Source organism: Bos indicus, chromosome 15, assembly GCF_029378745.1.
Source record: "Bos indicus isolate NIAB-ARS_2022 breed Sahiwal x Tharparkar chromosome 15, NIAB-ARS_B.indTharparkar_mat_pri_1.0, whole genome shotgun sequence".
Taxonomy (NCBI): domain Eukaryota; kingdom Metazoa; phylum Chordata; class Mammalia; order Artiodactyla; family Bovidae; genus Bos; species Bos indicus.
In genome coordinates, this window is record NC_091774.1 from 38,171,824 (window position 1) to 38,243,912 (window position 72,089).

At 41.3% G+C, this 72,089-nt stretch overlaps 1 protein-coding gene and 1 pseudogene across 2 annotated transcripts; one reads left to right on the plus strand and one right to left on the minus strand.

Moving 5' to 3' along the window:
* Positions 1–23,264: 23,264 nt before the first annotated feature.
* Positions 23,265–26,684, minus strand: LOC109569292 (calcitonin receptor-stimulating peptide 1). 2 transcript variants are annotated; one of them, XM_019974631.2, is made up of 5 exons: positions 26,467–26,684; positions 25,335–25,429; positions 24,458–24,595; positions 23,988–24,197; positions 23,265–23,423 (listed from the first exon to the last, which is right to left on the minus strand). In XM_019974631.2, the coding sequence occupies exons 2-5, from the start codon at positions 25,418–25,420 to the stop codon at positions 23,408–23,410; spliced, it is 450 nt and encodes a 149-aa protein (XP_019830190.1). In that variant the 5' UTR covers positions 25,421–25,429; positions 26,467–26,684; the 3' UTR covers positions 23,265–23,407. The 2 variants fall into 2 exon arrangements, with proteins under 2 accessions (XP_019830190.1, XP_019830191.1); XM_019974632.2 differs by having other exon boundaries at positions 23,988–24,166; positions 26,467–26,645.
* Positions 26,685–35,792: 9,108 nt separating this feature from the next.
* On the plus strand, positions 35,793–36,445 carry LOC139187138 (vacuolar protein sorting-associated protein 33A pseudogene; annotated as a pseudogene).
* Positions 36,446–72,089: the final 35,644 nt, after the last annotated feature.

The window sequence follows — 72,089 nt, forward strand, 5'->3', positions numbered from 1 at the left end:
AGAGCTAATGTACAGAGTAGTGATTATAGACAACAATACTGTATTATAGATATCAGCCTAGCTTAAAAAAGAAATGACAATTATGTGGTAGAGGTGTTAGCTAACACTACAATGGCAGTCATATTGCAGTATATAAATGTATCAAATCAACATGTAGTGTGCCTCAAACTTACACAATGGTGCATGTCAGGAATATCTAAATTTAAAAAAGAGAAATTTCTCAAATAATAAACTAATTCTACAACTCAAATAACTAAAAATAAGAACAAACTAGGGAGTTCCCTGGTAGCCCAGTGGTTGGGATTCTGGGCTTTCATTGCTGTGACCTGGATACAGTCCCTGGTTGGGGAACTGAGATATCCCACAAGCCGCACAGCACAGCCAAAAAAAAAACCAAACAAACTAAATGCAAAGCTAGCATAGAAGAAATAAGATTAAAGAAGAGAAAGCTGAAATTACACAAAATGATAGAGAATAGAGAAAACTAATAAAACCAAAAGATGATTCTTTGAAAAGAGCAACATAATTGACCAACCACTGGCCAAACAAGCTAAGAAAAAAAAGAGAGAGAAGACTCAAATTACTAAATCAGACATGAAAGTGAAGACACTACTACCAATTTTACAGAAGTGAAAAAGATTGTAACAGAATGTTATGAATAATTGTATGCCAACAGATTGGATAACAGATGAAATGAACAAATTCCTGGAAACATAAAATCTATAAGACTAAACCACAAAGAAATAGGAAATCTTAATATTCCTATAACTACTAAGGTGACTGAATCTTTTTTTAAATTTCAAAGTGATATTTGTACACTCACATTTGCAGCAGTATTACTCACAATACTGTGAGTAAATAACTCAAGTGTCCATTGATAGATGGATGGCTAAACAAAATATACTCAACACATGCAATGAAATATTATTCAATCTTAAAAAGGAAGGAAGTTCTAATATATGCTACCATGGATGAATCTTGAGAACATTATGCTAAGTGTATAAGCCAGTCACAAAAAGATGAATACTATATTGTATGATTTCACATATATGAGGTAATTAGAATAGTCAAATTCATAAAGACAAAGAACAGAATGATGTATTATCAAGGGCCAGGCATAAGGATAAAGGGGGAATTTAGAGTTTAATGGGTACAGAATTTGAGCTTTGCAAGATGAAAATAGTTATTGAGATGGATGGAGGTTAGGGTAGCACAAAATTATGAATGCATATAATACCACTGAATGGTATAACTAAATACAGTTGATAGTAAATTTTATGTGTATTTGAGCACAATTTTTTAAAAATCTTTTTAAAATGGAAGAGTCACCAGTGTTAGGTATTAAAGATAAGTTTAGCACTGACCTGAGACTTCTTTCTTATAAAAAGAATAAAAATCTTTAGAATGCAAAACAAACACACACAAAGAGGTAATTCTTAATCCCAGCGCTTTTCTGGATCTTCATCTAAGAGATTGGCTTAAGGCCCCCTTTCCTGTCCCTGACCTCCTTTTTGATTCCAAGCTTCTCTCTGCTCAATCTCAGTGTACAGTTTCCCAAATTCTTTTCACTGTGAAATTCAAACAGGCACACTTACCTCTAACAGCTTGTATAAGGGATCTGTGCATCATTCTCTACCTTTTTTTTTTTTTTTGTAAAATACAAGTACTAAGTTATTAGCATCCTCTAAGTACTGAGGGGGTCTGGGTTCGATCCCTGGTCAGAGAACTAAATCCCACATGCCACACCTAAGAGTTCCGCTGCTGCAACTAAAGATGTCAGATGCCACAACAAACATCAAAGATCCTGCATGCCACAACTAAGACCCAGCACAGCCAAACTAAGACCCAGCACAGCCAAATAAATAAACAATGTTAATTTAAAAAAAAAAGCTTTCAGCATTGATGTCATTGATAAGAGTGACATCACCAGAATGGCGACATCAGTCATTTCTGACTTTGTTACCCCCTCACAAGAACAACTAGCAACTATTCACGAACGATAGCACTGAGAGAATCCTAGCACTTGAGGTGAGGCTGATACACCCTCACTGTGCCACAGAGGCAAGGACAGATAGCATCAGAAGGGTAAGAGGAATGGCTGCATGCCAACTGCCTTGCCCCTCCCCCAGGCTGAGAGGTCTCCCCTGAGCCTACAGTTCCGCCAGTGGGAAAAGAGAGCCCACGATGGCCATCCAGATCTCCTGGCATTAAGAGTCCCTTCCTGGGAGCCTCTACTCTTGTCTTGCTCACAGGGATTGGGGGGAATCTGTGGGGCTTGACCACTGGGAATCTGATTGGGATGAAAAAGGGGGAAGTCCAACTATGGGACTTCATAATAAAATATGATTTCTTTAAAACCGCAATGACTAATACCTAGTCTTGGATGAAGACATGTTTCACTCAGCCAGTTCTCCCTGGACAATCAACACAAGTATGGATCTCTTGATTTTTTTCTCTTTACCAAGTGAATCAGAAGAGAATATGAATTTTACTCACACTTGGAAAAATTTCCTAAGAGTCAAAGTGATGCAAAGATAGAATGTGCTACCTCAGGAGATAGTGACATCCAATTTTTGAAACTAAGTTAGATCAGTTGGGGATGTGACAAAGTAAGTCAAGCATGAGGGTTGGTCTACATGATCTTAATGGTTTTTTTCCCACCATGAGAAACTTAGAGGCAGAAAGAATGATGTGAGAGTAGCTGTGGGATGGAGAGCACTAACTCAGAGAAAGAGGTTGCTGGTAAAATGCACTCAATATATATCAATTCCAATGTCCCAGTTCATCACACCATCACTACTATGTATAAAGCAGATAACTAATGAGAACCTACTGTATAGCACAGGGAACTCTACTCGGTGCTCTGTGGTGACCTAAATGGGAAGAAGTCCAAAAAAAGAAGGGATATATGTATACGTATAGCTGATTCACTTTGCTGTACAGCAGAAAATACTACAACTTGGTAAAGCCACTGAACTCCAATAAAAACATTTTTTTAAAAAAAGCATTCAATAATGAGGAGGAACAGAAGGAGCTGCTTATGCCATTGCACCTAATATGATCTGGCCTTGGGAACCAGGGGAAAGAAATCTGACAATGTATCTTTTCTGGGAGCCGTGACTTCCAATTTGAACTCAGGTCTGCCCATCTAGTGAACTTCCCTTCAAAGTGCTTTTCAAGTAGCATAGACATGTATACAGAGAAGGCGATGGCACCCCACTCCAGTACTCTTGCCTGGAAAATCCCATGGAAGGAGGAGCCTGGTAGGCTGCAGTCCATGGGGTCGCGAAGAGTCGGACACAACTGAACAACTTCACTTTCACGTTTCACTTTCATGCATTGGAGAAGGAAATGGCAACCCACTCCAGTGTTCTTGCCTGGAGAATCCCAGGGACGGGGGAGCCTGGTGGGCTGCCGTCTATGTGGTCGCACAGAGTCGGACACGACTGAAGCGACTTAGCAGCAGCAGCAGCAGACATATATACACTATCATGTGTGAAACAGTTAGCGGGAAACTGCTGTGTAACCTAGGGAGCCCCGCCTGTGATGACCTAGAGGAGTGGGATGGGGGAAGGGAGGGAGGCCTTAGAGAGAGGGGATATATGTATAATTAGGACTGATTCTTGTTGTACAGCAGAAACCAACACAAAATTGTAAAGCAATTCTCCATCAATTAAAAAATTTTAAAGTACTTTCCAGATTTTTCAAATGAACTAAAATTATCATGTTTTGGATGGATATTGGTTATTTATTGTTGTATAGCAAACCACCTAAAAACTTAGCATCTCAGAAGAACAAATGCCTATTATGTCACAGTTTCTGAGGATAGCTTATCTGGGAGAAGCTCAGCTGGATGTTTCTGACTCACAGTCTCTCTTGAGGTTGCTGTCCAGCTCTTAGCTAGGTCTGTAGTCATCTCTAGGCTCAAATGGAGCTAGAGAATTCACTTAATTTATTTTTTAGTTTTTATTTTATATTGGAGTATAGTTTATTTACAGTGTTGTGTTAGTTTCAGGGGTACAACAAAGCGATTCAGTAGTACATATACATATATCTATTATTTTTCTAATTATTTTCCCACATAGGCTATTATAGACTCTTGAGTAGAGTTCACTGTACTATACATAGGTCTTTGTTGATTATCTATTTTATATATAGCATTGTATATATATTAATCCCAAACTCCTAATTTATCCCTCACTCTAACTTTTCCCCTCTGGTAACCATAAGTTTGCTTTCTATGTCTGTGGATCTATTCTGTTAGTATGGTCCTTTGTAACTTTTTTTTTAAGATTCCACATGTAAGCAATGTCACATGGTATTTGTCTTTATCTGAATTCACTTAGTATTAATATGATAATCTCTAGATCCATCCATGTTTCTGCTAATGTAGCATTTCATTCTTTTTATGACTGTAATATTCTGTTGTATATACCATCTAGAAAATGAAAGATTTCCTACAACTCAAGAATAAGAAAAAAAAGCTGCCCAATAAAATATGGACAAAGGATTTGAACAAAAATTACACCAAAGAAGATAAACAAATAACCAATAAGCACATGAGAAGATATTTAATTTTCACTAGTCATTAGGGACACAAAAATTAAAATCTACAGTGAGATACTATTTCAGAGTCATAAGAATGGCTAAAATTAAAAGACTAAAAATACCAAGCATTGTCAAGGATGTGCAGAGCAAGCTGGATGATCATGCATCATGATCATGGAATCTATACCTCATGTAACTTGAATTTTAAAATAAGAAAAAAGTTCAAAATATGTAAACTTAACAATTTCTAGAATTGCAAGGGATATTTCACAGAGATTGAATAATACTTGGAAACTCTATTGCCCTGTACTCAGACAAAAAGAATACGTATGAGTAACATAATCACTTGAATTACATGTAAACAAAGATATATATGCAGATAGATATAGCTACCAAATTTTATAACTGAGGGAAAATACTTCACTTTCAGATATTTTTAGTCATTTATGGGTAAGGATCATATGATAAACCTCATAGAAAAATCTCAGTTTCACAAGTCAAAAATTAATGGATACTACTTTCTCATTTCTCAGTCTTTTGACTAAGATCAACTGTAGTATGGGGACTTTCCAGATGGCACAACGCAAAGAATCTGCCTGCCAATGCAAGGGACTCAAGAGACTTAGATTCAATCCCTGGGTTGGGAAGATACCCTGGAGTAGGAAATGGCAACTCCCTTCAGTATTCTTGCCTGAAAAGTTCCATGGACAGAGGAACCTGTTGGGCTACAGTTCAGGGGGTCACAAAGAGTCAACATGACTAAGCACAGCACACACACTTTCTCAAATCTCAGTGCAAAACCTAGAACTGAATAAGTGAAGTATAGTTTTAAAAGCTAATTTAAATTTTATTTTTTTGTATTTTTTTTAAATTTTAAAATTAACTAATTTAATGTATATTTTTATATCTACACACAGATACATGATTTTAAATATATGATATGATTTAGGTCCTTCTTTAAATCTTCTTTAGATAGATTAATAAAACCTAGAAAAAATTTAAAAGTTATTTATTCATTCATATTATTTAAAAAACTTTTAAACTGGTTTTGGTAGAATTTTTATCTGTTTTTTCTTTTGGATTAAAGACAATCTCTTTAACAAGTGGTGCTGGGAAATCTGGTCAACCACTTGTAAAAGAATGAAACTAGAACACTTTCTAACACCATATACAAAAATAAACTCAAAATGGATTAAAGATCTCAACGTAAGACCAGAAACTATAAAACTCCTAGAGGAGAACATAGGCAAAACACTCTCTGACATACATCACAGCAGGATCCTCTATGACCCACCTCCCAGAATATTGGAAATAAAAGCAAAAATAAACAAATGGGACCTAATTAAACTTAAAAGCTTCTGCACATCAAAGGAAATTATTAGCAAGGTGAAAAGACATCCTTCAGAATGGGAGAAAATAATAGCAAATGAAGCAATGGACAAACAACTAATCTCAAAAATATACAAGCAACTCCTACAGCTCAACTCTAGAAAAATAAATGATCCAATCAAAAAATGGGCCAAAGATCTAAATAGACATTTCTCCAAAGGAGATATACAGATGGCTAACAAACACATGAAAAGATGCTCAACATCACTCATTATCAGAGAAATGCAAATCAAAACCACTATGAGATACCATTTCACACCAGTCAGAATGGCTGCGATCCAAAAGTCTACAAATAATAAATGCTGGAGAGGGTGTGGAGAAAAGGGAACCCTCTTACACTGTTGGTGGGAATGCAAACTAGTACAGCCACTATGGAGAACAGTGTGGAGATTCCTTAAAAAACTGGAAATAGAACTGCCTTATGATCCAGCAATCCCACTGCTGGGCATACACACTGAGGAAACCAGACGGGAAAGAGACACGTGTACCCCAATGTTCATCGCAGCACTGTTTATAATAGCCAGGACATGGAAACAACCTAGATGTCCATCAGCAGATGAATGGATAAGAAAGCTGTGGTACATATACACAATGGAGTATTACTCAGCCATTAAAAAGAATACATTTGAATCAGTTCTAATGAGGTGGATGAAACTGGAGCCTATTATACAGAGTGAAGTAAGCCAGAAGGACAAACACTAATACAGTATACTAACGCATATATATGGAATTTAGAAAGATGGTAACGATAACCCTGTATACGAGACAGCAAAAGAGACACTGATGTATAGAACAGGCTTATGGACTCTGTGGGAGAGGGAGAGGGTGGGAAGATTTGGGAGAATGGCATTGAAACATGTGAAATGTCATGTATGAAACGAGATGCCAGTCCAGGTTCAATGCACGATGCTGGATGCTTGGGGCTGGTGCACTGGGACGACCCAGAGGGATGGTATGGGGAGGGAGGAGGGAGGAGGGTTCAGGATTTTAAAAAAATTAATAAAAGAAAAAAAAAATAATTTAAATTTTAAAATACACTTCTATACAACTTATTTAAAATATTTGTCTTTATTTTTTTATTTGGCTGTGCCAGGTTTTAATTGCAGCATGCAGAATCTTTGATCTTTGTTGTAGCATGCGGGATATTTACTTGTGGTATGGGGGATCTTTTAGTGATCTTTCAGTTTTGACACCTGTACCTCACTCACTCTCACATACAACCTGTTGCCCAGGACTCCTGGAGGACAGACAGAGTACCTGTCACCACAGCTTTTCCCCTTGGGTAACCCAGAGCTGTTCTAGTGCTGGACTTTCCTTCATACACGATTGGGAAAAGGGGTTAGAGAGGACTTAACACTGCAGTTGGAATCCCTGAGAAACTAAAGAACTAAATTCTACTGGTCAGCTGATGCACACTTTGGCAAAGAGAACTCTGTAAGAAGCAAGCTGGGAGAGTCCTGAATTGAGAACCAGGACTTAAACTGGGAAAAATATTTCCAGATCTCAAAACAGGGGCTTGCATTCAATGGCTGCCTGCCCCTCAGGCATTGCACCTGTTTTTCACCTGCCTGTACTGTCCTGGGTTCCAAACCCATTTCCCCCAGTCAATTAGGAGTGACGTGTGACCGACAACACTGGTTACACAAAGCTATTCCTGCATCCAGATCAGCCTGCTGTGCCCAGCATACCAGATTGACTAAGCATTAGAGCCACAAGAAAGAGACTGGAGCCCACCTGGGCATGGGGAGAGTGAAGAAGGGAGTTTACAAACTGAGACCATTCAATGTTACCTGTGGAAGGAGCCCTGCAGAGTAATGCAGCTTGTGTGAAGAGACCTGGACGGGAGTGGACAGAGACATTGAGACAGGAAGAGATCCACTAAGAAAAAGTACTGGAGAGAGGGGCGGGGGGAAGCAAGGGGAGAAAGAGAAACAGAGTCCTAGCTAAGCAGGAATCTCCTGACTTACCTGAAAGCGGGCACCAGGGGACTGGTAGCACAGGAAACAGCAGCAGCAGCAGTAGCTTTGGCGGCAGGTGATGGCACTCTGGCAGAAGTGGCAGAGACACTTGAGAGCCTCCGAATCCTTCCAGCACCAGCAGCTGCTTTTATTCCCGCTGCTTTGGGTCTAGGGGAGTTCCAGGAGCTCCAGGTAACCAATGAAGGGAAGGATGTGAGCCCCAGAAAGACTGTGTCATCACTTGCGTCCAGAACATGGAGCATCCAGAAGTACCACCCCACTTGTATTTGCATTGAGGTCATTGATGGCGGGGGTGGGAGGGGGGCACAGAGGGGGGTTGGTGAGGACAAATGAAAAACACAGAAAAAGTGAGTCGAAATTTGAGGACAGTCATGGTTAACTTTACCTGTTCCGTATCAAGGGTTTTGAACAGGCACGCGTCCCACTCCAAGCCCAGTCGTGCTATTTTATAGAGAAGAATTCAGGATTACAGGGAACCCTGACTCCCCTTGACCATAGACCCCTGTCCAAGAGCGCTTCAGGGTTAATGCGCAGCAGAGTTGATGATTCTGTGCCCAAGCAGGGAGTCGGATTCAGACGGCAGGAAGCACGCACAGAAGAGAGGGCGTGTGGAGATAAAAGGATAGATGTCCAGGAACTTTGTCAGATTTCAACTCTGTTCCAGCTATAAGTTTGCCAGGTGGTAGAACTGTGGGCTAGAAACTAGTAAAGTCTCAACATACTTATCTCTGAAATGGAAATCATATTCCAGTCTTGAAGGAATGCTATCATTACTAACCATGTACCCGTTCTCCACCCAGTTAGGGATCAGAAGAGCTTACCAGGGAAATTCATAGGAGATTCCGTGGGATCACGATACACTTTCCCAATCAACACCCTCCGCAGCTACCTGGAGTCATGCTGGGTGGTCCCTTACTGGGTAAGGAGAGGCTGGATGCCCCGCTGAGCATGAGCAGGGAAGTGCAAGGCTTAGATGCCTCCCAGCTACCAAGCGGACCTCTAGCCCCACGCTTCCTCCCCCACCATTCATCACCTAATGCTCATCCTCTTTTCCCAACCATTTGCCCAGCTGCCCCTTGCTTCCGGCTGCTGTTTGCCAAGATCCTGTTTGCCAAGGTCCAGTGACCCTGCACCCTCATCTACTGCAATTCAGTCCTCTGCTAGAAAACCCGCCAAGCTTGATGGTGCTGAAGAGTCCTGCGGGAGTGTAATCCCGTGCTGGCTTCTGTCTACTCTTACACACTCACAAACTCAGTACTGACTCCAAACAGGTGCGCGCTCCCTAACCACAGGCACTCACAAAATGACACTGGTGCACCGGGGCATCCAGGTGATGTTCACAGTCCGGCAGCAAGCGCGCAGCACACAGCAGCAGGATTACGTCCTGCGTCCATGACTCTCTGGAATAAACGTACTCTGTAAAACCCGATTGCCCAGCACCTCGACCCTCCTACACCCTGCTCAACAGGTTTCTGGATCTCTCTGTTGGAGTGACTGCTCTAAGCCTTCCAGGAACGTCTGAGGTCCTAACTTGCTGTCCTCGGCAGGTGGAACGCAGAGAAAGACGCTTCTCCCTGTACACAGGATCGCTGGGTCTGAGCGCACAGCAGATGATCCAAGCAGCCTGTAGAGACCCTCCAGCACCGCAAGCACTGCAGCGGCTTTGCAGAGCGGGGGGAGGGGGGGGAGGGGGGGGGAGGGGGGGAGGGGGGAGGGGGCGGGGCGAGGGGGCGGGGCACGGGGCCGGGGGGCGCGGACACAGATCCCAGGTAGCTTCTTTTCTCGGGGAGAACTGATACTAGCTGAAATGAGACACGAGTGACCGAGCCACAGGTTCACACCCCAGACCTCAGTGTCAAGCTTCAGTGTTCCATTCGACACGCCTGCCTCGCGGCACATCTCTTCCCCTTCAGGTTGGTGCTCTCAGGGTTCAGGACATCCAACTTCCAAGATGCCCTTATTCCAATTTTCTGCTTCTTAAACCCAGGGGTGGCACTGGTACAAGGGAATAAAGTCTTGGGGCAGGGGAACTGGGTGTCTGAAACTAGCTCTCCTCTGGCAGGATTGCAGCAGTAGGGGCTTAACCAGTCAGAAGCGCGCGAGTGCGATTGGACACAGAGCCGGGAAAGGGAAGATGTGCAAGGGAAGGATTCAGGATGGCGGACCGCGGGCTCCTTCTATCCTGGTGTCTAGGAGCAGAAATCGTGGGCTGACACCCAGACAGGGGGTTGGGGGCTCGGCCCCAAGACCAAATTGACGACTGCGGCAATGCAGATGTTTTGCGGCATTTAAGTGGGCTCTGCCACTTAAGACTGTTGTAGGAAAGGCTTTAAAACTCAGGTGGAAAACAGTTTTGCCAAAATGACTTCCAAGACCCGAGGTTTCTGATCTGAAGTCATTTCTAAGTATGGGTGTTCTTGGATTGCCTTTTCCTATGGAGAGAACCATTGTCTTCACCAGTGCAATGGTGATGCAAAATGGTTAAGAAAGGAGGACTTCAAAAGCCAAATTTATAACGCTGTGACTATGTGGGCTCAGAACTCTACTCCTGGCTTCCACGTGTACTGTCAGTCTTCCAAGCTCACATTCATTCTCCACTCTTGAAATCTTCAAGGTCCGCTCCAAGAGGGTGCTAACACAGCCTCCAGCAAGTCCAGCTTTTCTTGAAAAGTCAGTCTGTCCAGATAGAGAGGGATTAAGATAACTCATCCATCAAGTACTCTGAATTTCTAAGGTGTGCTGATGCTGAGCTGGGGCAAGATTCAAAAACAAATTGACAAACAAAACCCCAAGTCCTTTCTTTGAAACATAGCAGAGTGTGTTGCACACCAGGTGGCACTCACCCAATGTTTGTTAAATAATGGAAATTAATTTACTGTGGCAGATTTACCAGCCAGTCTCTATGCTATTATAGGACTCTAGTCCCAGTCAGCCGAGAAACCAGACCTACTTAGGTAGCGCAGCTTTCAACCGATTTCAAAATTGTGAGCTCACACATTTGAGGAACATCCTCTCATTTTATTTGACTTGCAGAATTGGTTTCCCTATCAAAATTTTCAGGAATGAGACAAGGAAAGGAAGGTTAACCCTAGAGGTTTTTTTTTTGAAAGTCTATAGTCTCCTACTGAGACAAAAAACCATTCTCCAGCTTTACTGAGTGAACTAAAAGTTTAGAGCTTCCCATGCAGATTGCTTAGACTGCATCTCCTTGAGACTTCTTTTTAACTGAAGCTCTGAATAGAACATGATCAAGAGAGTTATCAAGGAAAATACTGATATAAAAGTAGTTACTTGGGACCTCACTGGTGGCTCAGCGGTAGAGAATCCACCTGCCAATGCAGGAGACACAAGGTCAATCTCTGGGTTGGGAAGATCCCCTGGAGAAGGGAATGGCAATCCATTCCAGTGTCTTTGCCTGGGAAATCCTATGAACAGAGGAGCCTGGTGGGCTACAGTCCATGGGGTCACAAAAGAGTCAGACACGACTTAGTGACTAAAGGACAACAACAAACACTCTGATGAGGAAGGGAAATTCCCAGTTAACTTCAGTTCTAGACTTCCAAGTGGGAGAAGCGCAACATTTAGCTTCATGGCCCTCTCATCACCTCACTCATCTAAGGGGGAAGGAAAAAAACTGAGCAACACCTCTGAAGTTCACTCTCTGGAGGAATAGGCTCCCTATAAGACCAAGATCTAATTACAGGGCTATGGAAAGTTTCCTCTGCCCCCCTACCACCTCACCACAACCATGTTGTTGTTGAGTCGCTCAGTCGTGTCTGACTCTTTGTGACCCCATGGACTGCTGCAAGCCAGGCTTCCCTGTCCTTCACCATCTCCGGGAGTTTACTCAAACTCATGTCCATTGAGTAGGTGTTGCCGCCCAACCACCCTATCCTCTCTCGTCCCCTTCTCCTCCTGCCTTCCATCTTTCCCAGCATCAGGGTCTTTTCCAGTGAGTCGGCTCTTCACATCAGGTGTCAAAGTATTGGAGCTTCAACCTCAGCATCAGTCCTTCCAGTGAATATTCATGGTTGACTTCATTTAGGATTGACAGATATGATCTCCTTGCCATCTAAGGGACTCTCACGAGTCTTCTCCAGTCCCACAGTTCAAAAGCGTCAATTCTTGGTGCTCAGTCTTTTTCATTGTCCAACTCTCATATCTATACATCACCACTGAAAAAACCATAGCTCTGACTAGATGAACCTTTGTTAGCAAAGTAATGTCTGTGCTTTTTAATATGCTGTCTATGTATTTGTCATAGCTTTTCTTCCAAGGAGCAAGCATCTTTTAATTTCATGGCTGCAGTCACCATCTGCAGTGATTTTGGAGCCCCCAAAAATAAAGTCTTTCACTGTTTCCATTGTCTCCCATTTGCCATGAAGTGACGGGACCCAATGCCATGATCTTCATTTTTTGAATGTTGAGTTTAAAAAAGCCAGTTTTTTCAGCTTCCTTTTTCACCTTCATAAAGAGGTTCTTTAATTCCTTTTCTCTTTCTGACATAAGTGAAGTGAAGTGAAAGTCACTCACTCATGTCCAACTCTTTGCGACCCCATGGACTATACAGTCCATGGAATTCTCTAGGTCAGAATACTGGAGTGGGTAGCCATTCCCTTCTCCAGGGGATCTTCCCAACTCAGGGATTGAACCCAGGTCTCCCACATTGCAGGCAGATTCTTTTCAAGCTGAGCCACCAGGCATTCTGCCATAGGGTAGTGTCATCTGCATATCTGAGGTTATTGAAATTTCTCCCCGCAATCTTGATTCCAGCTTATACTTCATCCAGCCAGCATTTCTTGTGATGTGTTCTGCATACTAGTTAAGTAAGCAAAATGACAATATACAGGCTTGATGTACTCCTTTCCCAATTTGGAACCACTCTGTTGTTCCATGTCCGGTTCTAACCGTTGCCTTTTTGACCATATCACAGCAATCCAAGCGTATGCCCCAACCATTAATACTGAAGAATCTAAAGTTGAACTGTTCTATGAAGACCTACAAGACCTTCTTGAACTAATACCAAAAAAAGGATGTCCTTTTCACCGTAGGAGACTGGAATGTAAAAGTAGAAAGTCAAGAGACATCTGGAATAACAAGCAAGTTTGGCCTTGGAGTACAAAATGAATCAGGGCAAAGGCTAACAGAGTTTTGCCAAGAGAATGCACTGGTCATAGCAAATACATTCTTCCAACAACACAAGAGACAGCTCTTCACATGGACATCACCAGATAGTCAATACTGAAATCAGATTGACTGTATTTTTATAGCCAAGGATGGAGAAACTCTATACCATCAGCAAAAACAAAACCGGGAGCTGACTGTGACTCAGATCATGAACTCCTTATTGCAAAATTCAGATTTAAAGAAAGTAGGGAAAGCCCCTAGGCCATGCATGTATAACCTAAATCAAATGTATTACGATTGTATAGTGGAAGTGACAAATAGATTCAAGGGATTAGGTCTGATAGACAGAGTGCCTGAAGAACTATGGGCAGAGGTTTGTAACATTGTACAGGAGGCAATGATCAAAATCATCCCCAAGAAAAAGAAATGCAAAAAGCCAAAATGGTTGTCTGAGGAGGCCTTATAAATAGCTGAGAAAAGAAGAGAAGCAAAAGGCAAAGAAGAAAAGGAAAGATATATCCGTCTGAATGCAGAGTTCCAAAGAATAGCAAGGAGAGATAAGAAAGCCTTTTTAAGTGAACAGTGCAAAGAAATAGAGGAAAACAATAGAATGAGAAAGACCAGAGATCTCTTCAAGAAAATTAGAGATACCAAGGAAACATTTCATGCAAAGATAGGCACTTTAAAGGACAGAAATGGTATGGACCTAATACAAGCAGAAGATATTAAGAAGAGGCAGCAAGAATACACAGAAAAACTATACAAAAAAGATCTTAATGGCCCAGATAACCACAATGGTATGATCACTCACCTAGAGCCAGACATCCTGGAATGCAAAGTCAAGTGGGCCTTAGGAAGCATCACTATGAACAAAGCTAGTGGAAGTGATGGAATTCCAGCAAACTATTGAAAATCCTAAAAGATGATGCTGTGAAAGTACTGCATTCAATATGCCAGAAAATTTGGAAGACTCAGCAGTGGCCACAGGACTGGAAAAGGTCAGTTTCACTCCAATCCCAAAGAAAGGCAATGCCAAAGAATGTTCAAACTACCACACAATTGCAATCATTTCACATGCTAGCAAAGTAACACTCAAAATCCGTCAAACTAGACTTCAACAGTATGTAAATATAGAACTTCCAAATGTACAAGCTGGATCTAGAAAAGGCAGAAGAACCAGAAATCAAATTGCCTACATCCATTGGATCATAGAAAAAGCTAGAGAATTCCAGAAAAACATCTACTTCTGTTTCATTGACTAAGCTAAAGCCTTTGACTATGTAGATCACCATCACCATACCAGAGGCCTATTTCCAGCAATTCCTTTGACCTGGCATATCCTCTTCAGCTATCCAAAAATTGTAAATTATACTAAGAGGCAAAAAACACAGCATGAATACACAGTAAGCATCAGATTGGTTTCTTTTTCTCATACTTATTGTTGTTTAGTCACTAATTCATCTGACTTTTGCGACCTTATGGACTATATAGTCCTCCAGGCTCCTCTGTCCATGGGATTTCCTAGGCAAGAATACTGGAGTGGCTTGCCATTTTCTTCTCCAGGGCATCTTCCCAATGCAGAGACTGAACCCGCATCTTCTCCATTGGCAGGCAGATTCCTTACTGTTGAGCCACCAGAGGAGCCCTTTCTTATACTTAGCTGATCTAACAGAAAACAGTTTGTTCAAAATAGTTATAACTATAATGTATTAAATAATATGCATATTGATATACATAATTACATCTATCTTTATGCTTCAGTATGACATACATCAATAGAATGAATGACAGCAATGATATAAGGATCAGAAGGAAGGAGTTATGATTGTTTTCCTATTACAAGGTTTTCACACTACCCACAAAATGGTATAGTGTTATTTCAGAGTCAGTTTGGATTAGTTGTAAACGTTAATTGCAAACTCTAAGGAGACCAACAAAAAAATTTTAAAGGAATATAGCCAATATGCTAAAAAAGGAGAAAAATGGAATCTTATACTGATAAAATGATTAATTAAAACCTCAAAAGGCAGAAAAGGAGTGGAAGATAAAAGTAGCAAACAAGAACAATACAACAAATAAGAAACAGTAACAAATACAGTAGATATTGATCCAACTGTGTCAATAAACTCTTTGAATGCCAGTAGTCTCTGAATGTACCAATTAGCAGGCAGAAACTGTCAGAGTGTATCAAAAATCAGGACCTACTACATGTTGTCTGCAAGAAACTGACTTTTAAATATAGACACTGATTGAAAGTAAATAGGTAGAGAAAAATATACCATGCTGTGAAAGTAACTATGTAGCTATGTTATTTTCAGATAGAGTAGACCTCAAGAAAAGGTACAGGGATAAAGAAGGGCATTGCATAATCATAAGGGGTACAATCTCCAGGAAGACATAATACTCCTTAACATGTATGCATGCTAAGTCACTTCAGTTTTATCCAATTCTTCGACCCTATGGACTGTAGCCCACCAGGCTCCTCTGTCTGTGGGATTCTCCAGACAAGAATACTAGAGTGGGTTGCCATGCCCTCCTCCAGGGGATCTTCTGGACCCAGGGATCAAACCTGTATCTCTTTCATCTCCCGCATTGGCAGGTGGGTTCTTTACCACTAATGCCACCTGGGAAGCCCACACTCCTTAACATGTTTGTGCCTAAAAACAAAGAGACAAAATATATGAGGTAAAAACTAATAGAACTGTCCAGAGAAAATGATGAACCTACTGCATAACTGGAGACTTCAACACTCCCTGTCAGAAATGGACAGATCCAGCAGGCAGAAAAATCAGTAAGGATACAGTTGAGCTAGGCAACAACATCAATCAACTGTTTATAATCAACATCTGTAGAGTACTTTCACAATAGCAGAACACACAGTTTTCTCTAGCTCACATGGAATGTTCATCAAGTTAGACCACATTTTGGGCCACACAGCAAACTTTGACACATTTAAAAGAAAAGAAATCATGCAATCTCTGCTCTCAGATCATTGTGGAATTAAACTAAAAATCATTAACAGAAAACTACTGGTACCAAATGTATCACTCTGCTAGGGGATGTTGATAATGGGAGAGATAGATGATGCATGTGTCGGGGCAGGAGTATGTGGGAAATCTCTTTACCTTCCTCCCAATTTTGCTGTGAATCTAAGAGCATGCTAAAAACCTAAAGTGATTTTTTAAAATTACGTGTACTGTGTAAAGATGGGGAGAATCCCAAGCTTTCCATCAGTGATTAGTACAAGTGAATCTCTGCAACATTGGAGGAGAGGAACATCCTGGAAAATGTTGTAGGTACTGTGAGTCTGAAAGATTTTGTAAAAATCATATTGAGATAGAACAAAGCAAAAAAATCTTAAAATTAAAACTATGAACAATTGAGTTCCAGCTCTACATCAAGCACTATGTATACATTCTCTCTTAAACTCTCAACATTTTAATAAGATAGGTCTCATTATCTTTGTTTTATAGATGAAGAAATAGTAAGAGAAGTCAGCTTGAATTGATTGTATTTTCAAGGTGTCACTGAGGCTCTGAGATGCTGGAAACTGGCTAATCTGCTACAATATCAGGTAAGAGGTCTGGTCCTCTAGACATGATGCTGAGTCAGAGGAGGACATAGGCATGTCATCCTGTTTCAGGGCTAACGTGATTTGTAGTCAGAAGCTCAATGACCAGGCATGAATTATTTACAATCCTGTACCAATATCTAGGAGATTGACAATTTTGCAGCAGGAAAATGTCAGTGCTGCCACTTAAGTAAATTGCTAAAAAAAAAAGAAAACAAATCAGACCCATAACAACATTCACAAAATAACAATTTTAAATGCTTCAAAGTTCAAAGAAAAGAAAATCCAATAACTTAAGTTCTTAGGTTGGTATTATGCACTGTTTCACCTCATCTGAACTGTTTCTGTTGTGTTTTATTTTGCCAGTGGATGCAGTAGAGACATCTGGAGAAGGAAATGGCAACCCACTCCAGTAGTCTTGCCTGGAGAATCCCATGGACAGAGGAGCCTGGTGGGCTGTTGTCTATGGGGTCGCACAAAGTTGGACACAACTGAAGCGACTTAGCAGCAGTAGCAGCAGCAGCAGCAGCAGCAGCAGTAGAGACAAGGGAAAGAGTGCTGGGATCCAGGAAATAAGGTTCTAATTCCTACCCCTAATTCTAAATGACGTGACTTTGAGAAAATCATTTGGACTTCTACTTCCACATTTGTCAAACAGATCTCTTGAGTTGGGAGATTTTGGAGTGTCTTTCTAAATCTGACATTCTACAAATACACTGTAAATGTCATGCTGTCTTTACAGTATCTTTATTTAACAGCAAGATACTCACTATTTGACCTCCTCTTCACTTGCCCTGAAGGCACCATTGTCTTCTGAAAGAACTGCTGAAGGGGTCAACATGAAGGAGTAAGGAAAATCACTCTAAGTGATTTCTGCAATCAGAAAAGGCTGCTCCTACCACCAGCTACTCAAATGAGGAGGGAAGGATTTTCAAAATAGATAGGAGGAAGGAAGGACAGATACCTTGCCCTTATATCCCTGACAGTAAAGTATGTAACAGTGACAGCAGAGAGAGAGCTTGCCACCTGGACTGGCAGCACCAGATCTTTCTCTACTTATTAAAAATGGGTCTACAGCTGACTCCAGGTCCTTGCCTAAAAGCCACGCTTTCTGCAGGTTGTCAGCAGAAGCTTTGTAATATGGCTGCTTGGTGAGTTCACCTAGAACCTAAAGCATATATCTAATTGAGAATTAAAAAGAAGGGGGAGATGAATAAAGACCAATCTCCTAAGAATGATTCTGGTTTCCTAGGAAGGTAAGACTCACACAAATGAAATAATTTACCAATAGGGACCTACTGTATAGCACAAAAAGTTATACTAAATATTTTGCAATTACCTATAAGAGAAAAGCCTTCCCAAAAAAATAGATTCAGTTCAGTTCGGTTCAATCGCTCAGTCGTGTCCGACTCTTTGCAACCTCATGAATCGCAGCACGCCAGGCTTCCCTGTCCATCACCAACTCCTGGAGTTTACTCAAACTCATGTCCAGCAAGTCAGTGATGCCATCCAGCCATCTCATCCTCTGTCATCCCCTTCTCCTCCCACCCCCAATCCCTCCCAGCATCAGAGTCTTTTCCAATGAGTCAACTCTTCGCATGAGGTGGCCAAAGTACTGGAGTTTCAGCTTTAGCATCAGTCCTTCCAATGAACACCCAGGACTGATCTCCTTTAGAATAGACTGGTTGGATCTCCTTGCAGTCCAAGGGACTCTCAAGAGTCTTCTCCAACACCACAGTTCAAAAGCATCAATTCTTCGGTGCTCAGCTTTCTTTACAGTCCAATTTTCACATCCATACATGACCACTGGAAAAACCATAGCCTTGACTAGATGGACCTTTGTTGGCAAAGTAATGTCTCTGTTTTTTAATATGCTGTCTAGGTTGGTCATAAGTTTCCTTCCAAGCAGTAAGCGTCTTTTAATTTCATGGCTGCAGTCACCATCTGTAGTGATTTTGGAGCCCCCAAAAATAAAGTCTGACACTGTTTCCACTGTTTCCCCATCTATTTGCCATGAAGTGATGGGACCAGATGCCATAGATACATACAAAATAGATACATATGTATAATTGAATCACTTTGCTGTATACCTGAAAGTAACACAGCATTGTAAATCACCTATACTTCAATTTAAAAATAAATAAAAATCAAGAACAATAAAAGAGAATAAGCGCTATTTTCCTATTACTGTCATGGCAAATTATTACTACTTTAATGACATTAAACAATACAAGTTTATTAACTTACACTTCTGTGGCTATAAGTCCCATGTCTAACAGGGCTCTCAGTGTACTAAAATCTTGGCAGGTTTGGGTCCTTTCTGGAGGTTCTAGAGGAGAATCCATTTCCTTTCTATTTCCTGTTTCTAGTGGCCAGCACATTCCTTGGTTCAAGGGCCCCTTCCTCCATTTTCAGTATTGGCGAGTTGAGTCCTCCTTTCGCCTCACCCCAGCCTCCTCTTCTGCCTCCCTCTTCTACCTGGAAGAAGCCTTGTGATTTTATTGGATTCACCTGTATAAATCCAGGATACTCTCCCCATCTCAAAGTCCTCAGCTTAATCACGTCTTCAAAGTCTCTTTTGCCATGCAAAGTAACATATTTGCATTTCCAAGGATTAGGGTGTGGACTTCTTGGGGTGGAGGAGTTCTTACTCTACCTACCACAATAAGTAAATGCCTGGCTGATTGGCAGGGACAGTAAGTGCTGGGGCTTTGAGAGAGAGCCTGTTGTGGGCTGGAGCACTGAGGAAGTCTCCCAGGGCAGGTGGGCCAGAGCCAGCAAGTGGCTAGAGGGGAAGTAACAGAGTGTCTAAAAAGACAGTGCACCTGATCGGTGTGGGGCGGGGGGTTGAGGAGATCACTCTTTATATCAGGGGCCATCCTCTGTGCCTCTTCTGCTGGGAATGGCACCCACCCTGAATTTACTGCCCGTATGTCTGACTGTGTTCACTCCCTGGCAGTTGTGTCTGGGAATCATGAAATCTCAAATATGAGATGTTCCTCCTCTAGCAACTTCCAGTTTGTGTTCTTCAATGTTCCTGTTCATATGAGCTCCAGAGAAAGGGAAGTTATTGAGTGAACTGGTGAAACTCCAGGAGAGATGGGAAACGGACTGCTTTCCATCACATAACTCCAGGCCTTGACAGGTTATTGTTGTTGTTCTTTAGTCACTAAATCGTGTCCAACTCTTGGTAACGCTATGGACTGTAGCCCTCCAGGTTCTTCTGGGCATGAGATTTCCCAGCAAGAATACTGGAATGGGTTGCCACTTCCTTTTGCAGGACATCTTCCCAACCCAGGGATCATCTCCTGCATTGGCAGGCAGATTCTTTACCACTGAGCCACCTGGGAAGCCCCTGATGAGTTATTAAGATGCAGTTAAATCCTGAAGTTGGTGCTTGAATGTTGTGTGCATGCCTTAGATTCCTTGGCCAAAAACTAAGGAAGGCTTTTAATTAAGTGAAGATTGGATTAAAACCCACCTGAAAAAAGCCCCTTCATTTTTTTAAACCTTAGCAGCAGTATTTAATGATGCATGCAGGTTGGGCAGGCAAAAGGGCATTGTTAACACACGGAAGGTGCACCCGATCCAGGGACTTTTTACCACCTGGGCTTGGAGAAACTTTCTAATGTTGTCTCTGATCCCAAAACATTTTGACCATTATTTAGGCATCAGACTTATGGAGCTTTAATATAGGGTTCCCTGGTGCCATTAGAGCCTAGAACCAAGGATACAACCTTAGCGGATTTTAGGCTAGACAAGAAATGAGAAAGGTATTGTATCCATGGGGTTTTCTTGGCTTCTTGGAAAATGAGAAAGCTTCACTTACTTTCCTGTAGCATGGAGGTGACTTGCCCTCAGGGGCTCCTTTTAATCCTTTTTAATCTCTTAATCATTTATGGGAAAGGATCAAATAACAAACCTAATTGAAAATGTTAGTAAATTTCAGAAGTCAAAAATTAATAAATTCTATCAATACTTTCTCAAACCTCAGTGTAAAACCTGGAACTAAATAAGTGAAGTATAGTTTTGAATGCTAATTTAAAATTTAAAGTACTCTTCTATGTTACTTTTCAAAGTGAAAATCAAAACAAAAATTATAGACCATTTTAAATATGAGATCTTTACATCTCATAAACAGGGCAATAGTTAAAGATGAACTCAGAGAACAAATCAGAGCATTATAATTCACTTAAAAGCTCAACAAATATCAGGACTTCCCTGATGGCTCAGTTAGTAAAGAATCTGCTTGCAATGCAGGAGACCCCGGTCCAATTTCTGGGTCGGGAAGATCTACTGGAGAAAGGGATAGGCTACCCACTCCAGTATTCTCAGGCTTCCTTCATGGCTCAGCTGGTGAAGAATCCGCCTGCAACATAGGAGACCTGGGTTCAATGCCTGGGATTGGGAAGATCCCATGGAGAAGGGAAAGACGACCACTCCAGTATCCTGGCCTGGAGAATTCCATGGACTGTATAGTCCATGGGGTGGCAAGGAATTGGACACGACTGAGAGATTTTCACTTCACTTTCAACCAATATTTATTGAGGGCTTATAATGTTCTACAGAATTTTCTAAGCTCCAAGGATACATGTAACTTTCCTCAGAGTGTTACATGCTGTGGGATGACATAAACAAAAACAGAAAAATAATAAATATATCGTAGCTACTGGTAAGTTCTATGAATTAAAAAAATTAAGTTGAATAATCAGGTGACAGAGAATAATCTGAGGAAGGAGTGTAATTTTGTGTATGGTGGGTTCTCTGAGATAATAATAATAATAAAGTCTTCTCTGAGATAATTCATCAGAGTTCTAAAGGAAGAGAGGGAATCAAGCATGCAGACTTTTGGGGAACAATATTTGAAGCAAAAAATCAAAATAAATAAGTGCAAAAACCCTGAGAAAGTTGGGAGTAAAACAAGCAATGGGTTAGTTTACAAGGGCAGAGGCATGATAAGGGTCAGATCCTGAGCACCTCAGACTGAAAGGGAACCAGAGAGCTGACAACAAGCGCAAAAGACAAGAGGATTTGACTTTTCATTTAACAAATATTTACTGAATGCTGCCTCGTGCCAGGCATTTCAGCAATTAATGAAATAGCCATATTCCTATATAGGTGGAACTTAAATTGTTTACAAAGGATGGAATATACATAATAAGTTAGCTAAATAAAATACATGTTATGATGTTAGGTAATAAGTAGTAAAGAAGTAAAAAGAAAGAGGCAAAGAGTGTTAGGGTGGGCAGGTGAGGGACAATATCAGAAAAGATAGCCAGGATAGGTGATATTTGAATAAATATCCAGAGGAGTTAGGGCCACAGGTTAAGAGCATTCTGCAGAGAGGTACCAGCAGGTGCAAATACTTGAGGGGATTGTTGTTGATGGATATAAAATGAGGCATCATAAGAAGGCTAGTGCGAGGGAGAAGTAGGATGTGAGACCAGGTGGTAGTGAGACTATTGGTGAGGGGAGAGGAAGGGCAGATGAACTTGAGCCTTGTAAGCCATTGCGATGTCCCAGGTCTCTTCTCTGTGAGATGGGGACTCAATGGAGTATTCTGTACCAAAGGGAGACATGGTCTGATCTACCTTTGCAGCTAACACTGGGCTACTGTGCTGAGTACAGACTGAATGGGAGCAAGAGTCATAATTCTGTGTGCTTCTGAAGAAATAATAGTCAATTGAGTAAGAGGGGATGATTTTTCCAACCAAACAATCCCACTTAACCGACTGCCCACCGGTAGAATTGGCTTCCCTGGTAACCTTGAATGTTATAGTCAACAGCTTGTCACCAGCATTTCCAACAGATACTAGGGATGTTAATGCTGAAAATTTCTATATAGAATAAGCCTTTACCTCCTATGACATCCCATATTCCTTCCAATACTAAGTATCTCCGATTCTAGAGCATGTATCACCTAAATCTCCCCCCGTCCCCCATTAGAATATGAGCTCTGTGAATGCAAGGGTCTTCTCTGCATCTCCGAGTAAAAAGTTGGATTAGATGGTATCTGATGGTCTTTCCAGGTCTGCCAGTCTGTGATCCCCTTGTAAACTGTGAGCCCTTATTCTTAAGGGCTTTGCAGGCTATGAAGTGAATGAAGGGGTGCTGTTGGGAGGGAAGACAGGGATGAGTAAGGACAAACCTGAGTCAAGGAGAAGAGAACAGGTAACTCCTAGGGCAGGGGACTAGGGCACTCTCTGAAAATAAATGTGAATATCTTCTTGAGATGCAGAGTATTCTAATTCTAATAAGGGTGTGTCACTAGACACTGAGCGTACCCCAAGCATGGGATCATTGCTTCATTTGAGCCAGCCTGGTCACAAACTGTTCACAGGTCTCTGAGGTTCTCATGGGAAAAACAGCATCACTCCTTTTAAGTGTATTGAAAATATATTTTTTATCTTGATGAAGTGTACAAATGAGAACATTTCTTTAAACAAAGAGACCCACTGAGGCTCAGCATTACTATGTACCCCCAGACACCCAGAAGGCAGTGACCTCATATGCCCCTGAGGTTTAGCAGAACAGCTGACAGGTTGGCTGACAGGGCCCAGCTTTGCTACCAGATAAGCCAATGAGATATGTGTCATACTTATTGAATACAGAATCAAATATATTGATATAAAAAAAAGATGCACACTAGATAACTTTAATTATTTTATTCTGCATTTAGTTTATTTCAGGGAAAAGAAGAATGTTTTCAATATCGAGAAGCATGCATACATGGGTATCTTCCATGCTATTTTCTTTTTTTGTAAGGTGCCTTCATGCAAACTAAAAGTAGAGTTCAGCTTCCTGGTGACCTAGGAGGGGGGAAAATGTAACAAATATTACTTATTAGTTAAGAGGCTCCTGTCATGTATTATCACAATTATTTTTTTATATTGATGATACTGTTGTTGCATTCAAGTTAGATGAAAGCTGAGGCTCAGAGTGGGTCAGGACCATAATCATATGGTTAGTAGGGGACAGACAGACAGACTTGAACCCAAGTCTATACTCTGAATTCAGATGTACGTGACATAGTAGGGCATACTCTAAAAGGAAAGAATAATTGCCTTTCAAACTCAAATGCTAGAATAGTCACAGTTATAATCCAGAGACCCATGTTTTAAATAAACACAATTGATATTTCCTGGCAGAGGATCTCAGTGTCACAAGAAGAGACTGAAAAAATAGAGAAAAATGAACCCAAGTTTTAGGGTTTTCAGCTATTGGGACTCTATGTTCTTTCTCCAGACACTGGTGTGGGCTCCTTCCCCTGTGGATTTTTCACCCATGGGAACCCATGAAGGGTTAGAGTGTGGACTGTACCCTGAAGTACCCAGTCGGTTATCCTCCCATCTAGTAGTACAAAGAGCAGTCACCTTATTCCCAGCGTCATTTCACTGTTTAAAACCAGGAGTTCCTGCGGGGCCCATTGAAGATCTTGAAACCCATCTTGGTCGGCAGCAAGTTGCTCCTCACCATACTCCCAGATCTGCTCAGCCAGCCTGCCAGGCGATGGGTCATGCAGGTGGCAGTGTTGCAGGCTCTCTTCTGGATGCTGATTTGCAGCATAGAGGAAAAGAAAAGGGCTATTAATGAAAGTGGGTGCTGCCCCTCAGAATCATCATGGAAAATTACTGCTCTGAGAGGCACCAATAAACCTTAAGTATTTCTGCTAGAAATGGTCATGACAGCAGAATACCACAGGCCGTTAGAGAAAGGGCCACAATCACTTCCCATAGACATTTTTAGGGGTGTCAGAAAACCCAAAGGTGGCTCCAGGATATGCCTTTCTGGGCAGGACAGGAGGCAGAGGATGCCCTGTGCTGGGTGGGGCAGGGCGTCTCACCGGGAGCCCTCGGTCTTCTGAGCCTTCTCCGACTCCCGGGCCCTCATCTGCTCGTAGTCATTCACCATCGCAGCCAGTAGGAGGCGCGATTCCTCCTCATCCAGGGTAGCAGGATCAAAACGCCCATCAAAGACAGACCTAGGGAGGAGAAGCAAGCTCAACACCAGCTCTGAGCCTCGCCGCCCGATACCCCCACGTCCAGGATAAGCAGCTAGGTCTCCTGGTTTCTGCGACTTCCCCTGAGGATGTGACTGCCCCATCTATCAATGGAGAGGGCAAGAGGCCAGTAATCCATCCAAAACTGCGGCTTCTCCAGAATTTAGGCTCTGGTGTCACCTCAAAGAAGTGGTTTGCTCCAAACCTCTAGTGGATTATCTAGGCTTGGGAAAACTGATGGTTAGATTTTCAGGAATTTTATGAACTTAGTGTTAAATACAGCCATTATTAAAAATTAAATGATAATGATAGTTTAAATCTGAAAATGGTTTCAGTTTAGTGTATTCTAAATGAAGACGAGAAATTAGATGTATAGGTCCCATACATCTAAATAACAAATTTGTTGGCAAAATAATTAGCAGATTAGGATGCGATCCATTTCTCAAATTATGGTTAAATTAATAAATAGACTTCCTAAAGATACAAATATTTGATAAGAAGAAATAAGTTATATGAAGTTTACAATAACAGTGTAACGTATATGTCATGTCTATTTGTAACTGCGTGCTACATATCTTTGCCTCATAAAAATGATAAATTTATATATAGTTTACATTCATACATTACCAACCCCTCCGTGAAAGCCAGATACAGCATGGGAACACAGAATTTTATGAACCAGGGGCCAGGGGGGGTGAGAATCCTAGCAGGGCTGTCTTACCTGAATGGTGCTGCATGAAACATGCCTGCCTGGTACAAGACCAGGATGCTGAGGACCAAGAATGGGGGGAACTTCCAGAAGCCCATGACACCTCTCTGTAAAGGAAGAATAATGTCAGCACCTGTGGCAGGTCCAAATTCCCTGAGCCCACAGATCTGGGCTCTGCTCCTGCCTGTGCCTCTAATTCCCTTGCATCCTGGCTTCAGGCGGGTCATTTCACTCCCCTTCACCTCCTTGGCGAAGTGGACTGCTGGATGATCCAGTAAGCCTGTAGGATGCGTGGTTTAGAAAAAGAAACCTTCCAGGAGAACTGGGTGAGGAAATCTCTGACCATAGCCCCCTCCCCAGCACCCCACACACTCTCACATACAACCTGTTGGCCAGGACTCCTGGAAGACAGACTGGGTCTGTCTGTACCTGTCACCACACCTTTTCCCCTTGTACAACTCAAAGCTGTCATCCCAGTGCTGGGTTTTCCCTCATACCTGATTGGGGGAGGGGGTTAGAGATGATTTATCACTGAAGTTGGAATCCTTGAGAAATTAAAGAACCAAATTCTACCGGTCAGTCACTCCATACTTTGCAAAGAGGACCCTGTAAGAAGCAAGCTGGGAGAGCCTCAAATTGGGACCCAGGACAAAAACTGGGGGAAAAGTTCCCAGAACCCACAACAGGGGGTTTCATTTAATGACTGTCTGCCCTTCAGTCATTGTGCCTATTTCCCACCTGCCTGCACTGTCCTGGGTTCCAAACACATTTCCCCCGGTCCCCTAGGCATGAGATGTGACCTGTGACAGCAACTGGCCGCACAAAGCTATTCCTGCATCAGGATCAGCCTGCTGTACCCGGAAGCTCCAGCATCCCAAACTGACCTAAGCACATGAGCTGCGGGAAAGAGACTGGAGCCCGCCTGGGCACAAGAAGAGTGAAGAGAGTTTGCAAACTGAGACCATCCAGTGTTACCTGTGGAAGGAGCCTTGCAGAGTAACTCAGATTGTGTGAAGACACCAGGACAGGAGTGGACAGAGCCATTCAGACGGGAAGAGATCCGCTAAGAAAAAGTACTCGAGAGACAGAGGGAAAGGAGGGGAGAGAAACAGAATCTCAGCTAAGCAGGAATCTCTGGGCTTACCTGACAGCCGGCACCAGGTGGCTGGGAGCAGAGGAAGGAGCAGCAGCAGTAGCTTTGGCAGCAGGCAGTGGCAGTCTGGCAGAAGTGGCAGAGACACTTGAATGCCTCTGAATCCTCCCAGCATGAGCAGCTGCTTTTATTCCCGCTGCTCTGGGTCCAGGGGGGTTCCAGGAGCTCCGGGCAACCAATGAGGGGAAGGATGTGAGCCCCAGAAGGATTGTGTCACCACTTGCGTCCAGAACATGGAGCATCCAGAAGTACCACCCCACTTGTATTTGCATTGAGGTCATTGATGGCGGGGGTGGGAGGGAGGCACAGAGGGGGGTTGGTGAGGACAAATGAAAAACACAGGAAAAGTAAGTTGAAATTTGAGGACAGTTTTACCTGTTTGCTTTCAAGGGTTTTGAACAGGCACGTGTCCCACTCCATCCCCAGCCGCGCTATTCTGTAGAATAGAATCCAGCATTAGAGAGAACCCTGACTCCCCTAGATTTGACCATAGACCCCCGTCCAAGAGCGCTTCAGGGTTAATGCGCAGCAGAGTTGATGATTCTGTGCCCAAGCGGGGAGTCGGATTCAGTCGGCAGGAAGCGCACACAGAAGAGAGGGCGTGTGGAGATAAAAGGATAGAAGTCCAGGAACTTTGTCAGATTTCAACTCTGTTCCAGCTATAAGTTTGCCAGGTGGTAGAACTGTGGGCTAGAAACTAGTAAAGTCTCAACATACTTATCTCTGAAATGGGAATCATATTCCAGTCTTGAAGGAATACTATCATTACTAACCATGTACCCGTTTTCCTCCCAGTTAGGGATCTATAAGAGCTTACCAGGGAAATTCATAGGAGATTCCGTGGGATCACGATACACATTCCCAATCAACACCCTCCGCAGCTACCTGGAGTCATGCTGGGTGGTCCGTCACTGGGTAAGGAGAGGCTGGATGCCCCGCTGAGCATGAGCAGGGAAGTGCAAGGCTTAGATGCCTCCCAGCTTCCAAGCGGACCTCTAGCCCCATGCTTCCTCCCCCACCATTCATCACCTAATGCTCACCCTCCTTTCCCAACCATTTGCCCAGCTGCCCCTTGCTTCCGGCTGCTGTTTGCCAAGATGTTCCAGTGACCCTGCACCCTCATCTACTGCAATTCAGTCCTCTGCTAGAAAGCCCGCCAAGATTGATGGTGCTGAAGAGTCCTGCAGGAGTGTAATCCCATGCTGGCTTCTGTCTACTCTTACACACTCACAAACTCAGTACTGACTCCAAACAGGTGCGCGCTCCCTAACCACAGGCACTCACAAAATGACACTGGTGCACCGGGGCATCCAGGTGATGTTCACAGTCCGGCAGCAAGCGTGCAGCACACAGGAGCAGAATTACGCCCTGCTTCCATGACTCTCTGGAATAAACGTGCTCTGTAAAACCCGATTGCCCAGCACCTCAACCCTCCTACACCCTGCTCAACAGGTTTCTGGATCTCTCTGTTGGAGCGACTTCTCTAAGCCTTCCAGGAAGGTCTGAGGTCCTGACTTGCTGTCCTCAGCAGGTGGAACGCAGAGAAAGACGCTTCTCCCTGTACACAGGATCGCTGGGTCTGAACACACAGCACATGATCCAAGCAGCCTGTAGAGACCCTCCAGCGCCGCAAGCACTGCAGCGGCATTGCAGAGCGTGGCGGGGGGAGGGAGGGGGTGGGGGGACACAGATCCCAGGTAGCTTCTTTTCTCGGGGAGAACTGATACTAGCTGAAATGAGACACGAGTGACCGAGCCACAGGTTCACACCCCAGACCTCAGTGTCAAGCTTCAGTGTTCCATTCGACACGCCTGCCTCGCGGCACATCTCTTCCCCTTCAGGTTGGTGCTCTCAGGGTTCAGGACATCCAACTTCCAAGATGCCCTTATTCCAATTTTCTGCTTCTTAAACTCAGGGGTGGCACTGGTACAAGGGAATAAAGTCTTGGGGCAGGGGAACTGGGTGTCTGAAACTAGCTCTCCTCTGGCAGGATTGCAGCAGTAGGGGCTTAACCAGTCAGAAGCGCGCGAGTGCGATTGGACACAGAGCTGGGAAAGGGAAGATGTGCAAGGGAAGGATTCAGGATGGCGGACCGCGGGCTCCTTCTATCCTGGTGTCTAGAAGCAGAAATCGTGGGCTGACACCCAGACAGGGGGTTGGGGGCTCGGCCCCAAGACCAAATTGACGACCGCGGCAATGCAGATGTTTTGCGGCATTTAAGTGGGCTCTGCCACTTAAGACTGTTGTAGGAAAGGCTTTAAAACTCAGGTGGAAAACAGTTTTGCCAAAATGACTTCCAAGACCCGAGGTTTCTGATCTGAAGTCATTTCTAAGTATGGGTGTTCTTGGATTGCCTTTTCCTATGGAGAGAACCATTGTCTTCACCAGTGCAATGGTGATGCAAAATGGTTAAGAAAGGAGGACTTCAAAAGCCAAATTTATAACGCTGTGACTATGTGGGCTCAGAACTCTACTCCTGGCTTCCACGTGTACTGTCAGTCTTCCAAGCTCACATTCATTCTCCACTCTTGAAATCTTCAAGGTCCGCTCCAAGAGGGTGCTAACACAGCCTCCAGCAAGTCCAGCTTTTCTTGAAAAGTCAGTCTGTCCAGATAGAGAGGGATTAAGATAACTCATCCATCAAGTACTCTGAATTTCTAAGGTGTGCTGATGCTGAGCTGGGGCAAGGTTCAAAAACAAATTGACAAACAAAACCCCAAGTCCTTCCTTTGAAACATAGCAGAGTGTGTTGCACACCAGGTGGCACTCACCCAATGTTTGTTAAATAATGGAAATTAATTTACTGTGGCAGATTTACCAGCCAGTCTCTATGCTATTATAGGACTCTAGTCCCAGTCAGCCGAGAAACCAGACCTACTTAGGTAGCGCAGCTTTCAACCGATTTCAAAATTGTGAGCTCACACATTTCAGAGACATTTTATTTAACATGCAGAATTGGTTTCCCCATCAAAGTTTCCAGTAATGAGACAAGGAAAGGAAGGTTAACCCTAGGGTTTTGTTTTTTTTATTTTTATTTTTTTTTAAGTCTAGAGTCTCTTACTATGAGACATAAAACCATTCTCCTCTGAGCCCATCCCTGTTTTACCAAGTGAACACTTGTTGCAGAGCATGTGCTCTCAAGGTACGGGCTTCTTTACTTGCAGACATGGGCTCAGTAGTTTGGCTGTGGGGACTTAGTTGTTACCACAGTGTGGGATCTTCCCAGACCAGAAAATGAACCGGTGTCCCTTGCATTACAAGGCTGATTCTTAACCACCAGACCATCAGATCAGGAAGCCTCTTGGCTTCTTCTAATAGGCATTCTAACAGGTGTGATGTGATATTCACTGTGGTTTTGATTTGCATTTCTCTGATTAGAATTTCTGAGCACCTTTTCGTGTACTTATTAGGCATGTATATTTCTTCTTTGGAAAAATATCTATTTAGATCTTCTCTCCCCCACCTCTTTTATTTGCTATTGAGTTTGTGAGGCTTTATAGATTTTGGATATTAATCCCTATTCAATATATAATTTACAAATATTTTCTTTCTTTTAGTAGGTTGTCTCTTCATTTTATTCATGATTTCTCTTGCTGTGCAGAAGCTTTTTAGTTTAATGTAGTCCCATTTGTTTAATTTTGCTATTGTGTCCCTTGCCTGGGAATATCTAGAAAGATATTGCTAAGATCAATATCAAGTTTACTGAGTATGTTTTCTTCTAGGAGTTTTATGGTTTCTGGTGGGAATCTTATTCCAGATCTTGGAGGGAAAGCTTTGAGTTTTTCATTTTTGAGTATAGTTAGTATAGTAACACTATACTCAATGTTACTGTTGGGTTTTTCATATATAGTTTTAATTACGTAGAGGCACTTTCCTTCTGTTCCTAGTTGAAAGTTTTTTTATCATGAAAGGGTGTTAAGTTTTCCAGATACATTTTCTGTATCATTGAAGATAAGCATGTGCATTTTATTCCAATCATTCTTTTCCTGTGGAGTAACTAATTCATCAATTTTCATATTTCAAATAATTCTTGCATTCCAGAAATTAGTCTCATTTGGTTATGTTATAGAGTCTTTTTAATGTGCTGCTGAATTCAATTTCTGGTATTTTGTTGAGGATTTCTATATCCATGATCATAAGGGATATTGGACGGTAGGGTTTTTGTTCTGTTTTGTTTTTTTCATTGCAGAATCTGACTTTGGTATCAGGATAATGTTGGCCTTGTAGGATAGATTAGGATGTGGTGCTTTTTCTTTCAGTTTTTGGAAATTTTTGAGTAGCATTGGTATTTGTTTTCTTCAAGTGTTTGTAGTATTCACCAGTGAAGCCATCAGATCCAGAGTTTCTCTTTACTAGAAGATTTTTGTTTACTGATTCAATCTCCTTGCTGGTTATATGTGTATTTGGATTATCTATTCCTTCAAGATTTAGTCTTGGTACATTTTGTGTTTCTAAGAATTTGTCCATTTCATCTAGGTTAGCCAACTTGTTGGTATACAGTTTTTTCACAGTACTCACATTATTTTTTTATTACTATAAAATTGGTGGTAATTAATGTCTGCAGTATTGTTTCTGATTTAGTAATTTAGTCTTCTTTTTTTTCCCCTTAGTCCCTCTAGCTAAAACATTGTTAATTTTGTCAGTGTTTTTGAAGAACCAGTTTTGGATTCACTGGTTTTCTCCACTGTTTATCTTCACTGTTTATCTCCATTTCTTTATCTCTCCTGTAATATAATATTTCATTCCTTCTGATAGTTTTGAGTTCAATTGTTCTTTGTTTCTAGTTTCTTAAGTTGCAAAGGTAGGTTGTTGATTTCAAATCTTTCTTGATTTTTAACATAAGGATTTGAGGCTGTAATTTTCCCCCTTAGCACTACCTTCACAGCATCACATAAGTTTTGGTGTATTGAATTTTCATTTTCATTCATCTGTAAGCATTTTCTGACTTTGCTTATTTCTTTGATCTATTGCTTGTTTCAAAGTGTGGCTTCATTTCTACAAGTTCTGATATTTTTCTGTTACTGATTTCTAACTTTATCCTGTTGTGACTGGTGAAGGTAATTTTTATGATGTCTATCTTTTTAGTCGATTGTGACTTAATTGGTGGCCTAACAAATGGTCTACCCTAGAAAATGTCTAGGTGGGAAGAATGGGAAGAATATATATGCCATTATTCTTTGGCAGAGTGTTCTATAGATGTCTGTTAGATCTAGTTGGTTTATAGTGTTAAGTAATCTATTTTTTTATCTTCTGTTGGGTTGTTTATCCATTATTGGGAGTAGGGTATTGAAGTCTTCAGCTACTATTGAAGAACTATCTATTTCTACCATCAGTTCTGTCAGCTTTTGCTTCATATAGCTTGCATCTGTTAGTACACGTGAAAATTTTTATAGTTAATATATTTTCTTGATGTATTGAGCCTTTTATTACTATAGAATGTCTTTCTTTTTCTCTTGTAACTTTTTTTTGATTTAAGGTCTATTTTATCTGAATATTCAAAGTCAATTCATGCAAAAAACTCTTACCAGTGTGGATATGGAGAGAACATATCACAACATAGTAAAAGCTATTTATGACAAACCCACAGCCAATATAATACTTAATGGTGAAAAGCTGAAAGACTTCTCACTAAAATCTGGAATAAGACAAGGGTTCCCACTCTCACCTTTTCTATTAACATAGTATTGGAAGTCCTAGCCACAATAATCAGACAAGAAAAAGAAATAGATAGTATTCAAATTGGAAGGGAAGAGGCAAAATTGTAATTTATGCAGATGACATGCTAGTATATATATAGAAAGTCCTAAAGAATCTACACAAAAACTATTAGAACTGATAAACTAATTCAGCAAAGTAGCAGGGTATAAGATTAACATACAAAAATTGATTGCATTTCTTTAATAATAAAATATCAAAAAGGGAATGTAAAAAAAAATACCTTTTAGAATCCTCTTGCACTGTTGGTGGAAATATAAATTGATACATCCACTATGGAAGACAGTGTGGAGATTTCTTTTAAAAACTAGGAATAAAACTACCATACAACCCAGCAATGCCACTTTAAGGCATATACCCTGAGGAAACCAAAATTGAAAAAGACACATGTACCACAATGTTCATTGCAGCCCTATTTACAATAGCTAGGAAATGGAAGCAAACTAGATGTCCATCGACAGATGAATGGATAAAGAAGCTGTGGTACATATATAAAATGGAATACTACTCAGCCATAAAAAGAAACACATTTGAGTCAGTTCTAATGATGTGGATGAGCCTACAACCTATTATACAGAGTGAAGTAAGTAAGAAATAGAAAAACAAATATCATATATTAACACATATATATGGAATCTAGAAAGATGGTACTGATGAACCTATTTGCAGGACAGCAATGGAGATGCAGACATAGAGAATAGATTTATGGACACAGGTACAGGGAAAGAAGGAGAGGGCAATATGAATGCAGAGAGGAGCATGGAAGCATATACGCTACAATATGTAAAATAGATAATCAATGGAAATTTGCTGTATGACTCAGCAAACTCAAACTAAGGCTCTGTAACAACCTAGAGGGGTTGGGAAAAGGTCGGGGGGGTAGGAGGGAGGTTCAAGAGGGAGGGGACATATGTATGTGCAGCATGCATGCTAAGTTGCTTCAGTCGTGTCTGACTCTTTGTGACCCTATGGGACCCACCAGGCTCCTCTGTCCATGGGATTCTCCAAGCAAGAATAATGGAGTGCCCTCCTCCTGACCCAGGGATCAAACCCACTTCTCTTATGTCTCCTGCACTGGCAAGTAGGTTCTTTACCACTAGTGCTGCCTGGGAAGTCGAGACATATGTATGTGCTATGCTGTGCTTAGTCACTCAGTCATGTCTGACTCTTTGCAACCCCATGGACTGTAGCCCACCAGGCTCCTCTGAACATGGGGATTCTCCAGGCAGGCAAGAACACTGGAGTATGTTGCCATGCCCTCCTCCAGGGGATCTTCCCAACCCAGAAATTGAACCCAGGTCTCCAGATTGGGTTGCAGGCAGATTCTTTACCATCTGAGCTACCAGGGAAGCCTGAGCATATGTATACCTATGGCTAATTCATGTTAATGTGTGGCAGAAACCAAAGCAATATTGTAAAGTAATTATCCTTCAATTAAAAATAAATAAATATGGTGCATTGGGATGACCCTGAGGGATGGGATTGGGAGGGTGGTGGAAGGGGGATTCAGGATGGGGGACACATGTACACCCATGGCTGATTCATGTCAATGTATGGCAAAACCACTACAGTATTGTAAAGTAATTAGCCTCCAATTAAAATAAATAAATAAAAGAAATTTAACAAGTAATAGAATAAATGATGTTATACTTTTAATTGAATTAAACATTTGTTCATTTCCAAAACCAATACCTTTTAAAATTGCTCCCCCCAAAATAAAATAACTAGGAATAAATGTTTCCAAGGAGGTGAAAGATTTATATGCTGAGAAATATAAGACATTAATAAAAGAAATTGAAGATTATTCAAAGAAATGGAAAGATGTCCATGCTCTTGGGTTGGAAGAAGTAAGATGGTTAAAATGGACATACTACCCAAAGCAATCTACAGATTTAATGTGATCCCTATCAAATTACCCATGGCATTTTTCACAGAACTAGAACAAATAATCCAAAATTTACATGGAACCAAATCAGGATTGCCAAAGCAATCCTGAAGAAAAAGAACAAAACAGGAGGCACAACCCTCCCAGACTGCAAACAATACTACAAAGCTACAGTAATTAAAACAGTGTGACAGGGACTTCCCTGGTGGTTCAGTAGTTAAGACTTTGAGTTCCAATCCAGGGGGTGCAGGTTTGATCCCTGATTGAGGAGTAAGACCCTATATGCCAGGCAGTCAAAAAAACAAAATATAAAACAGGAGGAATATTGTAACAAATTCGATAAAGACTTTAAAAATTATCTACATCCCCCCCCAAAAAAAATCTGAAAGGAAGAAAAAACAGTGTGATCTTGGCATAAAAACAGACATTATGGATGAATGGAACAGGACAGAGTCCAGAAATAAGCCCACACACCTACAGTAAATTATCTTTGACAAAAGAAGCAAGAATATACAATTGGAAAAAGAAAGTCTCTTCAACAAGTGGTGCTGGGAAAGTTGGACAGATACCTGCATGTAAACCACTGGAGTTAACACTCTCTCACCGTACACAAAACAAACTCAAAATGGTTTAAAGACTTAAACATAAGACAGGACACCATAAAACTAAAAGAGATCATAGGCAAAACATTATCTGACGTAATATGTGCTAATGTTTCCTTAGGTCAATTTCCCAAGGCAATAGAAAAAAAAAAAAAAAGAAAGAAAAACAAAAATAAACAAATCAGACCTAATCAAATTTGCAAGCTTTTGCACAGCAAAGGAAACCATAAACAAAACAGACAACTTATGGAATGGGAGAAAATATTTGCAATCAATCTGCCTGACAAGGGTTTAATTTCCAAACTATACAAACAGCTCATACAACTCAACAACAACAACAACAAAAAAAGACCCAACCAAAAAATGGGTAGAATACCTAACTAGACATTTCTCCAAAGAAGAAATACAGAGGCTAATAGGCACGTGAAAAGATGGTCAATGTCATTAATTATTAGAGAAATGCAAATCAAAACTGCAATGAGGTACCACTTCACATCAGTCAAAATGGCCATCATCAAAAATTTGGCAAAACTAATACAATTATGTAAAGTTTAAAAATAAAATAAAATTTAAAAAAAATAAAAATAAAATAATAAAATAAAAACTACAAGGAATTCCTTGGCGGGCCAGTGATTAAGATTCCACACTCTCACTGCCAGGGTCCTGAGTTCAATCCCTGGTCAGGGAACTAAGATCCCACAGGTTGTGCAGCACAGCCAAATAAATAAAAACGAAAACTCCACAAATAACAAATGCTGGAGAGGATATGGGAAAAAAGGGAACCCTCCTACACTGTTGGTGGGAATGTAAGTTGGTACAGCCACTGTGGCAAACAGTATGGAGGTTCCTCAGAAAAATGAAAACAGAATTACCATGTCATGCAGCAATCTTACTCCTCTGCACACAAAACTGTAAGTCAAAAAGATGCATGCACCCAGATGTTCCTAGCAGCACTATTCAGAAAACATGGAAATACCTAAATGTCCATCAATAGATGAATGGATGAAGAAGATGTGGTACATATATACAATGGTCTACTACTCAATCATAAAAAAGAACAAAATAGGACACGTAGGGGAATGTAGATCTGGTTCGAGTAGGGGGTTAAAGGGGCGGTGGGGCAAGATGGCGGCCCACTTGTCCTACCGGCGAGTGAACCTCAACGTGCTGCGCGAGGCAGTGCTTTGCGAGCTGCGCGAGTTCCTGGACAAGTGCGTGGGAAGCAAGGCAATAGTTTGGGATGAGTATCTCACTGGACCCTTTGGCCTGATTGCACAGTATTCACTGTTGAAGGAACATGAAGTGGAAAAAATGTTTACGTTTAAAGGAAGTTGTTTGCCAGCAGCCGATGTCAAGAATATAATTTTTTTTGTCAGACCCAGGCTAGAATTGATGGATATCGTTGCTGAAAATGTGCTCAGTGAAGACAGACGTGGCCCAGCAAGAGATTTCCACCTTTTGTTCGTGCCACGACGTAGCTTATTGTGCGAACAGCGGTTGAAGGATCTGGGTGTTTTGGGATTCTTTATTCATAGGGAGGAGTATAACCTAGTTCTTATTCCTTTTGATGGGGATCTCCTATCCATGGAATCGGAGGATGCGTTCAAAATATATATCCGGGAGTGGGATTGCTATTTCACATGGCAATTCTAGTTTTTTAAGGAACCTTCATACTGTTTTCCATGGTGGCTGCACCTGTTTGTATTCCCACCAGTAGCGTGGGAGGGTTCCCTTTTCCCTTTGCTCCATACCCCCTCCAGCATTTATTATTTGTAGCCTTTATAATGATGGCCATTTTCACGGGTGTAAGGTGGTACCTCAATGTGGTTTTGATTTGCATTTTTCTAATGGTTAGTGACATTGAGCATCTTTTCATGTACCTACTGCTGCTGCTGCTGCTAAGTTGCTTCAGTCATGTCAGACTCTGTGCGACCCCATAGACAGCAGCCCACCTGGCTTCCCCGTCCCTGGGATTCTCCAGGCAAGAACACTGGCCATCAGTATACCTTTTTTGTAGAAATGTCCGTTTATACCGTATGCTTATTTTTTTTAATTGGACTGTTTATTTTTTCGTTAAGTTGTATGAGCTATTTGTATATTTTGGAAATTAAGCCCTTGTCCATCGCCTTGTTTGAAAATAACTTCTCCCAGTTCGTATGTTGTCTTCATTTTGTTTATAGTTTCCCTTGCTTTGCAAAAGCTTATAAATTTGATTAGGTCCAAAAAAAAAAAAAAAGAATAAAATAGGGGCTTCCCTTGTGGTTCAGTGGTAAAAAATATGCCTGCCAATGCAAGAGACCCTTGTTCAATCCCTGATCTAGGAAGAAGCCACATACCACAGGGCGATTAAGCCTGAGCTCTGGAGCCTGAGAGCTGCAGCTACTGAAGCCTGCATACCCTAGAGCCCATGCTTCACAAGAGAAGCCACCCTGATGAGAAGCCCATGCACAGCTATAGAAAAGCCTTCCCAGCAATATAGACCCAGCCAAAAATAGTTTTTTTTAATCCTGCAGCTCAATTCCAGAAAAATAAAGCGACCCAATCAAAAAATGGGCCAAAGAATTAAACAGACATTTCTCCAAAGAAGACATACAAATGGCTAACACATGAAAAGGTGCTCAACATCGGTCATTATCAGAGAAATGCAAATCAAAACCACAATGAGGTACCATCTCACGCCAGTCAGAATGGCTGCTATCAAAAAGTCTACAAACAAGAAATGCTGGAGAGGGTGCAGAGAAAAAAAGGAACCCTCTTACACTGTTGGTGGGAATGCAAACTAGTATAGCCACTATGGAGAACAGTGTGGAGATTCCTTAAAAAGCTGGAAATGGAACTCCCATATGACCCAGCAATCCCGCTGCTGGGCATACACACCGAGAAAACCAGAATTGAAAGAGACATGTGTACTCCAATGGTCATCACAGCACTATTTACAATAGCTAGGACATGGAAGCAACCCAGATGTCCATCGGCAGATGAATAGATAAGAAAGCTGTGGTACATATACACAATGGAATATTACTCATCTATTAAAAAGAATGCATTTGAATCAGTTCTAATGAGGTGGATGGAACTGGAGCCTATTATACAGAGTGAAGTAAGTCAGAAAGAAAAATACCAATACAGTATATTAACGCATATATATGGAATTTATAAAGGTGGTAACGATGACCCTATATGCGAGATACCAAAAGAGACACAGATGTAAAGAACAGACTGTTGGACTCGGTGGGAGAAGGCGAGGGTGGGATGATTTGAGAGAATAGCATTGAGACATGTATATTATCATATGTGAAACAGATCGCCAGTCCAGGTTCGATGCATGAGACAGGGTGCTCAGGGCTGGTGCACTGGGATGACCCTGAGGGATGGGATGGGGAGGGAGGTGGGACGGAGGGTCAGGATGGGGAACACATGTACAACCATGGCTGATTCATGTGAATGTATGGCAAAAACAACCACAATATTGTAAAATAATTAGCCTCCAATTAAAATAAAAAATATATATATGTTTAAAAAATTAATAGCTTTTTTAAAATAAAAAAGAATAAAATAATGTCATTTGCATCCTGGGTGTGACTAGAGATTATCACACTAAGTGAGGTAAGTCAGAAAGAAAGACAAATACTATATCATATCGCTTATATGTAGAATCTAAAATATGACACAGATGAACGTATATACAAAACAAAAACGGACTCATGGACATAGAGAATGCACTTATGGTTGCCAAGCAAGGAGGGTTTGGGAGGGATGCAGTGGGAGGTTCAGGTTAGCAGATGTAAGCTTTTGTATATAGAATGGATTGACAACAAGGTCTTACTGTATAGCACAGAGAATGAACCATAATGGAGAAGAATATTTTTTAAAAGAATATGTGTGTATATGTGTGTGTGTGTATAACAATCACTTTGCCATACAGCAGAAATTAACATAAAAAAGGGAAAAAATATACTAAAATAACAGGCAACTTGAAATCATATATTGAAAGACTGTACTGAGCACCCTGGAAAAGGTACCCAGCATGACTGGCTCCAAGGCATATTCTAATAAAAAATAATGAGAACTTAAAGAAAAAATGAACTAAAAATATAAGCTCAATAATAAAAGTTTTAGGAGTCTCTTTCATCTAGAAATTTAAAAATTATGCTGGCAGACTCATCCGAGGGGCACGGGTTGGGGGTGCCATCAAGTGAGTGTCTCATGGGCTCCTGCCAGTTCTTGGCTTGAGTCCTACGCACTCAATCCACAGTGCTCTCCCTGTGCAGAGTAAGGCAACGGCACAAAATCCCTCCTTGGTACATTCCGTTATGTGCACTCATGTATGTTTTTCCTAACAATGGAGGAGGGTGAGGGCCTGTAACAGAACAACCCAATTCTTTTTTTTTAATTGGAGGCTAATTGCTTTACAATATTGTGGTGGTTTTTGCCATACACTGACATGAATCAGCCCTGAGTGTACATGTGTACTCCCGTAACACCCTGAATGTACCTCATCTTGTCTGATCTCGGAAGCTAAGCAGGGTCAGGCCTGATTAGTATTGGATGGGAGGACAACCCAATTCTTGATCTCAATGATAAAATTATATATGAGAATACACTGCATTCTTAGGTAGTAAGAAATGGAACATTAGGTGAGGACTCTGTTTTCTGTTGGATAACCATAACCACAGGCAGCAGTAAGCCAGAGGTAAAGCTGTTAGAAATCATTTATGCATTAAGATCTGATGTGCCCTTCCAGCACTGAGAGAAAGAAGAGTTTCTCTCACTAATGGATGAAATTCCGTTATTAGATATTCATTCCTTTGGCTTAAGCTTTATCCTTAGCACTTTGGAAATATTTAAAGCACTTGGCTGTTTTGATGGAAATTCTCAGGATCCTTTCAAGCTGCCTACTGCAGGAAAACTAAAGCATAATTGTCCCCATACTTCCTTAAAGCTACTGTCTTAGGGTCATTATTTTTTTCCAATTACATTTCTCATGTGAGAAATGAAAGACAGAGTTGGATAGATCTGTATTTCTTCCCTTCTGTTTTCTGCTGGTGAGCAGTCAAGAAACTAGGTGTTCGACAGCAGCATTCCAGGGCCCAACATTTCATGGCTGTCAACAGTGAGTGAGTGAAAGTCGCTCAGTCGTACCCGACTCTTTGCGACCCCATGGACTATACAGTCCATGGAATTCTCCAGGCCAGAGTACTGGAGTGGGTAGCCTTTCCCTTCTCCAAGGTAGCTGTGGCAACACCAGGGGCAGTGTCCCGATCCCCGGATCTCAGGCTTCATGAGATTTTCTTCCTAAGTTCAAGTGTGCAGACTTCTGAGTCCCCATCTTTTGGTTATGGTAACAGTAGCATCTTCCAGAACTACACACATTATTTTTTAACATATAGTTCCCTGTATGAAATTCCTTTCTGTTAAAATACCTAAAGTAGCTTCTATTTCAAAAACTGAATTGGGACTGTCACATGTGAATAAGCAGCTTAGTGGAAAATGGATAAAAGATTGTGGGGCAATAAACCTCCTAGTAAGGGGATGAGCTTCAAAACTTGAGAAAACAGAGCTCATGGAAAACCAGTCCCATTGAAAATTGGACTGAAGGATGCCTTCCCTGAAAATGGCTTCTCTTAGAAGAACTCACCAGTAAGGCAGGCCGGGTTCTCCATAAAAAATAAAATAAGTAGTTATAATCCATGTCTCTCAACTAACCTCCAAGTAAATCTCATTGCCACCACTGTGTCCCTCATTTGTTCTTTGTTCTTCTATTTCACCTCCTTCACTCCCCTTCTCACTTTAGTAAAATTAAAGAATAAGACTGAAGTGTTCCTCACAACTATTTTCACTAGATGCTACTATTTTCTAGACTTAGGAAAAAGTCGTCAGTAGAATGACTTACAGAATATGATCCATATATGATCTGATATCGACATATGATCAAAATTTACCCTGTACCTCTTAAGACTGTAGAAAAGTCAAATTAATGGAAGAGGTCTTGTTGAAACATTTAATGCTGAAGTACACCATAGAGGTAAGAATAACTTTTCTAACAACCTCCACCTCATCCTGCTGTCACCGCAGGACCTCAAATCTATCTTCCTATAGAGAGAGCAGAAAGGATTTCACAGCCTAATTTTGGCCCAGTGAAAACTCCTCAACTTCTGAAGCAAAAGAAACAAGTTGTCCCAGATTGACCACAAGAGAAAGTGGGAAAAGGAAAAAACAACAATTCTCTAACCTGTGATCTCTGAGCCTTTGGGATCTTCTATGAACCCATTCTTCACATTCTTATTTTAACTTATTTTCTTATTTCTTATTTTAACGAACGGGAGGTTTGCTGTGGATGGCACTTATTGGTGCTGGAGAGAAGCTAGGCATTGATTTCTTAAGTGTGTGTGACTACTGCTTACTGCTTAAAGTATGCTGAGGACAACTGACCCAGGGCTGTAGGGTTTCCAAAGGACATATAAAACCCTTTTGGTCTTTGATGCCAAAAAGTGACTTGGAATTACAGAAATCAATACAAGACTGACATCTGAAAGTTAGCTGATATCACACCAGCTACAAGGATATTTGCCTGGAAAGAGAAACACAGTTTCTACTCATGTCCCCAGAGCGCTATTATTCAGGGACATAGCCTGAATCACTGAGTTTCTTCCACATCACAGACTTTGTCTTCACTACGACTGTGGCTCCTGAGAAAAACTACAAAACACCCACTTGTCAGGTGTCCCCTGCCTGATGACCTCCATTAAACCAGGTAAGACTAAGAAGAAGAGACCAAGAAAATAGCCTCTGGAAGACTGAAGCAGGCATCACAACAATTCATTATTGCCATCCTGATCACTACTAAGTTCTCACTGTGTCTGTAGGCTCTTCACTCACACCCAGTTCTAACTTGCCTGTCTGTTGTTGCAAAAGACCAGGAGGAGGATTCTGGGAAGGTGGCAGAGTAGGAAGTACCAGGTCTCTGTCTCCCCACAGTGCCAACAATTGGGCTGGTAAACCTGTCTAACGTAATTACTTTGGAACTCTGGAGTCTGTTGAAGGCTTGCAACTTCAAAGCGAAGACTTGGACTAAAAACCGCAGTTTATGTTAGCCAATTACCTCATCAGCAAGTCACAGCCCACCAATCTACCATCCCCATCTATGAGGCAGTCAGCTGTGCATGTGTTCCTGAAGTAGGCTGCAAACAGCTTATGGGAGCCAGAGTAGACCAAAAGGACCCTGTTCTGCAAATATCAGGGAACTGTGCTCTGACTGCTGATCATTGGTTTTTATCACAGAGGTTGAGACAAGGAGGAGGATCTGAGGGGCATTGTTGCACCTCCTCTCATCCTTGCAAGCCTTTCTCCTCTGCCTGTTGTGACGTCCAAGGGACTTAATGGGCCAGCACGCATTTTCTCTCCCATTCAGTTTTCTCTTTTACCTATAGGAAAACAGATTAAAAACTAAGCTACTCAAAACGGCTGCATATACAAGGGAAATTAGAAAACGACCACACAGACACACGGGGAAAATTCAGAAGAGATCTGAGGAGACTTTAAGTTTACACATTGGGTTGATTCTCAGCAAAAAAACCCAACATTTTGGGGCACAAAATGTATAAAGATGTGATTTTTAAAATCAACCAACTGAAAAGGATGGGGATAGAGATGTAATGTAATGGAGCTAAAGGGGTTTTTTTGTTTATATATATTTTTTTTAATTTGGCCATGGTGCACAGCATACAGGATCTTAGTTCACTGACCACAAATGGGACCTGTGCTCCCTGCAGTAGAGGTGTGGAGTCTCAACCACTAGACCACCAGGGAAGTCCCTGGAGCTGAGTTTTTTGTATGTTATTGAGGTTTAGCAGGTATAGATTGAAATTAGAGTGTATAACTTTAGGGCATTAAATGTGATCCCTATGCCAGTGACAAGGAAAGTAGCTATAGAATTACAAAAAGGAAATGAGAAATGTATTTAAACATATATGACAAAAAATCAACTGAACACAAAAGAAGGCAGTAATGCAGGACATGAGGGACAGAAAAGCTATTAGGCATTTAGAAAACAAATAGCAGAATGGAGGTCTAATTAAACATAAGTGCATCAAGCTCTCTGGTTAAAAGACAAAGATCAGCAAAATGGATAAAAACACAGGGTTAACCTACATGTTCCAAAGAATCCCTTTTGATCCAAGACACAAACGTATTAAAAGCAAAAGGATTAGAAAAAAGATACTCTATGCAAATAGTAACCAAAAGAGAGCAAAACTGGCTATACTAATATCAGAAAAAATACTTTATTTTCATTGAAATATAGTTGATTTACAATGTGTTAATTTCTGCTGCACAGCAAAGTGATTCTTTATATATATATATATTCTTTTTTTTACATATTCTTTTCCATTATGGTTTATCATAGTATATTGAATATAGCTCTCTGTGCTATACAGTGGGACCTTGTTTTTTATCTATTCTGTATATAAAAGCATACATCTGCTAACCCCAATCGCCTACTCCATCCCTCCCTCCATTCCCTCTGAGTTTCTGTTTCGTAGATAGTTTCATTTGTGTCGTATTTAGACTCCACATACAAATGATGTCAAATGGTATTCATCTTTCTCTTTCTGACCCACTTAGGATGATAATCTCTAGTTGCATCCACGTTGCTTGCTGAAAATGGCATCATTTCATTCTTTTTATGGGTGGGTGAAAATTCCACTGTGTTTATACATAACACATCTTCTTTATTAATTCACCAGTTGATGGGCATTTAGTTTGTTTCCATGTCTCGACTCTTTTGAATAGTGCTGCTATGAATATAGGGTGCGTGTATCTTTCTAAATTGTAGTTTTGTCCAGGTATATGCCCAGGAGTGGAACTGCTGGATCCTATGGTAATTCTATTTTCAATTTTCTGAGGAACCTCCATACTGTTTTCACAGTGGCTATACAAACATACATTCCCACCAAGAGTGGAGGAGGGTTCCCTTTTCTTCATATCCTCTTCAGCATTTATGATCTGTAGACTTTTTAATGATGGCCATTCTGACCAGTGTGAAGTGGTACCTCTTTGTGGTTTGATTTGTATTTCTTTAATAATTAGTGATGGTGAGCAACTTTTCGTGTGCCCATTGGCCATCTTAGTTTCTCTTGAGAAATGTCTATTTAGGTCTTCTGCTCATTTTTCAATTGGATTGTTTGATTGTTTTATATTAATAGTATTTGTTCTGTTCTCTTCAGTTGCTTTGGCTTTCCTCAAGAATTTACACACACATAGACACACACTTTGCAGATATTTAATGTCATTTTCTCTTAAATCCTTTTTAATTTCTTTCATGTTTTTAAGTTAAAATTTTCCTCCCTTTCATTGTATGTTTCTCTTTATGTTACTACCAATGCTATGTATTAACTAAGGTATTACTTTTACTTCATTTCTAAAGTGTTATATCTTTTTTTCCTACCTTTCCTGTTTTATAAGCTGCATTATCAAATATTCCTGTTTTCTTTTTTCCAATAATATTATGTCTGACTTGTTTTTTATTATAATTTAAGTTGTTTTTGAACTGTGGTGTTGGAGAAGACTCTTGAGAGTCCCTTGGACTGCAAGGAGCCCCAACCAGTCCATCCTAAAGGAGATCAGTCTTGGGTGTTCATTGGAAGGACTGATGCTGAAGCTGAAACTCCAATACTTCGGCCACCTCATGTGAAGAGTTGTCTTATTGGAAAAGACCCTGATGCTGGCAGGGATCAAGGGCAGCAGGAGAAGGGGATGACAGAGGATGAGATGGCTGGATGGCATCACCAACTCAATGGACATGAGTTTGAGTAAACTCCAAGAGTTGGTGATGGACAGGGAGGCCTGGCGTGCTGCGATTCATGGGGTCGCAAAGAGTTGGACACGACTGAGCGACTGAACTGAACTGAAGTTGTTTTTTATGTATTTTCTCATTTTCTTAATTTCATTCATCTTGTTTATTTGAAATAGTAGATATAGTTTTCCTTTATTTGTGGACATGTCATTCTGGTTTGTTTTCATTGCTTAAAAGGATGTTACTCTGCTACTAATTTTCCTATTTTTCTGATAATAGTTTTGAGTAGGTTTGACTACTTTTCTTTCCTGTTACTTATATATTAATGAGTTGAGTTTTCCTCCCTAGAAGGGAGGACGGTCAGTGTAGGTTTCCTAGCTTCAGGATTCTGGAGCTCCCTCTTCTGTCATTTATTTGAAGTTTTTTTTTTTTTTTTTTTTTTTAAACCCACTGTGCTTTGTGAGGTTGGCTGTCTCCTTTCCCCTTTGCTTTCTTGTGCCCCTATTGTTCATGCTCAGCATGAGAGCTCTGTCCTAGAAGTGAGACTTGAGTCTAGCGTAGAGGTCACCCCAGCACTCTCTGATTTAACGCGGTCCCCTTGCACTCACCTGCAACTGTAGTCTACAAAGTGCCTCCCACTTTGGACTGATGTTCTCTGGGAAATATATGTGCAATGCATATGAAGACAAAGAATTTCTAGTAATATCCAAATCATACGTATCAATATGGAAAATAAAACTACCCATATGTGCCAAGGTTAAAAACAGGCAATCTATAGAGGAGAAAACCTGAATGTCAAATACACATGAAAGGGTGCTTCATCTCACTAGCAATGGAAAGTGCTAATTAAAACATGAAAATAGAGTTTCATCTGATTCACTGTTGAAGGCATGACAATAAGCTAATATAATAATGACCCCCCCCAAAAAATTCAAATCTCAGATTCTGTTCAAAAACAACCATCACCTTGTGGATATTCTGAAAAAAGAAAGTCAGGAAAAAATATCTGATAAGAGAAAATTATATCTCTGTTGCTCTGTCTCTGGTCTCTGGACCTTTGCTTATACTTCCCATATCCTAGAATATTCTCTCTCCACCTCTTTATCTAGTTAATTCCTACTCATCTCTTAGGTCTTACATTAATTGTCATCAGTTTTAAGAAAATATCTGACTCCCGGTAGACTAAGATAGACGCCCCTGCTATGTCAGTTTCTGGCATTTTATGCTTTCTCCACCATAGAATTTTTCAAACATTATTGTGACAGTCAGTTTTATGTGTCACCTTGGGTAGGTTATAATGCTGTTATTCATCAAACCCTAATTGAGGTGTTGCTGTGCAGACAGTTTATAGATTTGGTTCACATCTATAATTAGTTGACTTTATGTAAAAGAGATTATCTACCATAATTATGGTACACCTGTTGCAAGTAGTTGAAAGGCTTTGAGATCAGAACCCAGGGTATCCCGAGGAATAAAATTCTGCCTGTGAACTACAGTGTCACCTTGAGAATGTCCAGCCTTCCTTTCTTTTTTTTTTTTAATTTATTTTTAAATTGAAGGATAATTGCTTTACAGAATTTTGTTTGTTTCTGCCAAACATCAACATGAATCAGCCATAGGTATACTGTTCCCCCTCCTTCTTGAACCTCCCTCCCATCTGCCTCACCATCCCACCCCTCTAGGTTATTACAGAGCCCCTGTTTGAGTTCCCTGAGACACACAGCAAATTCCCATTGGCTGTCTATTTTACATATGGTAATGTAAGTTTCCTTGTTACTCTCTCTGCACATCTCACTTTCCTCCCTCTCTCCTGTGTCCATAAGTCTGTTCTCTATGTCTGTGTCTGCACTGCTTCCCTGCTAATAATTTCATCAGTATCATCTATCTAGATACCATATGTATGTGTTAGTATATGATATTTATCTTTCCCTTTCTGACTTACTTCACTCTGTATAACAGGCTCTAGGTTCCTCCACCTCATTAGAACTGATTCAAATGCCAGCCTTCCTTTCTTGACTACCTACTCGCCCTTGGAATTTTGGACTTGACTAGCCAACCCTCCCAATTGTACAAGGCAATTCCTTGACATGAATCTTTCAACCTACCCTATCTCTCTCTATTTATATATATTATTTATGCATATACACAGACTATATAGCTTATACACATATATATAGTATATACACATACTATATATATACACATATATTCACACATACATTATACACACACATATATATATATACACAGACATATATATTAATATATATGTATCTCCTGCTAGTTCTGTTTCTCTTGTGAAACACTACCTAGTACAATTACTATATCAAATTAAATAATTATATTTCTTTCCCATCAGACTATAAACACCATTGAAACAGAAATGGTGTCTGTCTTATTTACTTTTATGTTTCTAGTGCCTAGAGTGTAGTATATGCTCAAAATATTACTGAATGATTAAATGAGGCCCAATAAAAAAATCTTCAAAACAGCATAGGAACCCTCCTTAATACACTATAAAATTGAAGAAGGAAGGGGCTAAAAGACATCTATGTGTTTGTGAGAAGTCCTAACAAATCCCAAATAGTAACAGTTAAGTCTTTGGGAAAAACAGCCTTTTGGTAAGTCACTAGAGTATTTTTCCAGTCTTCAAAATTGTAGCAAACACTGAAAGAAAACTGATTCTAGGATGCAGTCATTTCTGTACTAAAAATGAAGGTTGAGCCAAACACTACTGGTTTGGTTCAGGGGTAATAAACTTTAATATTTAAAGGAAATGTAAATGTATCTATAGCCTATAAGCATCTACTCTAAGAGTCTTATTCCATTTTTAAATCCAGTGAGATAAGAAAACAGAGTTTCATCTGATTCAGCTCAAGAGATATTACAAAAGCCCAAAATGACAACAGCAAAAGTGTATGTCAGAATGTCGGCTTCTATTAAAGAACAGATATTACCCTGCAGATTTTTTTTTTAAGCCAGAACAAAATCTGATGACAAGGGAGAATGACATCAAAACTTTTACAAAGTGCTAAAGATCAAAGTTTTAAAAAAGAAAAACTCCTCAACAGTGCTATAAACCTATATTTTAAAAAAACAAAAAAATACTGAAGGCTCATTACATCAGTATCATCAGAGTATTGATAAAGACACTATTCCCAGGCCTCAGTCTATGCCAACTGAATCTGAATCTGCAGGTGTCAGTTCTGAGCATTGAATAGTTACTAAGCTCCCCAAGTGATTCTGATACCCAGCCAGTTTGGGGAACAAACTCTAAATTGTCAGTCTTCATAATATCTCACTAGACAAATTCAGCTTTCTATAGGAAGCTTTCAATGATTTATTTTACCTACTAGTAAAATGTCTATGCTTCCTTTTACTAATTTTTTAATTAATTTATTTATTTTAATTGGAGGCTAACTACTTTACAATATTGTGGTGGTTTTTGCCATACTTTCACATGAATCAGTCCTGGTTGCACATGTGTTCCCCATCCTGAACCCCCCTCCCACCTCCCTCCCCATCCCATCCCTCAGGGTCATCCCAGTGCACCAGCCCTGAGCACCCTGTCTCGTGCATCGAACCTGGACTGGTGATCTATTTCACATATGATAATATACATGTCTCAATGCTATTCTCTCAAATCATCCCACCCTTGCCTTCTCCCACAGAGTCCAAAAGTCTGTTCTTTACATCTGTGTCTCTTTTGCTGTCTTGCATATAGGGTCATTGTTACAATCTTGCTAAATTCTATATATATGCGTTAATATACTGTATTGGTGTTTTTCTTTCTGACTTACTTCACTCTGTATAATAGGCTCCAGTTTCATGAAGTCTCTCAGTCATGGCCGACTCTTTGCGACCCCATGGACTGTATTCCCCCAGGCTCCTCCATCCATGGGATTTTTCAGGCAAGAATACTGGAGTGAGTTGCCATTTCCTTCTCCAGAGGATCTTCCCAACCCAGGGATCAAACTCGGGTCTCCCACATTGCAGGCAAACTCTTTACCATCTGAGCCACCAGAGAATCCCTAATATGGCATCTAATCAGTGTTTACTTGTATTGCAGAACCATCAAATTGAGTTCAGAGAAGAATGGAGAGGAAGCAACACTTTAGTTCTCTCCACATTGGATCTTTAGATTCTGCTTAGTTATATTAGTTCAATTATTCTCCCAAAACAATACATATATTAATATTCAAATGCAGATCTTATGCAATCCCTAACCCTGGCTTGAAAGGTATAATTTTCAGGGAGGAAATCACAGCTCACTTAGATTGGTTAACTAAATATTTTCTTACTTGTAAGCCTGACATGTAATTCTTGACCCAAAGCTTTAAACAGTTTAATTAACAGTGAGAACCAGGACTTCCCTGGTGGTCCAGTGGTTAAGAACACACCTTCCAATGCAGGGGACGCGGGTTCAATCCCTGGTCAGGACACCAGAATCCCACGTTCCATGGGGCAAATAAGCCCCACGTGCCACGGGGCAACTAAGCCCCATGTGCCTCAACTAGAGAAGCCTGGGTACCACAGGGAAGACCCAGAACAGCCAGTAAATAAATAATTAGGTAAAATAAATTATGATGCATCTATGTGTGTGATCCTATATAGGCACAAAAAGAAAATAAATACCTAAATGTACTGACCTCATTTAATGTGAAAGATGAAAAATGCACAACTGTGTATAGGATGATCCTATTTGTGTTAAAATATATAATAGATACTTCATTTATATAGTTGTATAAAAAGAAACATTTCTGGAAGGAGAAATTAAGAAGAAGTTGCTAACAATGACAACTTTTAGGGTATAGGATTATGAAATTGAATTGGGAACAGTTTCCTTTTCCACATTCTCTGTACTTTTAAATCTTAACTTGAGTTTTATAATAAAAATACTTGCAATGACTAAGAACAATACAGTTTTGCTAACAGTATCAGAATTACTTTTTGAGTTGTCTTAAAACGATTTCTTCCCTGAGGGGCGGGTGTAGGTGTTTGAAATACATTTGTCCTCCCTCGGTGATTATACGAGTGCATGACAGCCGTCACTCGTGGAGCCACTGACTCAGGCTCCAATGCGTTTAAGGACAGGCAGGCGTGACTTTCATCTGAAATAGTAAGACTTTTAAAAGTAAGCTTTTGATCAAGTTCTGTTTCACCACATGAATCTGAAGAACCATCAAGAGTAAAGTAGCCTCTACTTTTAAATTTGCCACAATACTGCTAAGTGTTCTCAGAGCCAACATGATTACTTACTTCATTTTTCAACTTGCCTAAGAAATAAAATATATTAGCATAGAAACTGGAAGAGTTACCCATGTTAGTAGAGGGAGCAGTTATGACCCCATGGTCATTTACTTCACTGACATTACGTGATTCTCAAACTAGTCCACTGGTGTATTGCTAGGGCTAAGAATAAAATAACTTTGATTATCTAAACACACATCACCTGGGAGTTAGGTTAGCTGATGAGGGTGCTGGTAAGTAGTGGGGAAGTTGGCAACAGAGAATGAAATTAGCCTCATATTTTCTGTGATTCAGATGGAAATACCATAGATAATTTGGAATTTAATATTATCAGATCAAGCATCTCAGTATAGATTTGGTGTTTTCATGTTATTATAGTGTGATTCATAGTAGGAAAGTTTTGATTTAGAAATGTGATTAAACAATCACTGAAATTATTTTCATGAAAAGTTAAAAAAAATCTCAAACAATACTAACAAAATAAAAAGAAAGTCACAGCCCTTGCTGAGACTATATTAATTTCCAAGATATTGAACTTATAGTCCAAGCTTCTTGGCTTTGTCCTCTGAACTCTCAGAGCACATTATTTGGTCAAGAAGTCTGTGTTGAAATCCTCAGTGCCATATATTTTGCCTGACAGAGAGGTGAAGGATGTCATTCTTGCCCTCTGAGCTTATGTTTACATCATTAGTATAGTTCGTATCATATCATGTTATGGGTCATGGTAACTATGTATCAAGGCAAGGCCCAGGTTTATTTGTTCATCATGTCTAGCACAATAATCAGTTTTAATTTCAGCAAGAAATTTTAAAAGTAATTTTCTACCCAAAATATGGTCAGAAGAATAATGAGAAAGATGAGACTGGATAAAAAAGAATCAGGATTGTGGATGAACAAGGCACCAACATTTCTTGATTGCCCATCATGTGCCAAACATCATTCTGGGAACTTGTATGTGATCCATTGTTTAATCTTCACCCAAATCCTGTAAGGCAGGAAGGAAACTAAGCCTTACAGAGACTAATGACTTAATCCTTTTGAACCAATCTGTCCTTCCTACTAAAGACCAATAACATAGTCTATTACTAATTGCTTTAAAAGGCTTCCATGGCTCTCCACTGTCCTTGAAATAATGGCCAAGACCCTTAACTAACCTTTCAAGATCTATGAGACCTGGTGCATTTCAAAGTTTCCAGGTTCATTTCTTGTGTCTCTTTCTCCTGCTCTCTTCTCTCTTGGTATAACGCACTTCCTTCAGTTCCTTGAGCACATAGCACACCCTTTTTCTTATCCTGGCCTTCCCACAAGCTGTTCATTCTGCCTGGATTGCTTTTCCTTCCTCTATTCTCAAAAAATGTTAAATGAATGAAAGGATATTAAAGAAAGTAGGATCCTACACAAGGGAAAGATGAGGATAGTAAAGGGATTAGGGAATTAATCACAAAACTATGATATTAAATGAGTTGAGGTTTAAGCTGATCATAGGTTGCGGCACACCTAGCACCCAGATATTGGTTTCATCTCTTCACTAGTTCCTTTTCTTCCTTCAAGCCTCAGCGTTAGTGGCAGTTCCTCTAGAATGCTTTCGTGACCACCAAGATGTTTAAATCCCTCATGATATGCCCTATCATGAGGACTTCCCTGGTGGCTCAGAAGGTAAAGCCTCTGTCTACAATGCGAGAGACCTGGGTTCGATCCCTGGGTTGGGAAGATTCCCTGGAGAAGGAAATGGCAACCCACTCCAGATCTTGCCTTGAAAATCCCGTGGATGGAGGAGCTTGGTGCAGGCTACTGTCCATGGGGTTGCAAAGAGTCGGGCATGACTGAGCAACTTCACTTTCTTTCTATGCCCTATAGCTCCATGCACTTCCCTTCTATAGTACTCATCACATCAGACTGAAGCTGTCTGAAGGAAGGACCGTGACTTCCTTATTTACTTTTCTATACCTACCACATAACTTTGTAAACACCACTATTGATTACTCTCCATATATTTCTATGTAACATTTTCCAATAAAATGAAGCAGCGATCCTTGGAGAAATAGGTGATTCTGGGACTGGGGCAGGGAAAATACAAGATGAATCTGGAACATCTTGTAGTGCTAGACAGTAAGGAGATGTTCAAGTCTCTGAAATGTGGGGTGTTCTTAGTGATTCTCATCTATCAGATAGACTATGAAAAGAGAAAATAGTAACTTTGTAACAGAAGAAACTTGGAAGATACCACTTTAACTGTGATCAAGTTAGCGTCACCAGTAGTAAGTAGGACTCCCTGATCAAGGACTCCTATTATGATGCAATAAAAAAGGCACCTCTTGGTGTGGAAAAAAGGAACCCTCCTACACTATTGCTGAGAAAGTTAATTAGTGCAGCCACTATAGAGAACAGTATGTAGGTTCCTTAAAAAACTAAAAATAGAGTTACCATATGATCCAGCAATCCCACTCCTGGGCATATATCCAGACAAAACTGTAATTCGAAAAGATATGTACCCCAGTGTTTATTGCAGCACAATTTACAACAGCCAAAACATGGAAGCAACATAAATGTCCCTCAACAGATGAATGGATAAAGAAGAAAGAAGATGTGGTATGTGTGTGTTTGTGTGTGTGTATATATATATGAATATATATGGGAATATTAACCACCCATAAGAAAGAATGAAATAATGCCATTTGCAGCAACATGAGTGGACATAGAGACTATTATACTAGGTGAAGCAAGTCAGACAGAGACAAATAATCATGTGATATTGCTAATATGTGGAATCTTAAAAGTGATACAAACGAATTTACTTACAAAACAGAAATAGACTCACAGATATAGAAAGCAAACTTATGGTTACCAAAGGGAAAGGGGGGAATGGGAGGGATAAATTAGGAGTTTGGGATTAACATCTACACACTACTATATATAAAATAAATAACAACAAGAAACTACTGTATAGCATAGGGAACTATACTCAATATCATGCACTAATGTATAAGGGGAAAGAGTCTGAAAAGGAATACGTGTGTATATATAACTGAATCACTTTGCTGTACACCTGAAACTAACACAACTCTGTAAGTCAACTGTACTTCAACTTTAAAAAGAAAAAGAAAAAGTCACCTCTATTCTGGGATATTCCTCTTCAAGATCCATAACCTTTATGTAATCATAACAAAATCGCAGAAAATCTATATTGGGGGGTAGTATAAGAAATATCCGACTAGTATTTTTGAGACATGACAATTAAAAGCACCAGGGGAGCAATGTCAGCAACATAGCAGCAGATGATGTTCCTTCTCTCTAATCAACAAATTAGTCATCCCTACACAAACTAAGGGCTTCCCTGGTAGCTCAGACGGTAAAGAATCCACCCACAATACGGGAGACCTGGGTTCAATCCCTGGGTTGGGAAGATCCCTTGGAGGAGGGCATGGCAACCCACTCCAGTATTCTTGCCTGGAGAATCCCCATGAACAGAGGAGCCTGGCAGGCTACAGTCAATGGGGTCACAAAGAGTTGGACATGACTGAATGACTAAGCACAGCACTAAATTACCTTGGTCAGTCTTTAGGCTCCTAGAACCTTACTCCAAGGGACCCAGGAGGAGTCTCATGCACCACTGCAGCTAGTAAGAAACTAACCTCCATACGGGCTGCAGAACAAGTGAGGCTAGTGAAACTGCCCAGATCCCTCTAGTTGCTATCAGGCAAAGATCAAGATAGTACTGACCAAGAAGGCATTCATATATGAGAGAGAATTTGGAGAAGTCCACGACTGAAGTGACTTAGCAGCACCAGCAGCCATCCTAAAGGGAAACTCAAGCACACCATTGGAAGAAATATAGAAAAATACAAATTTGGTTGCCACAGAGGCAATAAGAGAAACTTTCCTGTTGCTGCCTCCTTGTCACTTATTACAGTGAGTATTGGAACTTCAAATCATTAAAAGTATTCAAAAGGGAAAAGATCAATAAATAGAAAACTTCTGTACAAGAACCAATTAATCACAACTGATTAACTAATTAACTAACTGATTAGTCAAACTAACTGATTAGTTAGTTAGTGAAAATAAAAACAGCCGGGAAAGTATTTGTCTCAAATGTTTGAGAAATGAATCATTACATATAAGATATAAAAGTTTATTCTAATGTATATAAATATCCTTGATGCCCAGTTAATGGCAAATGATATAAACAGAACAAAATGTAAACAAATGAGGGAAATGTTCAGATGGCATAAAATTCAAATTAAACATCAAAGTATGTTTTTATACCAATTAACTTGGCAAAGAAAATGCAATAATATTAGTGCCAGGGTTTATAGTGAAATTGATAAATACCTTTGACAGTGGATATAAAGTAGGAACATAGAAGGATGTACTGAGAATCATAAAAATATTTACATCATTTGACCCAGTAATTTGATTCATTGTAATTTAAATTGAGGGGATAATTTTAAAGAATAGTAAACCCCTGTGTGTGACACTGCATTGTAGCATTCTCTAATATAGCAGAAATAGAGAACAATAGGATGTTCAACAATAGGAACAGGGAGAACAGTGAAGTATATGACAATACATTAACTGGATGGAATATTCTACCTCTTTCACAATAATAATTATGAAGAATGTGAGATACAGCAAAGTGAAAGTGGTTCAGGGTGTCCGACTCTTTGCAACCCCACTGTAGCCCACCCGCCAGGCTTCTCTGTCCATGGGGATTCTCCAGGCAAGAATACTAGAGTGGGTAGCCATTCCCTTCTCCAGGGGATCTCCCCAACCAAGGGATCGAACCCAGGTCTCCTGCATTGCAGGCAGATTCTTTACTAGCTGAGTTACCAGGGAAAACCCTGGATACAGCAAGAAGTTTTTCAAAACACTGTTTCATGAAACAAAATACCCAATTATGTAGATGTTTTGATTATAACTCCCTAGGTTGGGAAGATCCTTTCCAAGTGGGAAAAGGCAACCCACTAGGGTATTCTTGCCTGGGAAATCCCATTCAGAGGAACCTGCCGGGCTATACAGTCCATGGGGTCACGAAAGAGTCGGACTTGACTTAGAGACTAAACAACAATTGACTACATGTAAAATATGGGCTTCCCGGGTGGTGCTAGTGGTAAAAACCTGCCTGCCAATGCAGGAGATGTAAGAGACTCAAGTTTGATCCCTGGCTTGGGAAGATCCCCTAGAGGAGGGGCAACCTACTCCAGTAATTTTGCATGGAGAATCCCATGGACAGAGGAGTCTGGCGGGCTATAGTCCATAACGGCACACAGAGGTGGACACAACTGAAGTGACTTCACAGGCATGCACGCACACATGTAAAATACACCAGAATGTAGACAAGGACTATAAGGGAAGGGAAAAAATAGGTTGTGTTTGCTCCTGCTCCTTCTCTTCAAATCTGAAGTTGCTAAAGTTTTTTCTTGGTATTTACACATCCCTCTAACTTCATGCCACCTCTTTTTCATAGCTCCTCCTTTCCCATTTACTGAGGATCCACGCTGCTTCAGGACACCCATGTCACTTAGAAAAAAAAGGCAATACATAAATGTATTCATTAATTATAGAGGGATTTTTTGTATTCAACATTGGGATACAGTCGTAATTAAGACCTCTCCCCTCTGCCAGTGAGCTCAGGTGGATACTCGGGTGGATAAGGAGATGTTTGCACTGCACTACAGGAGGCACAAAGTGGTCAGGAAAAAAAGAAACTAAGTGCAAACCAGAATCTTAAGGAATCAATACTTTATCTCTTTAAAGGGATTTTACACCTAAGAGGGGCTTAGGGAATTTATTTTAGTTATCCCACTTTCCTCCACATCTTAGATTTCCGTTTTTGTCTCCTCCCGGAGAGACATACATGTGTTTGATCTCTCCTCCATGGCAAAAATTGTTTTGGCCGCACACCCCCCTCTTATCATCTGTTCTATAACTCTCCTTCAGTTTTACTCACAACTCCATACTTCTTGCTTCCCTACTGACCACTCACTGTTTTGCCTACAGCCGTTTGAGTTATTTGTGACAATTAAAACCACAAGAAAAGATAGATTACACAGGAGAATATATGGCTCATGCAATCAGGTGCAGGAGACAGAAACGGCACAGGGAATGATGGACTCAGGGTCCCAGACCAGAGAGCAAGCCAGTGTGGCGAACAGGTGGAGAAGAGCAGGAGCCCCACCATGGACATGGGGTCTGTAGATCTGAGGAGACTTTGCCCTTTAAGTGCCAATGAGATGGCATGAGAAGCCACAGAGTGGAGAAACATCTCTGCTGTCCCTCTATACTGCTTGTACAGCATCTTCATGAACCCTGATCTTCATGGCAATAATAGGAAATGAGTGGATTACATGATAATACCCATTTGATAGGTAAGGAAACTAAGATTTTCACAAGACCATATGACTAGGAAATGAAAGAAGAGTGTGAATTTAAAAATCAACCGACCTGGGAACTTGAGACATGAAAGAGAATACAAAGCCCTTTCTTTGTCACTAAGGCAGGTAGGTGACCTTTCCCTCTTGGCCTGTTGCTGCACCTGAGAACCTTGCTCTGAAGGGTCTTTCCAGGTTTCCACTATGAAATGATAACATCTTTCCATTTCCTTTCACAGCCTCCTCACCTGGGACACTTCCTAAACCTGATGTCCAGGACACAAACCAGACCAATTTAATCAAAATGTGGAGAAGAGGATGGAACTTGTGAATCGGCATTTTGTGAGAGTCCAGTGAGCACCCAAAGTTGAGAAACAACATATTAGAAGTTCCTGGAGGGCAGACATGAAGGAGGGCCACCAAGATATGCATTACTCTGCCCTCCCACCCCACCACCTCCACCTAGCCCCACCCACCTCCACCTCCCAACCCCCACCGCCAGTCACCCCACCACCACCGCCATCACCCCGCCATCACCCCTCCACCACCGCCATCACCCCGCCATCACCCCTCCACCACCGCCATCACCCCGCCATCACCCCACCACCGCCGCCATCACCCCGCCATCACCCCTCCACCGCCGCCATCACCCCGCCATCACCCCTCCACCGCCGCCATCACCCCGCCATCACCCCTCCACCGCCGCCATCACCCCGCCATCACCCCACCACCGCCGCCATCACCCCGCCATCACCCCTCCACCGCCGCCATCACCCCGCCATCACCCCACCACCGCCGCCATCACCCCGCCATCACCCCTCCACCGCCGCCATCACCCCGCCATCACCCCACCACCGCCGCCATCACCCCGCCATCACCCCTCCACCGCCGCCATCACCCCGCCATCACCCCTCCACCGCCGCCATCACCCCGCCATCACCCCTCCACCGCCGCCATCACCCCGCCATCACCCCTCCACCACCGCCATCACCTCACCACCACCACCGCCGCTGCCACCATATCCTGCATCACCTATTCCTCCTCCCTGGCCTAGGGCCGCTCCAGTCAGACCACACCTGTTAACTGCTTTCCACAATATTTATTGTCCCTTCTCTGTTGACAGCCATGATGGATTCTGCAGATTAAACAATCCCAGCCATATTGAGCTGTCCTGGGATTGGCCTGTCACACAAAGGCAGCAGCTGCCTTTGCTCCTGGTTTTAATTGAATAATATACTCTAAATACCCTCCCTCCCCAGCAGGTGCCCAGGCTCCTTAGCCAAATGGAGGTGAGCAAGGGCTGCCTCTAATGGGATGTTGTGATGTTGTGAAGTCGCTCAGTTGTGTCCGACTCTTTGTGACCCTATGGACTGTAGCCCACCAGGCTCCTCCATCCATGGAATTTTCTAGGCAAGAGTACTGGAGTGGGTTGCCATTTCTAATGGGATGAAGGACCAGAAATGAGCTGTCCAAATGGAGTGGGTGTCCAAACAGCTGCTGTATTAAGTGAGAAACACTGAAAACTTCAAGTCCTTCTTGTTAACTAGACACTCCAGGTGAGGATATGCAGCAAAGAGCCCCACAGAAACCCAGGCTTCAGGTTCCAGGGTGGGATTTCTTACTAGGATGGGCCCCAGGGGAGGTGATGGGAGTTCCTCTCCCTGCTCACTTTCTACATCCTTCTCTTCTCCCCTCTTTCCCACTCCTCCTACACACTCACCCTTGCTCTTCCCTAGTGTCTGAAAAGATTGCTTAGAGCTTTATTCCTCCTCAGTTTAAGAGGCAAATTTCTGTTCCTTGCTCTGGGCTCCAGTGTCCTCCAGTAGTGTGTGGGAGGAGCTGTGATTAATATGTCTGATACCCCCTGGCACTGCTTCCTCCCTGGAAGCCAGGGCTCTGAGGAGTCACAGATCAGGAAACATGTTCCATGTCCATAACCTTTTCCATCAAGAGGGATGCTGCTCAGGGTTATCTTTTTTATTGGAGTGCTCAGTCACTTCAGTCATGTCCAACTCTTTGCAACCCTATGGACTATAGCCCACCAGGTTCCTCTGTCCATGAGATTCTCCAGGCAAGAATACTGGAGTGGGTTGCCATATCCTCCTCCAGGGGGTCTTCCCCACCAAGAGACTGAACCCAGGTCTCTTACATCTCCTGCATTGGCAGGTGGGTTCTTTACTACTAGCACCACCTGGAAAGCCCTATCTTTTTAATTTATCCATTATTAATTCCTCATTCAATAAAAAATTATGTTCAACACAAACAAGGTAAATCCCATGTTTCTTCCACAAGTTGTGTACAGCCCAGCAGCAGAGATAAATGCGTGTGCGTGGCAGGACACTCACTGGAGCTGCAGCTCAGAGAGACCGCACTGACAAGATCCCCTTGTCACCGTGCTCAGGTTCATTTGCTTGGTCACTGAAGACCACGTCATTGCAAGAAGGAGATTTCTGGGAGGAAAGACAATTGAATGGTGACCATTCCCCTGGTTGATGTCCAAACACATTGTGTTCAGTGGGGCTGTCCCAGTTGAGGCCAGAAAGCAGAAGAAAGTACACTGGACCCCAAGGACTTGGCCAACAGGAAGAAATGTTGCTTCTGGGAGTGGTGTGCTGCTGTAAACAGGAAAATCCCAAGTTAGCAGCATATGTGCACAGTGGGGGAAATGAACCCAAAGGTGGTGAGTATAACTCAGAGCTGTTACAGGAGCATCTTAAGACTAAATATCAGAATAGAAATCTCTCTTGAGCCTGGGTGGGAGGGCATTTGGGGGAGAATGGATATATGTATTTGTTTGGCTAATTCCTTTTGCTGTTCACATAAAACAATATTGTTAATCGGCTCTGTGTGTGCATGCGTGTGTGTGTGTATGTGTATGTGTTGGTCACTTGGTTGTGTCCAACTCTTTGTGACCTCATGGAGTGTAGCCCACCAGGCTCCTCTCTCCATGGAATTCTCCAGGCAAGCGTATTGGAGTGGATTGCCATTCCCTTCTCCATGGGATCTTCCTGACCCAGGGATTGAACTTGGGGCTCCTGCATTGCAGGCCACCAGGGAAGCCCAAATTGGCTATATCTTAATACAAAATAAAAAATGTATAAAGAAAATCTCTTGCACTTGGGAACAAGACATCAGTGGCTCCCCAGTGCCTGGAACTGTGAGTTATAATCAACACAGCCCCACTTCCAAAAGACAGAGCATGCAGTCCCTCTAGGAAACATTATTCCTGTCCAGTCTTCAGGTTGAGAAAAACAGCCATGGTGACTCACTTTTAAGTCAGGTTTCCTAATGAGAATGCATCAGAAACATTAATTATGTTGTCACAGAAACAGAGTGAGAACCACAAATTAAAAGAGAAAGTCCACTTAGCAAGGCATCCAGAGCCCCTCACAATTAGTTTCAATTTACCTTTTAGCCTCGTCTGCAGCCTCTGGCCAGTTTTCTCCCTAATGTCCTTTCTGTACAAGAGCTCTGTGGTTTGGGTGAAAGTGATTTCCCCCTCCCCCGCTGTAAGAGTAGGTGTGATGATTTTAAATTATTAAAAATTCTTACAGATCTTCCCATCAAGAGGTGGGGACTTGCTTTGACTAATATAATGTGACAGAAATTATGTTGCACAGGTCTCAAGTTTGGATGTCAAGGGTCCTTGATCCTCTGTTCTCACACTCAGGAGGTGCTCTGTGCATGAGAACATACCCCAGCTGCCTGGGTGGAGAGAACACACAGAAGAGAACCAAGGCAGCCCAGACAACCAGTAGGCATAGGACTGACACCTTCCAGGGCTGTCTGGCCCCAAGCTGACTTGGCAAGTCACCCTAAATGCATGAGTGAGCCTGGCCAACACCACATGGAAGAGAGTGCACCATCCCACCTGAGGCCTGCCCAAATCCTGATCCATAGGCTCATGAACTACTAAACTATTGTGGGTTTTGGAGACACTAAATTTTGGAGTATTTTGTTATGTAACAAAGACCAATGGAAAGAGTAGACTAAGCCAATCAGGGCCTGACAGAACACAAGTGATCATAGGTGAGCCTAACCTCAAGGCTTTGGCTGGGGATACTGGTCAGAGTTGTTCCTCTCTTCTCTGCCGAGTATGTTGTGAGGTGAAGCTGGAACTGTGTGGCCATTTTACCACCATAATAGGAGCAGCCCAAGGATGAAACTCTTACATGACAACTCCCCAGCAAACTGCAGAGGAATGGAGTCAGAGGCTTGATCAAAATCTCTGTCAAACCGCACTGGAACCTCACATCTTCTCTAGACTTATTTATAATTATAAGAGCCATAAATGCTTTGGCTATTTAGGACATCTGACCTCAGCTTTGTTTATTTACAACTGAAAGTTGGGGAAGGACTTCCCATTTAGACTAGTGTGACCCTGTTCCCCAAGGGCCAGTAGTGGTGCCAGCTTCCATCACAGCACTGGTCAAGGTTGGAACAAAATGCCCAAGAGAAAGGGAAAAGGATGTCGGGGCATCACCCTCTTGTCCACTCACTATAGAGATTGTCTTCAAAAGGCAAGTGAGGTTTCTGCCTTTAAACAATGAGTACACCAAAACACAACCCAGAGAGCACTGATCCGGTTGTCGCCAGGAGACCCCATCAGGCAAGATGCATAGGGGCTTCCCAGGGGTGCTAGTGGTAAAGAACCCACCTGCCAATGCAGGAGACATGAGACATTCAATCCCTGGGTCAGGAAGATCCCCTGGAGGAGGGCATGGCAACCCACTCTAGTATTCTTGCCTGGAGAAGCCCATGGACAGAGGAGCCTGGTGGGCTACCGTCCACAGGGTCACACAGAGTTGGACATGACTAAAGCAACTTAGTATGCTCACAGGATGAATAGAGAGGACAGTGGGGCTGAGGGTCATTTTCTCTGTAATTACCCTCTGGTCTTGGAAAGGCACTTGGGTCAGGGCATCTGATACACCTGGGTTTGAATCCCAGCTCTGCTGCTTACATTATAACCAAATGTGTAGTTTAATCTCTCTATAAGTCTCTGATTCTCACTTGTAATGTGGGGACAATAATGTCTACTTAACAGTATTTTGAGAGAATTAAAAAACATTAAGCATTTAAATTATCTAGCAGGGTACATAGGTAATCAATTTTCTTTCTTCATGCTTTAATAACTTGTTTAGAGATAACAGAATCAGGGCAAAGGAGCCATAACAGCCTGAGTCATTGATCTTTACCAAAGAGAAGATCCTATTATCTTGGTTTATGAGTCACAGCTCACACCTACATCCCCCCCAGTCTTTGCTGCAAACATACTGACTAATTCGGTTTGGCTATTCTTTTTCTGGATTTGGTTGCCTGCAATCTCTGTGTGATTCTGTCCTTAGGGTGTTAATTAATGATGTCACAGTCTTCTTTCAGATCAGTTCCTTTTAGGGTCCACATTTTGCTCCCTACAGATGCCTAATCTCAAACATTATATATGAGATTACGCATTTTAGCGAAAGGACCTGGGAGAAGCTCACTCTAGTTCCCATGAACCTAAACATCTTCCATCATCCTTTCTCTCTTTGGAAAGGATCAAATGTGTTTAAGGGTGTGAAATTCTCCCAAAAAATAAAAATCACTATGCAGGCAAGACTAGTATTGCATGCACTGTTCTCTCTCTCTCTCTCTCTCTCTAGTTGCTAAGTTGTGTCCAACTCTTGAGACCACATGGACTTTAGCCTGCCAGGCTCCTCTGTCCACGGGATTCTCCAGGCAAGAATACTGAAGGGGATTGCCATTTCCTTCTCCAGGGGATCTTCCCAACCCAGGGATTGAACCCGGGTCTCCTGCACTGCAGGCAGATTCTTTACCGACTGAGCTTCAAGGAGGATCAATATTTCATGAATCTCAAATCCACAAGCTTCCCTGCACCCTTCACTCTGTGTGTATGTGTGTATACGTGTTTGTGTGCATGCTCAGTTGTGTCTGACTCTTTGCCACCCCATGGACTTTAGCCCGCTAAGCTCCTCTGACCATGGAATTTTCCAGGCAAGAATACTAGAGCTGGTTAGCATTTCCTACTCCAGGGGATCTTCCTAACCCAGGGATCAAACTGTTTTTCTTGTACCTCCTGCATTGGCAGGAAGATTCTTTACCACTTGAGCCACCTGGGGAGCCCGCATCTACTCCCTGCAGTCCCCTAAATGGTCAAACCTTGTGTGACCTCTTGTTTTGAAATTTTATGTTTAAGAATTTAGATTTTTTTAGATGAGATTCAAAGATAGTACAGAATTCCCATGTACTATTCACCCAGTTTCACATGGTGTTAAGATCTTATAACCATGGCCCACTTACCAAAACAAAAAATTAATATTGGTTCAGTGAAATTTCTAAACTAGAGAATTTATTCAGATTTCACCAGATTTTCTATTATCCTTCTTTTGTTGTAGGATACCAAGTTACATTTAATTGTCATTCTCCTTAGTCCCCTTTCATTCTTCAATAGCCTCTCAGTCACTCCTTGTTTTTCATGACCTTGACACTTTTGATTAGCTCGTCAGATATTTCTTACACCTTCCACCAATTGAGGTTATCTGATATTTTCTTGTGGTTCATGTTCTTTGGAAGAATATCCCAGAAGAGAGGTGTGTTTCTCATTACATCATACCCAGGACATCCATGATATCAATATGTGTTGCTGGTGATGATAACCTTGATTGCTTGGTTAGAGTAGCATCTGCTGGGTTTCTCTTCGTATTAAAGTTACTCTGGTTCCTTTTCCTTATTTTTTTCTATTAGATAAAAGTAAGTTCAGCCCACATTTAATGGCCCCTTGAACACGTCTTTATTTTCTAGCCCTACATGTTACTCCAAACTCATCTTAAATTTTACCTGCTCCAGCCTTAGAAAAATCAGCCATTTCTCTAAGGTTTTCTCTCCATTTTATTAGAGAATGGAATTTAGCGACCAAGATCTAGGTGCTAGGTAATGCTGCACCTTTTGAAAAGTTTAAATGTCACAGAACACAACATCACTTTGTGATTGATTTCCTCATCTCTTTACTCCTGATCTTTCCCTGAACAACATCCTACCCTGAATTTCCCCAACACACCTTCATTTACTCATTCACTCACTCTTTTATTCAACAGCATTTATTGAGCTCCTACCATTTGTCAACTGCCCTTTTACTTGACACTAGGAATATGATTGTCATTTAGATAGCCAAGGTACACACTGTCTAATATGATTGTCATTTAGATAGCCAAGGTACCACTGCTGACAGGTAGAAGATGGATAGGAATTAGCCATTAAAGAGAGAAAGATTAGAAATAAGGTAAAAGAAAGGAAAACAAAGACATGTGCTCCACAGAGCATGTGCCCAGAGGGATATTTTTGAGAATCAGAATAGTTGTTATTTTAATTTTCTTATTTAATTAGATAATATCATTTTTTACTTGAGAGTATCTCTAATCCCTGACAGTTGTATTCACCCTAGAAGAGAAGGTAGGGAATTTATAAAATCTCCAACCACTCCTTATACTATGTGAAAGAAACAAGTGCTTCTCAATTAAAGAGTGTAAGTTGTTACTAGTTTCATTAGTGATTCTACTTTGAAACATATACTTCCCACTGCTCTCATTTCAGATTTCTGCATCCTGTTTAATTAAGCAATTTCTTAAAATTGCAAGTCAAATTCTTTTTTCTTTTTATGTTTTTTTTAACTGTTATCATTTGCAGCTACTCATTTGGATCAATAAAGAATATTTTGACACTCTGCAATCAAAAAAAAAAGAAAGAAAGAAAAGAAAGAAGGAAAGAAAGAAACGGGCAAATAAAACACCAAACGAATGAGAAAAACAATTCAGCTGTATGTCCTGGAGTAACTGTATGTAATTTAAATCAATAAATACAGAAAGAGTAACTGCCCGTGGTGTTTACGATGTGTCCCCAGCTATGTGCTGGGGAAAGAGAAGCAAACAAGAAAGACATAAAAGTGTGTGTCATCAGTGTGATGAGCATTACAGAAGTGAAGTGCATATATCTAGTTCTATGCCATATAGCAGAAGTTTTCACTAACTTGAGAGTAGAAAAGATTCCTAGAGAATGTGGTGCCAATATTAAAGACAAATGGCAACTAGTAAAGGGAAGAAATCAAATGTTGGTTTTATATGTGCTACATCTTGTGATCAACAAGAACTTATCTACTATCAGAAATTTGTGGTTAATTCCCTAATCCCCCTACTACTACTAATCCCTCTCCTGAACAGGCTCCTATCCTCTCTGTAATATCCCTTATTCAATCATTCATTCACTCCTTCATTCAACAGTTAATGAAAAACATTCCAAATTTAAGAAAAGGGTATGGTGGACTTCCCTGGTGGTCCAGTGGTAAAGAATCTGCCTGCCAAGGCAGGGGACACGGGTTTGATCCCTGGTCCAGGAAGATCCCTCATGCCACAGGGCAACTAAGCCTGTGTGTCACAACTACTGAAGCCCATACGCCCTAGAGCCCATGCTTCCCAAGGGAAGCCACCGCAATGAGAAGCCCACACACCACAACTAGAGAATACCCCCCACTCCCAGCAACTAGAGAAAGCCTGCGCACAACAACGAAGACCCAGCACAGGCCAAAAAATCTGTGTGTGTGTTTGTGTTAGTTGCTCAGTCATCTCCAACTCTTTGTGACCCTGTGGACTGTAGCTCACCAGGCTCCTCTATCCATGGGATTTCCCAGACAAGAATAATGGAGTGGGTTGCAATTTGAATTATTAAAAATAAAGTGAGAGAGAGAGAGAAAGAGAGAGAGAGAGAGAGGGCATGGTGAATGCTGAAGGAACTGAAGGAAAAGCATTATTTCAAAAGAGAAGGGAGTAGGAGAAAGAGAGGCAAGAAATGAGGCTGAGACTTGAGGACATACCAGCTTCATAGCTTGTTGGTCAATTGAGGGCTTTAGACACTATTCCCAAGGAAGTGGAGAGTCATGGAAGACTGCTAAGCCAATGAGTGACCAGCCCAGGTCACCGGGCTGCAGTAGGGGGATGGGTCAGAAGGGTATAACACCTTTATTTCTACAAAGCTCAGTGAGGTTAATTTCCTTCCTGCCTTATAGGGCTGAGGTAAGGATTACACAGGGGAACAAATTCCTGGAATAACATTCTGTGCATAGAGGTCAATCAAGAAATACTAGTGCCCTGTTTAGGCAATAATTCGGATTCTTTTTCACCTAACCTCATTTTCTCTTTATCCTTCTGACCATATTTTGAAGGAAAAAAATTACATTTAAACTTTCTACTACAATTAAAATTGACTGCTGTTCTTGACAGAGTGAACAAACGTGAATAAGACCTAGACCCTTAACACAACCTGATTGATGTGAACTATACTGATGACATAAGCCAAGGCTCAAAGGTCAAAGACGGCATCCTTTACCTCTCTGTCCTTAGCATCAGGCAAAATGCGTGGCACTGTGGACATGAACACAAGGGACATGACCAAATGATTGCATGCTCTGGAGTTCAGGGGACAAAGCGGGAAGACTATAGGAACTGAAAACTTGATCTCTGAGAATTTCCTACAAGCTCATTGGGGGTGTGGCTTTCTTTCTTTATATTTTGTTGATATTTGGGATTATTATTAATGAGATTTCTTTTTTGTTTTTATTTTTATGAAAATTTCTTCATTATGATTGTTTAGCACATTTTGAAATTAAAACGTTCTTATCATGAAACATAGTATGATAACATGAAAACATCAAATCTGCATGGTGATGCATAGTTTGACATTGCTAATTATCTATGGTATTTCCATCTGAGTCATAGGAAATGTGAGGTTAATTTCATTCCCTATGCTGACTTTTCACACCACCTACCTTCAACCTGACCACCTAATGCTTAATGGGAATATGACAAGGTTAGAAAAAACAAAAAAACATGTGGGGTGGGAAATATTTCAGCCAATACTGGAAAATACAATCTGCCACACTCAAAAGACATCTTCTTCGACTACGGGTAGATAGTTCATAATAAAATGGTACTTCTGACTTTTGAAACAGGGATATCTATTTTGTTGTTTTTCCTTTGATCATATTCTGAAAAAAAATTTTTTACTATCACCATCAGTTTGTATCCTTTCTAGTGATGTAATATTCTATCTACTCCCCATTATGGATAGAAGCTGTGGCATTTGTATGATCACTAATATTTATTTTAGAGATGAAAAATTGTTTTCCTATTCACCTATTACTTAAAATAGCACTACTGATTATCAGCTCTTTCTATTATTATTCTATAGGAATAATATACATCACTTAATGATGAAATTTAGATGTGGGAAGGTAAAACAAGTTTTCTAAGTCACAATTAAATTTAAACAAAAATGTAACATTTTTTTCCCTAAAATTACATCAGTGTTGACCCTGGTATTTAAACCTAGCTCTGTGTTCTAAGCCTAGATTCTTACTCTTAATTAAAATCTATCTAAAGCTTTGTGTCAAGAACTTCAGGCAAGCTTGCACGCATGCTAAGTCGCTTCAGTTCTGTTTGAGTCTTTGTGACCCCATGGACTATAGGCTTCTCTGTCCATGGGATTCTCCGGGCAAGAGTACTGGAGTGGGTTACCTTGCCTTCCTCCAGGGGATCTTCCTGACACAGGGATCAAACTCAAGCCTCTCACATCTGGCTTGCCTGGGAAGCATTCAGGCAAGCTTATCAGTAGGAAATCCTTAGTTAAAGCTCAATCTAAGTGAGCTGTGATACCCTTCCAGAAAACTCTATCCTAAGATCATTCAAGCCAGGAATATGGTTTACAGATTTGCATTCGAATATTACTAAATCTGTTGTTTTGTCTGAGAGAATATTTGAACTAACTTAACAAAGCAAGATCTATAGATCCAATGTGGAGAAAACCAAAATATTGTATTGTTTCTTCTCCAGGCTTCTCCCAACTCAATTTCATTGTTCTATAAGAGAATCCACTCTGGTGTGATTGTCAGTGGGGCCTCTGCCCAGCCCCACCCTCAAGCCTGCTGTGTCCACATGGAGGAGGTACTAGTCCTGGTGCCCCCCTCCCACCACATGCCCCACACAACTGTCCCCCAGAAACAAGCAGTGGCTGTCCATCCACCTCACCTCCATCCACCCCCCTCACTCCCCATGGTGATTACTGTACAATTTTTTTTATTCACAAGTTCCTGCTCCTCTCTCCTCCAGCCCTCACCTTGAGGTCAGTAACTTATTTGTCTGGCTTATTGGAGGCACCTCTGTGTGTTTGTCCTCAGATGGTCTTATGGGTGTCTTTCAAAAATGGTTATTTTGTATGATTTCTCATGGAATTTGTTCTAATAAATCATTCTTCTATCATGTGGCAACAATATAAAAAAAAAGGAGGGGGGAGAGAATGCACTCTGATCCAATTACATATCATACTAAGACAAGGAATTAGTAGTTAAAAAGCAAGAGAAATTTTGCTCATTCAGAAAAGAAATCACAGGGGGCGGTCCTAAGATGGCAGAGGAATGGGACGGGGAGACCACTTTCTCCCCCACAAATTCATCAAAAGAACATTTAAACGCTGAGTAAATTCTACAAAACAACTTCTGAATGCCAGCAGAGGACATCAGGCAATCAGCAAAGCATCTCAGTGTCTTCGAAAGGAGATGTTTTATAAACAGTGCTGTATAGATGGAGAAGTCTTGAGACTACTGTAAAAATAAGACTGAAAACCAGAAGCAGGAGGCTTAAGTCTAAATCCTGAGAACACCAGAGAACTCCTGACTCCAGGGAACATTAATCAACAGGAGTTCATCAAACGCTTCCATACCTACACTGAAACCAAGCACCACCCAAGGGCCAATAAGTTCCAGAGCAAGACATACCATGCAAATTCCCCAGCAACACAGGAACACAGCCCTGAGCTTCAATATACAGGCTGTCCAAAGTTACTCCAAACCCATTGACATCTCATAACTCATTACTGGACATGTCATTGCACTCCAGAGAGAAGAAATCCAGCTCCACCCACCAGAACACCAACACAAGTTTCCCTAACCAGGAAACCTTGACAAGCCACCTGTACAACCCCACCCACAGCGAGAAAACTCCACAATAAAGAGAACTCCACAAACTGGCAGAATACAGAAAGGCCACCCCAAACACAGCAATATAAACAAGATGAAGAGACAGAGAAATATCCAGCAGGTAAAGGAACAGGATAAATCCCCACCAAACCAAACAAAAGAGGAAGAGATAGGGAATCTACCTGATAAAGAATTCCAAATAATGATAGTGAAAATGATCCAAAATCTTGAAATAAAAATGGAATCACAGATAAATAGCCTGGAGACAAGGACTGAGAAGATGCAAGAAAGGTTTAACAAGGACCTAGAAGAAATAAAAAAGAGTCAATATAAAATGAATTATGCAGTAAATGAGATCAAAAACACTCTGGAGGCAACAAATAGTAGAATAACGGAGGCAGAAAATAGGATTAGTGAAATAGAAGATAGAATGGTAGAAATGAATGACTCAGAGAGGAAAAAAGAAAACGAATTAAAAGAAATGAGGACAATCTCAGAGACCTCCAGGACAATGTTAAATGCCCCAACATTCAAATCATAGGAGTCCCAGAAGAAGACAAAAAGAAAGACCATGAGAAAATACTTGAGGAGATAATAGTTGAAAACTTCCCTAAAATGGGGAAGGAAATAATCACCTAAGTCCAAGAAACCCAGAGAGTCCCAAACAGGATAAACCCGAGGCAAAACACCCCAAGACACATATTAATCAAATTAACAAAGATCAAACACAAAGAACAAATATTAAAAGCAGCAAGGGAAAAACAACAAATAACACACAAGGGGATTCCCATAAGGATAACAGCTGATCTTTCAATAGAAACTCTTCAGGCCAGGAGGGAATGGCAGGGCATACTTAAATGGATGAAAGAAAATAACCTACAGCCCAGATTACTGTAGCCAGCAAGGATCTCATTCAAATATGAAGGAGAAATCAAAAGCTTTACAGACAAGCAAAAGCTGAGAGAATTCAGCACCACCAAACCAGCTCTCCAACAAATGCTAAAGGATCTTCTCTAGACAGGAAACACAAAAATGGTGTATAAACTCGAACCCAAAACAATAAAGTAAATGGCAATGGGATCATACTTATCAGTAGTTACCTTAAACATAAATGGGTTGAATGCCCCAACCAAAAGACAAAGACTGGCTGAATGGATACAAAAACAAGACCCCTATATATATTGTCTACAAGAGACCTACCTCAAAACAAGGGACACATACAGACTGAAAGTGAAGGGCTGGAAAAAGATATTCCACACAAATAGAGACCAAAAGAAAGCAGGAGTAGCAATACTCATATCAGATAAAATAGATTTTAAAACAAAGGCTGTGGAAAGAGACAAAGAAGGACACTGCATAATGATCAAAGAATCAATCCAAGAAGAAGATATAACAATTATAAATATATGTGCACCCAACATAGGAGCACCGCAATATGTAAGACAAATGGTAACAAGTATGAAAGGGGAAATTAACAATAAAACAATAATATTGGGAGACCTTAATACCCCACTCACACCTATGGATAGATCAACTAAACAGAAAATTAACAAGGAAACACAAACTTTAAATGATACAATAGACCAGTTAGACCTAACTGACATCTATAAGACGTTTCACCCCAAAACAATGAATTTCACCTTTTTCTCAAGTGCACATGGAACCTTGTCCAGGATAGATCACATCCTGGGCCATAAATCTAGCCTTGGTAAATTCAAAAAAAATTGAAATCATTCCAAGCATCTTTTCTGACCACAATGCAGTAAGATTAGATCTCAATTACAGGAGAAAAACTATTAAAATTTGCAACATATGGAGGCTGAACAACACGCTGCTGAATAACCAATAAATCACAGAAGAAATCAAAAAAGAAATCAAAATATGCATAGAAATGAATGAAAATGAAAACACAACAACCTAAAACCTGTGGGACACTGTAAAATCAGTGCTAAGGGGAAAGTTCATAGCAATACAGGCATATCTCAAGAAACCAGAAAAAAGTCAAATACATAACCAAACTCAGGCGGCTGCGACTGGCTCACTAAGTGCGGCCAAGAGGAGCTACCCCATGTCCAAGGTCAGGGGCAGAAGCCGGGAGGACCCCATGCCCAAAGGGCGGCGGCCAAGAGGAGTTACCACATGACTGAGGTCAGGGGCAGCGGCCGAGAGTGCCAGGCTGTGACGGCGCAGGAACGGCTGAGAGGAGCTACCCCACGTCCAAGGTCGGGGTGGGGGCGGCCGAGAGGAGCTACCTCACACCCCCAAGCCCAAGGCCGGGGCGGCGGCCAGGAGGATCAACCCCACACCCAAGGAGCCGTGGCTGTGCAGGCACAGGAGGGCCTAGAGGAGATATCCCACGTTGAAGGTCAGGAAGGGCAGCAGTGAGGAAATATCCCTCGTCCAAGATAAGGAGCAGCGGCTGGACTTTGCTAGAGCAGCCATGAAGAGATACTCCATGCCCAAGGTTAGAGAAACCCAAGTAAGACGGTAGGTGTTGCAAGAGGGCATTAGAGGGCAGACACACTGAAACCATACTCACAGAAAACTAGTCAATCTAATCCACACTAGGACCACAGCCTTGTCTAATTCAATGAAACTAAGCCAAGCCATGCCAGGTGAGGCCACCGAAGACTGGCAGGTCATGGTGGAGAGGTCCGACAGAATGTGGTTCACTGGAGAAGGGAATGACAAACCATTTCAGTATTCTTGCCTTGAGAACCCCATGAACAGTATGAAAGGCAAAATGATCGGATACTGAAAGAGGAACTCCCCAGGTCAGTAGGTGCCCAATATGCTACTGGAGATCAGTGGAGAAATAACTCCAGAAAGAATGAAGAGATGGAGCCAAAGCAAAAACAATACCTAGTTGTGGATGTGACTGGTGATAGAAGCTAGATCCGATGCTGTAAACTGCAATATTGCATAGGAACCTGGAATGTCAAGTCCATGAATCAAGGCAAATTGGAAGTGGTCAAACAAGAGATGGCAAGAGTGAATGTCGATATTCTAGGAATCAGCGAGCTAAAATTGACTGGAATGGGTGAATTTAACTGAGATGACCATTATATCTATTACTGTGGGCAGGAATCCCTCAGAAGAAATGGAGTAGCCATCATGGTCAACAAAAGAGTTTGAAATGCAGTACTTGGATGCAATCTCAAAAACAACACAATGATCTCTGTTTGTTTCCAAGGCAAACCATTCAATATCACAGTAATTCAAGTCTAAACCCCAACCAGTAATGCTGAAGAAGCTGAAGTTGAACGGTTCTATGAAGACCTACAAGACCTTTTAGAACTAACACCCAAAAAAGATGTCCTTTTCATTATAGGGGACTGGAATGCAAAAGTAGGTAGTCAAGAAACACCTGGAGTAACAGCCAAATTTGGCCTTGGAATACGGAATGAAGCAGGGCAAAGACTAATAGAGTTTTGCCAAGAAAATGCACTGTCGTAGCAAACACCCTCTTCCAACAACACAAGAGAAGACTCTATACACGGACGTCATCAGATGGTCAACACCAAAATCAGATTGAATATATTCTTTGCAGCCAAAGATGGAGAAGCTCTATACAGTCAGCAAAAACAAGACCAGGAGCTGACTGTGGCTCAGATCATGAACTCCTTATTGCCAAATTCAGGCTTAAATTGAAGAAAATAGGGAAAACCACTAGACCATTCAGGTATGACCTATATCAAATCGCTTATGATTATACAGTGGAAGTGAGAAATAGATTTAAGGGACTACATCTGATAGATAGAGTGCCTGATGAACTATGGACTGAGATTCATGACATTGTACAGGAGACAGGGATCAAGACCTTCCCCATGGAAAAGAAATGCAAAAAAGCAAAATGGCTGTCTGGGGAGGCCTTACAAATAGCTGTGAAAAGAAGAGAAGTGAAAAGCAAAGGAGAAATGGAAAGATATAAGCATCTGAATGCAGAGTTCCAAAGCATAGCAAGAAGAGATAAGAAAGC

Excerpts from the sequence above, each read along its gene's own strand:
- LOC109569292 (XM_019974631.2), bottom strand. The coding sequence starts at position 25,420 with ATGGGCTTCTGGAAGTTCCCCCCATTCTTGGTCCTCAGCATCCTGGTC. Across the intron at positions 24,596-25,334 it reads TTTCATGCAGCACCATTCAG|GTCTGTCTTTGATGGGCGTT; the intron begins GTAAGACAGCCC and ends TCTCCTCCCTAG. Across the intron at positions 24,198-24,457 it reads CAGAAGACCGAGGGCTCCCG|CCCTTTTCTTTTCCTCTATG; the intron begins GTGAGACGCCCT and ends TTTCATTAATAG.